The following is a 72,089-nucleotide window of genomic DNA, read 5'->3' on the forward strand; positions in this document are numbered from 1 at the left end:
TTTGCAAAGCGAACTCCACCAAAGTCCCACATACGTCTCTATGCCTAAGCATACGTCACTCCGATAAATCAGTCGTGCATCTCAGTCAAGATCACCCGACCTTCCACTCAACGAACCAGTATCCGTAATTGCTCACTCTCATGGAGAAGAGTGACCAATCCGATACAATAATTTCGTTGACCACAATATCAACACTTCATCATAACCTTAGGCCTATCCGACCATTAAGTCCGTCACCGGCTCACCGGTCATCTTACTCGTCTATCACTTAAGAGCAACCAGATTCGCTCATCCGCCACTTCATAAGAAGTATTTACCATAATGCTCTTAAACTTCAACTTTCACAACCGTCGAATTACTATCACCCATCGATCACTTTCGTAATCTCTGCTGCTTTCAAGGGTATCTCACGAGAACCCTAAGCACAAAGTGATCATACCACTACCGGAGTTGACCATTACACCAGCATGTATAAAAAGGCACCCGTCGCAGTGTCATGCAACTCCCACCGCAACCTATCGAGATTTAGAAACTCGATCTTTAGGTTCCATACACCCGATGTCACCAACTTCTCCACAATAATGACCCGAAGTCATACCTACCCGACAAACCTTACGGTTTATTGTCTTCTCAAAAGTTCCTAGCGATTACACGTCACCCACAATTCCACAAGGCCAAACGATATAGCCTAATGAGGCCCTTCATCTAATACTAAGGAGACACTCGGGAACACCAAGTCTTACACCTTTCTACATCTCGATAACACCACTACTACAAGGGATATTCCGTTAGGAATGTTGCCCTATAATCCATAACACACTAATGCACTAACGCAATCACCGTCATACGGGTCCCACTCCCATGAGTTTAATGACCCGAAGACTCCTCAATTCGCCAATTCCAAGGTGACTCACAACAAGAATCCCAACACGATTCTCTAACCACACACTCTACAGAGTGTAACTCAAAACTACAATCATTAGACTTGTCGCATTCCATTACGGAATTTAAGTCCTCGACGCACACACACGCATACAATAAATCGGTCATCATAGTTACGATGGGTAACTAAAACCAATAACAATCTCAATAGTGCACCCACTACTTACGGTGACTAAGCACGCATCAAACTCGTGAGTTGGCTCACTCACTTAACTAACCGAATCCACCGTAATACTTCCCGACTCACAGAAAACCCGATGTGACAACAAGTACATCACTCGAGACTACTATATCCTAGGAACCAATAAAAGATTCCTAACTCGTCCGGTTCTACCCCAACCATGCCACGTTTCCTCCGTTCGGTACTTGTCATGTCATGCTTGGTGTCAAGATACACTTTTGTAATAATGGTGATCGGTCACTATTACAAATGCGTACCTTACCATTTTCACATGGTCATGCAAAGTACTTTACCCGGACTGACGCAACATTCACACAAAATAACACGCGATATTTCCTAGTACCCGAGTGACTAAAGTCCTTACCGCGAACTTGATCACTCAAACCGCCAAATATTCGAATCTTTCCAATAGATTCGTCTCTAGGACATCGCCCCAATAGATACCTATATATATATACACCTATATACAATATAATAATAAATATACACAAGTACACCGCAACAACAAGTCAACCTACAACCTAGGTGACTATCACTAAAACAACGTCCAAGTTCGCCTACTTACATTAGGCACTAGCAATCTAAGGCACTAATTTACACACGAAATAAGGCCCACATAATCACACTTTGGACAAACACAAGTCCTAGTTAGTCACCTACTCTAAGGCACTAACAAATCTCAATCCGACCCGTATTCCTACAAGTCCCGCAAATAACGCACAACCGCCAATAAGTCTAAGACTAGGCACCTATTCCAAGGTTACCTAATTCCCTTAGACTATGCTCTGATACCACTTGAAACAACCCCAATCCGATAAACTAAAAACGGAGTACATTTTTTATATATATATATATATAAGTTAGGTCCCATTCATACGTTCATATTACATAACATTTCGATACGTTTAACAATTTATCATAATAACACGTTAACGTTTTATCTCGACTCTTGGTTTACAATTGACATCATACATCCTTACGAGAATGTATTTCACATACAAGGTTTGACTTGACACAACCAAACAATACGACCTCGAAACATTTATTCAACACGACGGTTAAGACACAATAGCCCAACCCGATACCAAGAGCATAATCCCGAGGATCTACCAAATCTCCAATCCACATCCATATCCGAAAGCTACCCCATCGAGCCCAAGCGCTCATACGCATCTAGTCTAACGACTAACTAGCTTCACAGTTACAATACCTGTAAAAAGGTAAACAACGAGAGGGGTAAGCATAAAGCTTAGTGAATGCAATAATTATACATATACATATATATTGTACCTACTTGCATACACTTACTCACATACCGTATACATGCTAGCAACATAATTAGAAAACCATCTCAAGTATCAAGCTAAAAACCTCCAATATCGCAAGTTAGCATAACCAATAACATATACTCAAACAATATAATATGCTACACTACAACACATACACAATACCATATGGTTAATCATAAACGCTATGGTGCTACCGGCTCGTGGTTCATACCATACGTAATGCTATGACGCTACCGGCTCCTTGGTTCACGCCACTACGCATTTGAGTCATACTCTTTTATAGTGCTACCGGCTCGTGGTTCACACTTTGATGCTACCGGCTCGTGGTTCACATCTTAGTTTGTAGTGCTACCGGCTCGTGGTTCACACTCGATGCTACCGGCTCGTGGTTCACATCTCATTTTATAGTGCTACCGGCTCGTGGTTCACACTCTGATGCTATCGGCTCGTGGTTCACATCATGACACTCGTCACACACATGTTATGGTACTACCGGCTCGTTGGTTCATACCATAACATTCACAAATAAATACACTATATACATACATGCATAATTATTCCACTCACCTTGTGAACTCGAGCATTACAAACCATGCGCGAAATCTCCACCACACGCAATCGAGCAAGATTTTACCTATAATACGCATATAGGTATACACATAATCAATATACAACCTCATTTGGACTCCTGACCCACCCAAATGAACCATAAGTGCAAAATACACCCTTTTGCACTTTTAACGCTACCCGAAGGTCTAAAACTAACGAGACTAGTTCCCGCATTCCCAAAATACCCAAATACATTAACTTTAACCTTTAAACGCATAATAGTTCGCATTTTACACAAAAACCCATTCCATGGTTGACCAAGTTTGACTTTATTGCCAAAACACCAAATTTCAACCCAAAATCATTTTCAATGATTAACTTACATCCAAACACGTCCTTTAACACTTAACACTAGTGTTTAAATAATCGTTTGACCAAAACTAGTGTCATCATCAAGTTTGACCCAATTCAATTTACCCATTTTGACCAAAGTCATTAAAAATGCCCAAACTAATCAATAATCACTAACACAAGTAAAAATGGCCCTAATACACCAATTAAACCAAATCACAAGTGTTAAACCCTTAACTTACCCAATTTGACACATAAACCCTAATTTTGACCCAATTCAAAATTAGTCAACCCAAATACATCCAAAAGGGTTCCAACACTTCCAAAATTACTAAACTGAGTGATTACACCCATAACCAAAGCCTAATCATGGCCAAAATGTTAAACAACCCAAAACCCGCCATGTATCAAAAATACCTAGTTTCCATAAACCCACTTCATCATCTAAATTGGTTTTACAACTAAAAAGCTCAAAACCCTAACTTGAATATCAAATCATAAAGATGAATTTTGGAGTTAGAACTTACCAACACTACCACAACGTAGCCGTGAATGAGATGAACAACTTTAACACTTGAGGTTTGACCCGAAACACCCTTCTTCTCCAAATGGAGCTCTCTCTCTAAACTCTCTTCTCTCTCTCTAGGGTTGAAGATGAGAGTGTTTGGTGTGTAAATGAGGATAAGATTGAGATTGGATCAGTTTTAGAGGCTCAAAACTGACCCCCAAGTGAAAAGACTCAAATACCCTTCATTAAAACTCAAAATATCAAGAAAATCACCAAAAATGTGTTTCCAGCCGCAATTTACGCCTACTGGCCGCAAATTACGGCCAGCCGCAAAAGTGGCCGCAAGAATACGCCCATTTGGGCGCTGAAGAACTCCAGCCAGCCGCAAATTGTGCCCACCAGCCGCAAATTGCGCCCACCAGCCGCAATTTGCGCCTGGGCCCTTTTTCGCATTTTTCTGACACTTGTTTTGCTCGTAACTTTCAAACCGTAACTCGTTTTCGATAAATCAAATATCGTTGGAAACGTAATAAGATTTCCTTTCTAATAGTAAGGTTTTGAAATATCAACTCAAACTTTATTTTGCGTCGAAAAGGTACGTACACATCTTGTAACTCAAACAACGTCCAGTTTTCTTTGACATTCGAACAAGAAACACGTACACGCTTGGTACACTTCATGCACTCATCGTACAATCATATTTATACTATTATACAACCAAGTATGAACATTCTAAAGTTCATCACGTACCTTGGACATGTTATGATGAAAAACGGGATGTTACACCGAAGTTCTGTCAGCACCGAGGGTGAACGGGGTACCAGCAGGGTTGAATCGATCTTCATACCTGTCTTATCACAACATCTCACACACAAAAGCTTAGTAGATAATCTGTTAGTTTCTGCCAACTAATTCATCAATACCTACTTCATTCACTTAACTCATCCCCAAGATATGTTTGACTCGACACACGGTTTGGGAACATGTCACTTCCATGTACATGCTGCCAAACCTACACTCTGATACCAACTTATAACACCCCTGATTTTTTTTAAAATACAGCGAAAGACCTGGTTATAATATATATATCATATAAAATCCACTTGATTATAATATACACGTTAATATTTAAAAGTCTGGGTGTTATATTAAATATTACAACAACTTTTAATAAAAAGGACACGACATCAGAGTTTCCGACTTTGTCAAACATATCTTCCAACATCCCATCTTCACCCTGATAACTAGCATACAGCAAATCCATAACCTGTAGGGAAGATGTGGGGGATTAACACGAAACTAAGTGAGTGTAACTAACTACATGCAATAGTATACAGGAACCGTCATACTAATCATGTCACATAGTCTAACACATAAACATCACCCAACTGCCGTCTACAGAGCCTCTGGCGGCTCGGCCAAACCATTAACCACCAGTTGATCGGACTGGGGCTTACCAGAAGTTCCTACACCACCGTTTGTATATATATAATCAACACGCGACGGACGCGTTATTCACATATATATACACCACGATTGTCTAGGCTACCACAGAGGAACCCAACTCACAGGTTGATCTCTCCTACCGAGGCTACCACACAATAGGGAAGCACTGGGCTCCAGCATACAAGCATCAACTAATATGCAGTCATCACAACAAACTAACTAACCACAGCAGTAAGTATATCTAATAAGCATGACAATCACTATATAACATGCTACTATATACTATATTCTCCAGTTAGTCCCACTCACCAATACTGTGACGACCCGGAAATTTCTGACCAAATTTAAACTTAACCTTTATATGTTTTCGACACGATAAGCAGAATTTGTAATGTTGAATCTCAAAAAGTTTGGAACTACATTCATGTAATCAATTACCCTTTGACCGTGTTCGACGATTCACGAACAATTATGTGTATATAGATATATATATATATATATATATATATATAATATATAATATTAACTGAAAACATTAACAAAGTATTAGATATATGATACTTTAAATGAACGTATTTGTTTCGACATATTTATCAAAAGAATTAAGAGATAATATCAAATGATTAAATTATCAGATACATTATGATATGATTACGGGCCTATGTTATGAGGTCCACTGTGATTTAAGAAATCTATTCTTTTTGACAACATTCAGAAAATGGTAAAGTGATTTATAAGTAAGAACAAATGTGTCAATTAACGGGAACTAGACAAGGGTTAGTGGAAATTCCTGTTTAATTTCCAAGGCATGTTTTATAATATTTTCTTCGTGACCTTGATAAGATAACTATGTTAACTTTCATTTTATTTAATATGAAAATAAGAACGTGGAGTGTAAATAACTTAGATGTTGGATATCAACAAGTTAAGTAACTCGACATTTTTCATTAAGATGATTTCATACGTTTATTTAACCTTTGGACTTTATCCCGCGCTTCACCAACAGACTGTAATTTAAAAACTTGAAACCTATTATGAATATATATAATTCTACTTTTCTAAAATGTTTTATGATATAACGATTTCCATTATTTTAACCTTTTAACAAAATGATTCTTAAATATATTTAGTTTTGGAAAACAAAATTATCATATTTATTTGATTTAGTTTCAAAAGTACAAAAAACGTTTTCAGTTTAAAAAGAACTTTATTATTAAAACGTATATATCTTTTATAAATATCTAGAACCAATTTTGACAACTCATTACTTAACCAATATAATAAAGATAACGATATTTATATTTTATTTTATTAAATATATATAACGATTTAAATTAATATTATATATATTTATACGCGTATTATACGTACATAGTTTTATACTATTACTATACTTTAACTTTACCTTTACTTTACTTTTACTTTACTTTAACTTTAATAATTCATACTTTAATAATTCACTTTAATAATTCATACTTTAATAATTCATATTTTAATAATTCACTTTAATAATTCATACTTTAATAATTCAATTTAATAATTCATACTTTAATAATTCATACTTTAATAATTCACTTTAATAATTCATACTTTAATAATTCACTTTAATAATTCAAAAATCTATTATAAATAGAATTCAATATGTTTCATTATTTCATAGAAACTTGAAAATATATTTCTCTAAACTCTCTCAATCGAATTACATATATATATATATATATTTACTTAGTATTATTTCAAGATATTATTAGTATACATAAAATACTACGACGGAGTTATATTCAGACGATTTCAAAATAAGTTTTCAAACGGGATAGAGCTAAGGAAATTATGGGTTATAGCTATGGAGGTTATGGGTATTGATCGAGGGTATTGCTCGTGAGGTCAACCTAACGTTTATCATTTTCGTTGCGTCTACGTACTTTCCTGCAATATTGAATCACAATATTGATACGTTCGTGAATCCGAGACAAACCCTGCACTTGTTCAGTGCCGTCATATACATAATTGCTGCGAAATACAGTATTGTGAGTTTCATTACTCCCTTTTTATATATATTTTTGGGCTGAGAATACATGCACTGTTTTATAACTATTTTACGAAATGGACACAAGCACTAAAAACATATTCTACGTTGAGTTGTACCATTTTGCATATTTTTCCCTAATAGCTTGGTAACTAATATTTACATGTTGTAAGAGCATGTAAGCGCGAATCCTATTGATAGATCTATCGGGTTTGACAACCCCAACCGGGCTAGTCGCTCTAGTATCGTAAACGGTTGCATAGTCCTTCGTTTTTACTACACTTGGTACAGTGTAGGGAGATTTCATAATAAAGGGAATATGCCACATTAATTGTTAAGTATGGTTACCGAAGCGCTCAACAACTTATAGAATACTTTTATACACTTGCGAGTGTACGGATATTTATAGAAACTGAAATCTTGTGGTCTATTACTATTACAGAAATGATTGATTATGATATACTAATGAACTCACCAACCTTTTGGTTGACACTTTAAAGCATGTTTATTCTCAGGTATTAAAGAAATCTTCCGCTGTGCATTAGCTCATTTTAAGGATATTACTTGGAGTCATTCATGACATACTTTGAAAGACGTTGCATTCGAGTCGTTGAGTTCATCAAGATTAATATTAAGTCAATTATAGTTGGATGTAATATGAAATGGTATGCATGCCGTCAATTTTTGATGTAAAGAAAGTTTGTCTTTTAAAAACGAATGCAATGTTTGTAAAACGTATCATATAGAGGTCAAATACCTCGCGATGTAATCAACTATTGTGAATCGTTTATAATGTATATGAACGGGTCCTTTCAGTTGGTATCAGAGCGGTGGTCTTAGCGAACCAGGTCTTGCATTAGTGTGTCTAACTGATAGTTGTTAAGATACATTAGTGAGTCTGGATTGCGACCGTGTCTGCATGTCAAAAGTTTTGCTTATCATTTTTAGTCGGAAATCATCAACTTACCATCCTTAGAAAATTACCTGCTTATCATTCTGAAGTCTAGACGCGTTTTTCTACATTTATTGCATAATAGTGTAGAGACGAATTCTTATCTTAGCATATCTGTTACTGTGAACTTTGACTGACATCTTTCAAAGATTTCTCCGTAATTTATGGGATTTTGGTATTATATATACATATGTAAATTATGTATTGAAGAATACCAAATCTAAATTCTACAATCTATTTCATACCAAAAATTCTTTCCCTGATCATACAAGATGGATCCCTCAACCAGTTCGAGTTCCTCGAATTCCAACAGCTATGCCGATATGGATTTCCACATGAGCTCCGAAAGCAGCGTGACCGGAATGGATCAACCAATTAGCCATCATCTATTCTGGATGAATTGGGGATGGGTTCGTAATCTACTTAACCATTGGAGACAAGAAGAAGGTGATCCCTTTCATCCACCACATTGCCCTCTTGGCAATGAACCTGAAGCACTTACCGGCGAAACTGTCCGAAACACCATTTTCTCTCTCATTTCCAGAGTATCTCGTCATGATTATATACTACACCAAATTCTAGATCTTATTATCTGCTCGTCCGAACCGACAATCATCCCGGTGTAATAGAAGAATTCAACGAGCTTCGCGCTCGGGTAGTGGCTTTGGAGAATATGGTGCAAAGGTTACAAACACCAGCAGCAGCACCATCAGCATAACCAGTACCACCATCAACAACATCAACAGTACCATTACCACCACCAACAACAACCGCATCGCAAACCTCAACTTCACAATCTGTCCCAGGAGCATCGACGTCATACGCCATGTAGATACCAAGGAATACCACAACAATGAAGTATTGATTCATAACTTCGTTGGGGAAACATTCTACGGCGATTATGTAATTTCTAAAGTTTAGAAATTATCTTTCCTAGCCTTAACCATAAATCAAATGAGTTTAATTTAATATTAACTCATTAAATCTATATTACATCTGAAGAAATATACACATATATATTTCCATAAAGACTGTAATAAAATTCTTTTGTACAAAATATTAATTATGAAATTTTTTTTAACGGGTAGGTAATACCCGAGAGATATATAAATTCACAATTAATATGTTACATTCTTCGAATCTGATTCAGCAAATCATCCATTATACTCCCTACTTTCACAACAATATACATTCTTTTATAGAAATCAAAACAACCATACTCATTCAAAATCTAATTACATATTCTGATTTTGAAATCTCAGAATTCGATTCAAGATATAACCGAAATCATCACTCTTAGATTCCTACATCTTTCAAAACTATACTTTGACTTCAAAACTGTCCTAGAACCTCATTTCTATTCATGGAACTCACAAAAATATTTGTATCATTCAAAATCTTAGAACATCATATGTATATTAACAATTACAATATGTGTTCAAACACTTCGAAATTCCTAAAGACATGCGAGATGATGATCCAACCACATATTACCCACTGTCATGCACCTGAAAAGCTCTCGAAACCAAAGTTATAGTTTAACACGTATCCGTGTCAGATCCTTTGATATTTATTACCAAATATAATTTTTCAATCTCTTTCCAAAATAGACAGTTTTGTCACAGCTCCAGCAAATCACCTTCATTTATTTATACGAATAAACCTTATTATAACAATTACCCCTTCATCATTGTTACCGGGGAACCTTTCATATCTCGCCACATTAGCAGTAAACTTATCAACAACTTCATTAACCTTCAACTTAAGCCTCTCCGAAAAGCCACTATACTTATTCATTAAAACCCCATCATGTACTCACCTACATCCTGTAACAATAATTGTCACACCAACTACTGGGAATTAGCAATCAGTATTTTGAATTTCGTGACAATTTTACGTCAAAAGTTATATGTATACATATAACGTCTATCTCCTAGACTTACATACTTCGAATGTGAATTTTCTGAAAAACATCCCAAACTATGAACTAGTTCTCCGAAATTGGAAAAATGCTGATGAAGAAGCAAAAACTGTAAACGACTTTAACAATCAAAAGTTTGATGATAAAGAATAGTATGGTGGTAAAGCTGAGAAAAAAAAAGGTTTGAAACTGGAAAACGGATTGAGCAGACCATAAAGGAGGCTGTGGATAACTCACAAAGACTAAACCTGCCTTCAAAGGATCCAAATGATTCAGTGTCTACTGAAATCGTTAGCAAACACCTTACTTCTTATTCTAAACCTTCACAGACAAATCTTCTTCATCATCCATATTATCGTATTTTTATTATAAATATCTTCGATATTCTTGAAGATATTTTCACAACTATTCTTATCCGAAATCTTTTATCTCTTCGCAATATCTGCGTTATAACATAAAAAGAAACTGTGTTAGTTTCTAAATTCTGAAGAAAAAAAATTGAATTTAAAATAGGAATGTTTTTGAAGTAGTGTTGGGAACTGAAGCATGAGTTAGTATAATATAATGACACTTGATCAACGTGATTATATTACAGTAAGTCATGCTGAGTTTCTAATGGAACGTGATGATTCACAGAACATACCGTCATCATGTACTATTTACACGACTCTTACATTCTACCCAATTTCCAAACATATTAAGAACATATCATCTTGATAGCTCTATATTTTCGGATATTCTGGTAATTTGCCAAATCAAGATCGTGCCATTATGATTTTCTTCTTGGAACATTAACTATGTTCATTCAAAAATTCATATCTACGAATTCTGGACCATTATCCGCTTGACTTAAGGTCGAGAAGAGAAAACGAAAGCATGAAGCTCCGAAATATAATGGAGAATATAAAGCCCGATAACAACCCCGAAATTACAAACCGTGTATATCAATGCGTATAGCAATATAAAGACACGGGAGAATGAAAAACACAATTACCCCAAGGTAATGGTAGAAGAAAATAACTTCCTCCGGTGGTAGATGAAAAAGAAGAATGACAGATATGAAAGTTAAGAGTATATCAAGAATCAATACTGGATGAAGCATATTAACGAATGCTTAAAAGTATGAATTGGGGAGAAAGACTAGAAGGTGTGAGCTGTGGAAATAAAGAAACGAAGGGGTGGATTTATAGTAAAATATCAGACAGAGAAATCGAGACAGATTATCGCATTTAATCAAAGAAGATCCTGATTTCCTTAATCGCCGAAGAACCAAATCTTATTGCAAAGATTTTCTTTAAATCCCATAAATTCCGGAAATCAATCATAACTACGTCATCGGTTAAAACGAATATACGTTTACTCATTTCACTCTCTTGCGATAGCTTCACTTATACTCTTCGCGTAATCAAATTGTTTTATCTATATTACTCAATGATGATAAAACTCTATTTATCAACTCATATTCGTCATGAAAACATTTTTATAGTTAGCCATGACGACCTCGATCAAATTTCGGGATGAAATTTCTTTAACGGGTAGGTACTGTGAAGACCCGGAAATTTTTGACCAAATTTAAACTTAACCTTTATATGTTTCCGACACGATAAGCAGAATTTGTAATGTTGAATCTCAAAAAGTTTAGAACTACATTTATGTAATCAATTACCCTTTGACCGTGTTCGATGATTCATGAACAATTATGTGTATATAGATATATATATATATAATATATAATATTAACTGAAAACATTAACAAAGTATTAGATATATGATACTTTACATGAACGTATTTGTTTCGATATATTTATCGACAGAATTAAGAGATAATATCAAATGATTAAATTATCAGATACATTATGATATGATTACGGGCCTATGTTATGAGGTCCACTGTGATTTAAGAAATCTATTCTTTTTGACAACTGATGTGGTAGCGGAGTGGTATAAAATAGTTATTAATTTTAGCAGGAAAATACTATTAAATACGATACAATTTTACACAAGATATTTATTTATTTAGAGAACGGATATACTTAAACCTTGCTACAACACTTATAGGCAGTGTACCTAATCGTACAGTAGTGTAGTTTTTAGTAAGTCCGGTTCGTTCCACAGGGAATCTTTTTAAACAAAGCTTAACGCTATATTAGTTTACTTTTATAAAAATACAAATATATATATATAAGTAATATTATTATTATAAAGGGGGTTTTTACCGTTTAATGACTGGTTTGTCGATTTTAAAACTTTAGTCGCAGTTAAAACCAAATGTAAAATATTAAAAATGAATACAAGACTTAAATTAAAGCATAAAGTAAATAACGATAATGAAATTTCGAATAATAAAAGTGCGATAAAATAAACTTGCGATAATTAAAAAGTACGATAATTAAAAGTGCAATTAAATACAATAACAATAAAAATGCGATAATTAGAAGTGCAATTAAATATAAAATAAAGGAAATTAAATATGAAATAAAAGAATTATGCTTATTTAAACTTCCGTAATCATGATGTTTGACGTGTTGATTTTAATTTTATGCCCATGGGTTAATTGTCCTTTGTCCTGGATTATTTAATATGTCCGTCTGGTTTTTGTCCATAACAGTCCATCAGTCATAAATATAAAGTGCGAGTGTCCTCGTCAAATTATTCTTATACCCGAAGTTAAATATTCCAACTAATTGGGGACTTAAACTGTAACAAGATTTTAATACTTTGTTTAATAATTACACCAGGATGTCGACTGAGTGTAACCCAAGGTTTTAATATTTTGTTATCAATTACACCAAGTGTCCTTGTACATAATCTCACCCCTGTTTTAATTATTCTAGTGGCTATTAATCCATTCCCGTATCCGGTTAAATGAACGATTATTCGTACATATAAATACCCCGCCCATCGTGTCCGATTGAGTGTATATGGTAATTTATAGGGACGCCCAATTATAAATCTTTATATTAACATTAACAAACTATCATTTAGTTAAACAAATATAAAGCCCATTAATAGCTCATAGTCTAATTTCCACAAGTGTCGTTCTTTTGTCCAAACCCCAATTATGGTACAAAGCCCAATTACCCAATTTTAGTAATTAGCCCAACATCATGATTACTTCGTTTTAAATAAGCATAATAATAACTTAGCTACGAGACATTAATGTAAAAAGGTTGAACATAACTTACAATGATTAAAAATATCGTAGCGTTACACGGACAGAATTTCGACTTACACCCTTACAACATTCGCTAACATACCCTTATTATTAGAATTATAATTAAAACTAAAATATAAATTATAAATATATATATATATATTTTACGTATGAGGAGAAGAAGAAAAAGATGATGATTTGCGATCAGAATTCGGTTGCTTTTATAGGGATTTTCGACTTTAGGGGCTCCGCGACTCGCGGTATTTTTGCCTTCAAACTCCGCGAGTCGCGGAGTTTGAAATTACAGCTCAGATACTTTGGAGTCTTTCTTGCCGACGGATTTATAAATATATATAATATATTAAATAATTATAAGAATTATTTAAATATTATATTATATTTATGTGCATAGTTGATTTGTAATTTTTAGTCCGTTGCGTCGAGCGTTGAGAGTTGACTCATGTCCCGGTTTCGGATTTTCGAACGTCCTTGCGTACAATTTAATATCTTGTACTTTGCGTTTTGAATCTTGTACTCTTGTAATTTCGAGACGTTTCTTATCAATAATTGGAACCTTTTTGATTGTCTTTTGTACTTTTGAGCTTTTTGGTCGTTTGCGTCTTCAATTCGTCGAATCTGTCTTTTGTCTTCACCTTTTATTATTTAAACGAATATCACTTGTAAATAGAACAATTGCAACTAAAAGCTTGTCTTTCTTGAGGAATAATGCTATGAAGTATATGTTCGTTTTTAGCATTATCAAATATTCCCACACTTGAGCGTTGCTTGTCCTCAAGCAATATCGTCTTGAAATACTAGAATCACTTCTTTATTCTTCACACTTTGTACATCAGTGATTTCTATACGGCGGTATAAACAATGGTAGTAATGATATGGTTTACAGTTCCACATGACTATAAAAATTTAGATCCATTAAGGAAATTGGATCTTTATGAAAACATTTGATCTTTTGAAAATTAAATCTAGTTTTTACCCTAGATAAGTTTTCCGGAATAACCCTTTACCGGTGTTTGCAAAATATTTTTGTGGGTTTGGTGGGTTTCAGTTTTGAAAATTTTAGCTCAAAACTTATGGTTTTGTGTCACCCACTTGCTAACCTTGTATTTGGAAAGCAACACGTCCAGTTCACTTGTCCCGTATATTACCTTTCGGTAAACTACCGTCCGGTTGTAAAGGAAAGCGTTGAACAAGCAACTGTTAAGGCAATGTCCCCTGACATGCTTTTAATTATGGTCTATAACGTGTCGGACGCAATTACTATCCTTGGTAGGAGCAATAGTAAAGCTCACCCTTATAATTTTTCGGTATGGCACAAGGTCCTGTCTTTGACCACTATGCAACCACCGTTCTTACGGTTGACACCCGTTTTAGTTCAGGTGACCTAATGAATTCCAGGTGAATTCCTAGGATTTTACGTTCAATGGTAATGAACGCATTAAAAATAGGGTTTTCAGAAAACAAATCGGTTTGTAATTTTGATCAAAATATTTTCTCGTTCAAGCTCGAGTTTAGATATCATTGAATTCCATGAGTTTGTAATTCTCAATCTTTAAGGTCAATCTCTAGGATTGAGTAATATCAGTCTTAAAAGCTGATTTTTAATCTTTAAGGAGATTATCCTTTCTGGGGATCTGATTCATTAGTCTTGTCCAGCTAATTTGCATAGTGCCCCCCCATTGTACGAGATAAATCCTTCTCATGGTTAGGATAAATCTGACCACTTGACGACCCTGTTTAATGCTGAGGTCCGTGGATTTCCTGCTGATTTTAGTGATGACTTTTCTAGATTTTTCGTCAACCTACAGCTGGTCTGGACGACAACTTCATGACCTAAATCAAGAAGCGCGTGTCTTTTTCGGAAGACTTTACTTCCTTTTAATGATGGAATTGATTCATCATGTAGATCCATCTCTTCTTTTCTTTCATCGGGTAAAACAGTTTAGTTTAGTCCAAAGCAAAAGTATTTTCAGTTATTTGTTACAGATATATGTGACATATGTTTAAGATAACTTGGTAAATTTTTCCACACTTGGCTTTTATTTTCCTTTTTATCGTCCTCTATTCCATTTTAAATGAATTTTAACATTTTGGTTTGTTTCTCAATTTATGTTCTTTCCGAGGTAACAATAATTTAAATATTATATTATATTTATGTGCATAGTTGATTTGTAATTTTTAGTCCGTTGCGTCGAGCGTTGAGAGTTGACTCTGGTCCCAGTTCCGGATTTTCGAACGTCCTTGCGTACAATTTAATATCTTGTACTTTGTGTTTTGAATCTTGTACTCTTGTAATTTCGAGATGTTTCTTATCAATAATTGGAACCTCTTTGATTGTATTTTGTACTTTTGAGCTTTATGGTCGTTTGCGTCTTCAATTCGTCGAATCTGTCTTTTGTCTTCACCTTTTATTATTTAAACGAATATCACTTGTAAATAGAACAATTGCAACTAAAAGCTTGTCTTTCTTGAGGAATAATGCTATGAAATATATGTTCGTTTTTAGCATTATCAAATATTCCCACACTTGAGCGTTGCTTGTCCTCAAGCAATATCGTCTTGAAATACTAGAATCACTTCTTTATTCTTCACACTTTGTACATCAGTGATTTCTATACGGTGGTATAAACAATGGTAGTAACGATATGGTTTACAGTCCCACATGACTATAAAAATTTAGATCCATTAAGGAAATTGGATCTTTATGAAAACATTTGATCTTTTGAAAATTAAATCTAGTTTTTACCCTAGATAAGTTTTCCGGAATAACCCTTTACCGGTGTTTGCAAAATATTTTTGTGGGTTTGGAGGGTTTCAGATTTGAAAATTTTAGCTCAAAACTTATGGTTTTGTGTCACCCACTTGCTAACCTTGTATTTGGAAAGCAACACGTCCAGTTTACTTGTCCCATATATTACCTTTCGGTAAACTACCGTCCGGTTGTAAAGGAAAGCGTTGAACAAGCAACTGTTAAGGCAATGTCTAATGACATGCATTTGATTATGGTCTATAACGTGTCGGACGCAATTACTATCCTTGGTAGGAGCAATAGTAAAGCTCACCCTTATGATTTTTCGGTCTGGCACAAGGTCCTGTCTTTGACCATGCTATGCAACCACCGTTCTTACGGTTGACACCCGATTTAGTTCAGGTGACCTAATGAATTCCAGGTGAATTCCTAGGATTTTACGTTCAATGGTAATGAACGCATTGAAAATAGGGTTTTCAGAAAACAAATCGGTTTGTAATTTTGATCAAAATATTTTCTCGTTCAAGCTCGAGTTTAGATATCATTGAATTCCATGAGTTTGAATTCTCAATCTTTAAGGTCAATCTCTAGGATTGAGTAATATCAGGCTTAAAAGCTGATTTTTGATCTTTTAAGGAGATTATCCTTTCTGGGATCTGATTTATTAGTCTTATCCAGCTAATTTGCATGGTGCCCCCCCATTTTACGAGATAAATCCTTCTCATGGTTAGGATAAATCTGACCACTTGGCGACCCTGTTTAATGCTGAGGTCCGTGGATTTCCTGCTGATTTTAGTGATGAATTTTCTAGATTTTTCGTCAACCTACAGCTGGTCTGGACGACAACTTCTTGACCTAAATCAAGAAGCGCGTTTCTTTTTCAGAAGACTTTACTTCCTTTTAATGATGGAATTGATTCATCGTGTAGATCCATCTTTCTTACAGTAAATAAGGTAAAACTTTTTAGTTTAGTTCAAAGAAAAAGTATTTTCAGTTATTTGTACAAAAATATGTGATATATGTTTTGAATAACTTGGAGAATTTTCCCACACTTGGCTTTTATTTTCCTTTTTATTGTCCTCTATTCCATTTTAAATGAATTTTAACATTTTGGTTTGTTTCTCAATTTATGTCCTTTCCGAGGTTACAATAATTTTGGTGTTAAAACCTAGTTTTATCGTTCATAAATATGTATAAACATGATTTTGAGTTCATTTAATTGAAAATTTTGAAAAATTTTACTAGAATTGGGTAGTCAGTATATAAGACCAGGGCTGTTCTTTATTATCAGAGAGCACTAGATTCTAATACAACTACTGCTTTACTAGTATTTTTAATGGTAACCAAGTGTATAAAGTAAAAAATTTTAAAATCCGAAAGAATTTAACCCCTTCCCACACTTAAGATCTTGCAATGCCCTCATTTGCCAGAAATCAGTAATAATTTAAATTATTGAGGGTGATTTGTGTGAAAATGATTAAATTTTTACCAAAGTTTCCAAATATATTGGCGTTTGTTTGCTGAATGATAAATGGTGCACATCATTTGTTCATTCCGTCTTGTTGTTATTTCACATATATTTTGCATCTTGTCGTCAAAATTAGTTGCTTTTGCTGAACTTAATGCCAGTCTTTGAAAATGCGTTGTTTTACCCTGTTGTGTACATAAGATAAACTGCAAACATATATACATATTTTTGAAGTTTGGTATATTACCCCACATTCAAAAATTATTAAAATCTAAGAATAAAAGTTAGACAATTATAAAAATGATTACAATATTAACAAAAGTATTAAACGTATCAATCATTACAAATTACAAAATAAAAAAAATTAAGTATACTAGGGATGATACTGGTACCAATAGGGGTTCCAGGCATAACCATAGGTGCTATAGAATGCTTCGACAGGGTCATACGTAGGATACGGTGGCTGCATCTCTATAGACCAGGGAGGGAAGATGGGTTTCGGTGTAGGAATATAGTTTCTACCTATATGTTGGCAATGAGCTATGATTTTGTTCTGATGAACTTACCAATCTTCAAATGCTCTCTGTCTAGCATTTTCGTACTCCTGAGAAGCTATAAACCTTTGCATTTCTTGCATCTCATTCCCCCCTCCTACATTACCTTGCTGTTGGTTTCTCTCCACCTGTGGATGTCTACCATGGTATGGTACTGCGGCGTTATTTCGCCTTTTCAAAACTTTCGCACCATGGTATACATTTAAACCTATAGTATCGCGGGGTTCTGGTTCTTCTACTAATAATCCCCCCCGACTTATATCCACACCGAGATATTCACCAATCAAAGTAATAAAAATACCACCTCCTATTATGCTATGCGGTCTCATCCCCCGAACCATAGCTGATAAATAATAACCCACACAATACGGTATACTTACAGCGCTTTGTGGGTCTCGAATACACATATGGTAAAACAAATCCTGTTCATTTACCTTTTCCTTGTTCTTACCCCTTTGTGTAATCGAATTAGCTAAAAACCTATGAATCACTCTTAATTCGGCTCTATCTATATCCAAATAAGAGTAATTTCCCCCTTTGAAACGGTGATGGCTTGTCATTTGACTCCACACACCGTGTGTATCAAAATTTTCATCTATATTTCTACCGTTTAGTATCAACCCTCTACAATCGGCAGATGCTAACTCCTCAGGCGTATATATACGTAAATCCTGAGCCATGTCCAGTAAAGACATGTGGCGCATCGAACCGCCTAACAAAAATCTAATAAAAGAACGATCGGTTAAACTAGCTACCTGATCATTCAACTCTATACTACATAACAATTCTTCACACCATACTTTATATACAGGTCTACGCATGGTGAATAAACGTACCCAGTCATTAAAAGTAGAATTACCATACCTCTGTACAAGTAATTCCCTAATTGGCCCGGCCAATTCTACAGCTTCTAAGGGTCCCCATTCTATGACCCTCGGTACCTCAACAACCTTAGAATGAAGAGTATGCAAACCCCTTTGATATTTTGGATAATCTATCCAAAGTCTGTCAAATCTCAGGTTCGGGTGCAACTCTTCCAAGTGCATATCAGAAAAGGTCATGACTGGATGAGGTATATCCTGCTTGTAGTAGTTATCCACCTCCTGTTGTTCCGCATTCTCAGTAGGAGCATTGCGGGCTTGGGATGAAGATTCACCCCTTTCAGTCTGCAAAACACATCAAACACAAATTTTTTGTGCATCCAAATATGCATTAGTGTCAGCAAAATCATCAATCAAAATAATTACAATGACATTATCAATTTATATTAAACTTAAGCTTATTTTCACATTTTTATCAAATCTACACTTTTTCAAATAAGCATATACGAAAATGTTTGCCAAGTTCATAAGCATTCAACTCAAATAACATGTCAAAATAATCATTACTAGCAATTAAACAAGTTTCAAATGGCATTATCTTTCAAAAATCAAGTTCATGAATTTTAGACTTGAAAAAGTCCACTTTAATTCTCAAAATCATGTTTAGGCTCAAAGTTTGGATCATTTAACTACCTAGACATGTTACACTACTTAATTTAGCAACAATTCATGACAAAAATCGGCCATAACCTGTTTATATCAAAAAGCCCCAAATTTGCTCAAGAACACGAACCCTAGATTACTCAAAATTTGAAGTTTAAGGCTTCTAATCATGTTAAATAGCATCAATCTAGGTTATACAAGCATAATACATAAACAATTTAAGCCTAATTACACTAAAAAGCATCAAAATCAAATTGGGGAAAAAATGGCTATAGAACACTAATTTCGGATTAAATGGTGTTTAGGTGTAGAAATTTAACGTTTTTCTTGAGTAATTCCTAGATAGCATCCTTCTCAACATGATTTTAGTAAAAAATTTGGTGATTAACGGTTAAAAATTGTGATTTTGGGGTGTATTTTTCGGGTATTTTCGAGCAGTTTTCGTAGTGTTTGTGTGTTTTGTGGGTTGGGACTGATCTGTTTCAGCTATATTTTTTTTTTTTTTCTGTAATCCGACCCCTCCGCGAGTCGCGGCATTTAAGCCTTCAAACTCCGCGACTCGCGGAGTTTGCTTTTTTTTTTTTTTTTTTTTTATAATCATTAACTTATAAAACAATTAAGTACTTAATTTTAAAATTTTGTTTCCCTTGTTATTTAGGACGAGGCCGTTTCGGATCGATGTCCTAGTCCGTCCCTCGACAAAATTTTAAAATTTGTCTTTTTGTAGCGATTGTTTTAAAAGCTAAGATTTTTGGGGTTTTTTTTTAATGTTTTTGGCATACTTTAATTCAATGAGATTAAAAATAATGATAATAAAAGTTCTCGTCCCTCTCTCGGGTAAAGCAATTTCGGTTCAAAGACCTAGTCTTCAACTTACGACGAATTTTAAAAATCATATTTTTAACTTAATGAGATAAATTAAATTTTTGTTTTTAAATTCACACAACTTAAATATAAAATTCAAAATTAATATTAAAAATTCACACCAAACTTAAAATTTGAAATGCATAAAATTAAAATTCATATTTTTTTTTAAAAATTCACACCAAACTTAATTTAAAAATTCATATTATAAATTCACACCAAATTTATTTTAATTTTTCCAATATTTACAATTTTAAAAATATAGTTTTTACAAAGTTTATAATATTAATTTAAGATTTATATATTAATTTTAAAAACATGGTAAAATAAAATTAAAAATCTTTTTGGCTTTTTATCCCACTTTAATCAATCAAATATTATCAAAAATATGCGCCCCTCTTTTCGGTAAAGTAATTTCGGTTCCAAGACCTAATTTAACTCATGACGAATTTTTGAAATATTTTGGGTTGATTGTTTAAAGATATTTATACCTTAAGAATAAACGTTAAATTTCGCAGTGATGTAATAAATTTTTGAATGATATCAATAATTTCGGTCGCCAAACCTAATTTTATTCAATACCAATTTAATACTTTTTAGCGAACAAATTAGCGTTTATTATCAAAAGGTTAAAAATAAAAATAAAAATAAAAACTGTACAAACATACCTGTGAAATAGATTTCTTAGTTATATGATCTATCCCATTCATAAGATAGTCGGTTTAATTGGTTTTCCATGGCTACATAGGCGTAACCTTGAGCATTCAGTGTCTTTTCTTCTAAACATATGAACGGTCCGTCTCTGCATAAAGTAACAAATTCGGTATTTGAATAGGTTTGATTATTTGAACATTTACCTCCATGTGACCATTTTCCGCATTTGTGACATCGTTCTAGGTGTCGTGCTCTTATTTTCGCTGCGGATTTTGATTTTCCTTTACCAAATTGTAACTTATTATCTTCGCATCTGGATTCTTTTCTAACTCCGTCCATTCTTTCTCTGATTACTGATACTAATTCACTCGGTAGTATGTCATTATTACGTTTAGTGATCAAAGCGTGTAGCATTAGACCATGGTTTAGTTCACAGGCAGTCTTCATTTTGTAAAAACCTAAAAAAATAAAAATTCAGAATGGGGGGAGAAGACTAGTTCTTTAGGGTCTGCTAGGGAAAGACCATTCGGGTTCCATTTTCGAGAACTACACGAAAACAGACAATCTAACTCTAACAGAAATACATATTATCCTTTAAAGACTTGATTCTCCCCACACTTAGTTAGCTGTGGTGTCGAAATTGTGATTAACTTCGTTGTCGACTTCCATCGGACCATGTATGTAATGTTTAACTCTGTGACCATTAACTTTAAATTCAATCCCATTTGAATTTATCAATTCTATCGTTCCGTATGGGAAAACTCTTTTGACTATGAATGGTCCAGACCATCTTGATTTCAATTTTCCAGGAAATAGCTTGAATCGTGAATTGAAAAGAAGAACTCTGTCTCCTTCTTTAAATTCTTTTGAACTTCTGATTCTTTTATCATGCCATTTCTTCGTTCTTTCTTTATAGATTAACGAATTTTCGTATGCTTTATGTCTTAGTTCTTCTAATTCGTTTAGTTGACTTAATCGTAGACGTCCAGCTTCATGTAAATCAAGATTACATGTCTTCAAAGCCCAAAATGCTTTGTGTTCAATTTCTACTGGAAGATGACATGCTTTTCCATAAACAAGTCTAAAAGGTGTGGTTCCAATTGGAGTTTTGTAGGCTGTTCTAAAAGCCCAGAGTGCATCCTCCAATTTAATGGACCATTCCTTCGGATTTGATCCTACGGTTTTCTCTAGAATACGTTTTAAAGCTCGGTTGGTATTTTCAACTTGTCCACTTGTTTGTGGATGATATGCGGTGGAGATTTTATGAGTTACTCCATATCTTTTAAGAACTTTCTCAAGTTGATTATTACAGAAATGAGTACCCCGATCACTTATTAAAGCTTTCGGTGTTCCAAACCTTGCAAAAAGACGTTTTAAAAAGTTGACTACAACTCATGCATCGTTAGTTGGGAGAGCTTGTGCTTCTGCCCATTTAGATACATAATTAATGGCTACGAGTATATATAGATTATTATGAGATTTTGGAAATGGACCCATAAAGTCAATACCCCAAATGTCAAATACTTCACATACTTGGATGACATTTTGTGGCATTTCATCACGTTGACTTATTTTTCCGGCCCTTTGACATGCATCACAGGATTTGCAAAGAAGGTGTGCGTCTTTGTAAATTGTAGGCCAATAGAATCCAGCATCATAAACTTTTCTTGCTGTTAGTTGAGGCCCATAATGCCCTCCAGTTGGTCCTGTGTGACAATGGTTTAATATTTTACTAGCTTCATCTCCAAATACACATCGGCGTATTATTCCATCGGGACAACTTTTAAACAGATGTGGATCTTCCCAAAAATAGTGTTTTATATCACTGAAGAATTTCTTTCGTCTTTGGTACGATAATCCTTTTTCAAAGAATCCACAAACTAAGTAGTTTGCATAGTCTGCAAACCATGGGATTTCATTATAATCTATCTTCAATAGATATTCATCAGGAAAGTTGTCTTGTATGGCCGATTCATTTAGAACTTCTAACTCAGGATTTTCAAGACGAGAAAGATGATCAGCGGCGAGATTTTCTGCTCCTCTTTTATCTCGGATTTCAATATCAAACTCTTGTAAGAGTAAGATCCAACGGATTAATCTTGGTTTAGCATCTTGTTTCGAAAATAGGTATCTAAGAGCAGAATGGTCGGTATAGACCACCGTTTTTGCTAGAACGAGATATGATTAAAATTTGTCAAAAGAAAAGACAATAGCAAGGAGTTCTTTTTCAGTAGTTGTATAGTTCGTTTGTGCTCCTTGTAACGTCTTACTAGCATAATAAATAGGTTGAAATCGTTTTTTAATCCTTTGTCCTAAAACGGCTCTCATTGCAAAATCACTTGCATCGCACATAAGTTCAAACGGTAGATTCCAATTTGGAGTTATCATAATTGGCTCATTAGTGAGTTTTTCTTTAAGAATATTAAAAGATTTGATGCATTCATCTGAAAAGATGAATGGAGCATCCTTTTCTAGGAGTTTATTCATAGGAGTGGCAATTTTAGAAAAATCTTTTATGAAACGTCGGTAAAAACCGGCATGCCCTAGAAAACTCCTAACTCCTCTAACATTGGTGGGATGTGGAAGTTTAGCAATTACATCTACTTTAGCTCTATCCACTTCAATTCCTTCCTTTGAAATTTTATGACCAAGAACGATGCCTTCTTTAACCATGAAATGACATTTCTCCCAATTAAGAACTAGATTTGATTTTTCGCATCTAATAAGCATTCGTTCAAGATTAACTTGACATGATTCAAATGTATCACCGAAGACTGAAAAGTCATCCATGAATACTTCCATGCATTCTTCTATCATGTCATGAAAAATCGCCATCATACACCTTTGAAAGGTTGCAGGGGCGTTGCAAAGTCCAAATGGCATGCGTTTGTAAGCAAAAGTACCATAAGGGCACGTGAATGTGGTTTTCTCTTGATCTTCGGGTGCTATTGGAATTTGAAAATATCCGAAAAATCCATCTAGAAAACAATAGTAACTATTTCTGGCTAATCTTTCCAGCATTTGATCTATGAAAGGTAAGGGAAAGTGATCTTTTCTGGTGGCGTCATTTAATTTTCTATAATCAATACACACACGCCATCCTGTTATAGTCCTAGTAGGAATAAGCTCATTTTTCTCATTTGTAATGACAGTCATGCCACCCTTCTTAGGCACGCATTGAACTGGGCTTACCCATGGACTATCAGAAATTGGATATATCAAACCTGCATCTAGCAGTTTAATAATCTCTTTCTTAACTACATCTTGCATATTAGGATTTAGTCTTCGTTGGCGTTGCACATACGTTTTATGACCTTCTTCCATAAGGATTTTATGTGTGCAATACGAAGGACTTATTCCTTTAATATCATGAATCTTCCATGCAATGGCTGGTTTATGAGCTTTCAACACAGAAATGAGTTGTGATTTCTCATTTTCAGTAAGAGAAGACGATATTATTACAGGTAATTCAGATTCACCATGTAAATAAGCATATTCCAAATGGTTTGGAAGTGGTTTTAACTCTAATTTCGGAGGTTCTTCTATCGATGATTTATATCGATATCTGTCTTCTTCTTTTAGCATTTGAATTTCTTCTGTTGTTGGTTCATATCCATTAGCTATAAGTGTAGCTAACATTTCAGCTTCATCAATTGGTTCATTACCTTCTCCTAAAGAACATTCTCCTGTTCCTTGTAATTCTGGAAATTCTTCTAATAATTCTGCATGTGCATCTATAGTTTGAATATAATAACATGTATCATCTGCAGATTGTGGTTGTTGCATTGCTCTATCAACTGAAAAGGTAACACTCTCATCCTCTATACTTAGGGTCAGTTTCTTACCGAACACGTCTATCATTGCTTTAGCCGTGTTTAAGAATGGTCTTCCTAATATGAGAGGAACTTGAGAATCTTCTTCCATGTCCGGAACAACAAAATCTACTGGAAATACTAAAGTACCAATTTTAACTAGCATGTTCTCCATTATCCCTCTAGGATATTTTATTGATCTATCGGCTAGTTGTATGCTTATTCTTGTTGGTTTCAATTCTCCAAGGTCTAGTTTAGCGTATAGTGAATACGGCATTAGATTTATACTAGCACCTAAGTCTGCCAATGCTTCTATTGAACTAAGACTTTCCAGAAAACATGGAATTGTGAAACTTCCTGGATCAGATAGTTTTTCTAGTATCTTATTCAACAGCACTGCTGAACAATTAGCATTCATAGTAACAGCCGAGAGTTCTTCCATTTTCTTTCTATTTGAGATTAGATCTTTCAAGAATTTAGCATATCTAGGCATTTCTGAAATCACATCAATGAAAGGAAGATTTACATTTATCTGTTTAAACATATCCAAGAATTTGGATTGCTCGGCTTCAAGTTTTTCTTTCTTCATTTTACTCGGGTAAGGAAGTGGTGGTTGGTATGGTTTAACATAAGGTTTATCCTTAACTGTGTTATCTTCATTAACCTTTTCAACTACCGGTTCTTTTTCCTTATCTTGATCAGGTTGTGGTTCTTGTGGAGTAGGAATAGTTTCATCAGAAGTTACAGGTATTTCCGGTGGTTTAAGTGTTGTACCACTTCTTGTGGTAATGGCTTTAGCTGTTTCATTCCGGGGGTTAGCATTTGTATCACTAGGTAGACTTCCCAGTTTTCTTTCACCTATTAACCTTGCTAGGTTACTCACTTCTTGTTCTAGATTTTGAATAGAAGCTTGTTGATTTCTAAATGCTTGAGCATTTTGTTCATTAGTTTGTTTCTGAGATGTGAAAAACTGCGTTTGAGTTTCAACTAGCTTCGTCATCATATCTTCTAAATTCGGCTTTTTATCATCGGTTTGTTGTGGTGGTTTGTTTTTAAAATTAGGTCTTTGCTGATTGTAAGTATTATTGGATATTTGTTGATTGCTAGGACCTTGTTGGTTGTTGTATGGAATATTTCGGTTATAATTCTGGTTTTGATTGTAAATCGGTCTTGGCGGTTGATAATTATTCTGATAATTATTTCCAGGCCTTTGGTTTATGTATGAAATATTCTCTCTTTGTTCCATTGTTAATTCAATACTGAGACAATCTTTTGTCAAATGTGGTCCTCCACACTGCTCACAACTAATTCGTATTGAGTGAATATCTTTAGTCATCTTTTCCATTCGTCTCTCCACAGCATCTATCTTTGCGGAAATGGAATCTAAGTCATGGCTAGAATCGGCTCTAGCTGCTTTAGATGATCTAACGATATCTTTTTCTTGGTGCCACTCATGTGAGTGGGAAGCAGTATTATCAATGATTTTGTAAGCATCAGTTTCGGTTTTCTTCATAATAGAACCACCAGCTGCTATATCTATGTCTTTCCTTGTAGTGATGTCGCATCCTTGGTAGAATATTTGTACTATTTGACAGGTGTCTAAACCATGTTGCGGACATCCTCTTAACAACTTTCCATATCTTGTCCATGCCTCATATAGAGTTTCATTTGGTTTCTGTGTGAACGTAACAATTTCTGCTTGAAGTCTTACGGCTTTAGATGCATGAAAGAATTGTTTAAGAGATTTGTCAACTAAAACATCCCATGTATCAATCGCCCCTTCAGGTAACGATTCCAACCAATCTTTGGCTTCTCCCTTTAAAGTCCAGGGAAATAACATGAGATATATCTGTTCATCCTCCACTTCTCGGATTTTAAATAGTGTGCAGATCCTATTAAAGGTACGTAGATGTTCATTTGGATCTTCCTTCGGTGCACCACTAAATTGGCATTGATTAGTCACCATGTGTAGAATTTGTCCTTTGATTTCATAATCTGGCGCATTAATGTCTGGATGAGTAATTGCGTGACCTTGGCCAGTACGTTTAGCTCTCATTCGGTCTTCCATACTTAAAGGTTCCAGATTCTCCATAATTGAATTTGTTGAATCGGAATCACTAGAGGATTCTGATTTAATGGTTCGTTCCTCAACAATCTCTGTTTGAATGATTGGTGGTTCCGGAGGAAAGTTTAATGGTTCAGGATCTACGAATCGTTCCTGAATATTTTCCGGATTCTCAATTGTGAGGTCGGGTTCAAAAAATGGATTATCGGAAATTTGAACTGAAGTAGTTGGTCGACTGGATGACGATTCTAAAGAAAAATCAACGGCGGTAATATTTGCTAAATGTCTTGATCTAGTTACAGGTGGTGAACGTACAAAAGGTGGTGTTCGTCTTGCTCGGTGCATTCACTGAATATCCTATTAGTTTTTAAAAGGAAAGAAAAATTATAATAAGTTATCCAATCAATAGACTTTTCTGATTTTGCCCACGTTTTGAATAGCCAAAAGATGCAGCAGAGGGGCAGGATTCGTTTGGTCTCAATATAATTGAGGACTGTTTGGCTCCAATAACCCGGTCCACGTACAAATCCAACTATTACTACGAACCAGAAAATTTTGATGTCTATTAATGTAACCACTTAAAATAAATTTTCGTAATTTTAAGAAATTTAGATAAGAAGTAGAATAAAAATCTATGTCCTAAAACTAGAATAGCGAGAAATAAGAAAGAAAAAGAGTTCGTCGGAAAAAGGTTGAAAAAGAAAAATGGTTGAAAAATAAAAGGTGCGGAAAAATAAAAGAAACTTATAAAACTTAAAAATACTTGACTAACCTAACCTTATTACTACAACTAACTTAAAATTATAATCGCAAATTGAAATTACTAATTGGAATGATAATTGGTACATAGTAAAAGGTGTCTAAAAATATTAAAGCTTATAGGAAAAACTATATCCCAAATGAAAATAACTTAAAAAGAAACTAAAACTTAAAAAGGCGTCGCAAAATTCTAAAGTACCTAAATCTTAGTCTAAAGAAAAAGCACTTAAGGAATTCTACGGCAAAGCCTAAAAATCTAGAAGTAAAAATAACTATGGCAAAAACTAAGTTTAAAATTAAATATGAGCAAAAAATACAAATATTACGCTACAACGATTAAAAAGGGACAAAATATAAAAATATACAAAAAGTTGTAAAAAGTACAATTTTTATAAAAATATTATTTTTATATTATTTATTTAATAAAACTACTAATTTTACAATTTAATTAAACTAATTAAACTAAATAAAACAAATTAAATAAAAAGAAATTTTAAAATAAAACTTAATTTTAATAATAATTGATAATTAGGGTTTTATATTAATAATTATTATAATTACCCGTAATTAATGCTTGATTAGGGTTCTGGTCAGCTGTGTCAGATGGTCTCCGCGACTTGCGGTATTCAAAGCTTCAAACCCCGCGACTCGCGGGGTTCTAAAATTCAGCTGACAGGTTATTTAAATTCGACTCATTTTTCTTTATTTATTTATTTGTTTTTTTTTAAAAAGGTTTTAATTTTTCTGTTAAAAAAAAATATGTGTATAAAAACTTATATTTTAAAAACTTAAATAAAATAGAACTACTTTATAATTTTAATAAATAAAATGCTTAAAACTAGATTTATATATATATATTTTTTATGTTTTTAAATAAAAACAAAATACTTAAATAAAACTTATGTTTTTATAAAATAAAAATAAAGAAACTTTATAAAACTTAAATATTTAACAAAATCTTAAAAATACTTATATTTTTGTTTTTCTTTTTATATTTTCGAATATTTAAAACGTATTTTTATAAAAGCGACTTTTAATAGAAGTAAACTAAAAATCTCTTTTTTTTTTTTTTTTTTAGCGTTGCGCTTCCGGCTTTTAAGAGATTCCCTGGCAGCGGCGCCAAAAATACTTGATGTGGTAGCGGAGTGGTATAAAATAGTTATTAATTTTAGCAGGAAAATACTATTAAATACGATACAATTTTACACAAGATATTTATTTATTTAGAGAACGGATATACTTAAACCTTGCTACAACACTTATAGGCAGTGTACCTAATCGTACAGTAGTGTAGTTTTTAGTAAGTCCGGTTCGTTCCACAGGGAATCTTTTTAAACAAAGCTTAACGCTATATTAGTTTACTTTTATAAAAATACAAATATATATATATAAGTAATATTATTATTATAAAGGGGGGTTTTTACCGTTTAATGACTGGTTTGTCGATTTTAAAACTTTAGTCGCAGTTAAAACCAAATGTAAAATATTAAAAATGAATACAAGACTTAAATTAAAGCATAAAGTAAATAACGATAATGAAATTTCGAATAATAAAAGTGCGATAAAATAAACTTGCGATAATTAAAAAGTACGATAATTAAAAGTGCAATTAAATACAATAACAATAAAAATGCGATAATTAGAAGTGCAATTAAATATAAAATAAAGGAAATTAAATATGAAATAAAAGAATTATGCTTATTTAAACTTCCGTAATCATGATGTTTGACGTGTTGATTTTAATTTTATGCCCATGGGTTAATTGTCCTTTGTCCTGGATTATTTAATATGTCCGTCTGGTTTTTGTCCATAACAGTCCATCAGTCATAAATATAAAGTGCGAGTGTCCTCGTCAAATTATTCTTATACCCGAAGTTAAATATTCCAACTAATTGGGGACTTAAACTGTAACAAGATTTTAATACTTTGTTTAATAATTACACCAGGATGTCGACTGAGTGTAACCCAAGGTTTTAATATTTTGTTATCAATTATACCAAGTGTCCTTGTACATAATCTCACCCCTGTTTTAATTATTCTAGTGGCTATTAATCCATTCCCGTATCCGGTTAAATGAACGATTATTCGTACATATAAATACCCCGCCCATCGTGTCCGATTGAGTGTATATGGTAATTTATAGGGATGCCCAATTGTAAATCTTTATATTAACATTAAAAAACTATCATTTAGTTAAACAAATATAAAGCCCATTAATAGCTCATAGTCTAATTTCCACAAGTGTCGTTCTTTTGTCCAAACCCCAATTATGGTACAAAGCCCAATTACCCAATTTTAGTAATTAGCCCAACATCATGATTACTTAGTTTTAAATAAGCATAATAATAACTTAGCTACGAGACATTAATGTAAAAAGGTTGAACATAACTTACAATGATTAAAAATAGCGTAGCGTTACACGGACAAAATTTCGACTTACACCCTTACAACATTCGCTAACATACCCTTATTATTAGAATTATAATTAAAATTAAAATATAAATTATAAATATATATATATATTTTACGTATGAGGAGGAGAAGAAAAAGATGATGATTTGCGATCAGAATTCGGTTGCTTTTATAGGGATTTTCGACTTTAGGGGCTCCGCGACTCGCGGTATTTTTGCCTTCAAACTTCGCGAGTCGCGGAGTTTGAAATTACAGCTCAGATACTTTGGAGTCTTTCTTGCCGACGGATTTATAAATATATATAATATATTAAATAATTATAAGAATTATTTAAATATTATATTATATTTATGTGCATAGTGATTTGTAATTTTTAGTCCGTTGCGTCGAGCGTTGAGAGTTGACTCATGTCCCGGTTCCGGATTTTCGAACGTCCTTGCGTACAATTTAATATCTTGTACTTTGCGTTTTGAATCTTGTACTCTTGTAATTTCGAGACGTTTCTTATCAATAATTGGAACCTTTTTGATTGTCTTTTGTACTTTTGAGCTTTTTGGTCGTCTGCGTCTTCAATTCGTCGAATCTGTCTTTTGTCTTCACCTTTTATTATTTAAACGAATATCACTTGTAAATAGAACAATTGCAACTAAAAGCTTGTCTTTCTTGAGGAATAATGCTATGAAGTATATGTTCGTTTTTAGCATTATCAACAACATTCAGAAAATGGTAAAGTGATTTATAAGTAAGAACAAATGTGTCAATTAACGGAAACTAGACAAGGGTTAGTGGAAATTTCTGTTTAATTTCCAAGGCATGTTTTATAATATTTTCTTCGTGACCTTAATAATATAACTATGTTAACTTTCATTTTATTTAATATGAAAATAAGAACGTGGAGTGTAAATAACTTAGATGTTGGATATCAACAAGTTAAGTAACTCGACATTTTTCATTAAGATGATTTCATACGTTTATTTAACCTTTGGACTTTATCTCATGCTTCACCAACAGACTGTTATTTAAAAACTTGAAACCTATTATGAATATATATAATTCTACTTTTCTAAAATGTTTTATGATATAACGATTTCCATTATTTTAACCTTTTAACAAAATTATTCTTAAATATATTTAGTTTTGGAAAACAAAATTATCATATTTATTTGATTTAGTTTCAAAAGTACAAAAAACGTTTTCAGTTTAAAAAGAACTTTATTATTAAAACATATATATCTTTTATAAATATCTAGAACCAATTTTGACAACTCATTACTTAACCAGTATAATAAAGATAACGATATTTATATTTTATTTTATTAAATATATATAACGATTTAAATTAATATTATATATATTTATACGCGTATTATACCTACATAGTTTTATACTATTACTATACTTTAACTTTACCTTTACTTTACTTTTACTTTACTTTAACTTTAATAATTCATACTTTAATAATTCATACTTTAATAATTCATACTTTAATAATTTATACTTTAATAATTCACTTTAATAATTCATTTTAATAATTCATACTTTAATAATTCACTTTAATAATTCATACTTTAATAATTTACTTTAATAATTCATACTTTAATAATTCATACTTTAATAATTCATGCTTTAATAATTCACTTTAATAATTCATACTTTAATAATTCACTTTAATAATTAAAAATCCATTATAAATAGAATTCAATAGGTTTCATTATTTCATAGAAACTTGAAAATATATTTCTCTAAACTCTCTCAATCGAATTACATATATATATTTACTTAGTATTATTTCAAGATATTATTAGTATACATAAAATACTACGACGGAGTTATATTCAGACGATTTCAAAATAAGTTTTCAAACGGGATAGAGCTAAGGAAATTATGGGTTATAGCTATGGAGGTTATGGGTATTGATCGAGGGTATTGCTCGTGAGGTCAACCTAACGTTTATCATTTTCGTTGCGTCTACGTACTTTCCTGCAATATTGAATCACAATATTGATACGTTCGTGAATCCGAGACAAACCCTGCACTTGTTCAGTGCCGTCATATACATAATTGCTGTGAAATACAGTATTGTAAGTTTCATTACTCCCTTTTTATATATATTTTTGGGCTGAGAATACTGTTTTATAACTGTTTTACGAAATGGACACAAGTACTAAAAACATATTCTACGTTGAGTTGTACCACTTTGCATATTTTCCCCTAATAGCTTGGTAACTAATATTTACATGTTATAAGAGCATGTAAGCGCGAATCCTATTGATAGATCTATCGGGTTTGACAACCCCAACCGGGCTAGTCGCTCTAGTATCGTAAACGGTTGCATAGTACTTCATTTTTACTACACTTGGTACAGTGTAGGGAGATTTCATAATAAAGGGAATATGCCACATTAATTGTTAAGTATGGTTACTGAAGCGCTCAATAACTTATAGAATACTTTTATACACTTGCGAGTGTACGGATATTTATAGAAACTGAAATCTTGTGGTCTATTACGGAAATGATTGATTATGATATACTAATGAACTCACCAACCTTTTGGTTGACACTTTAAAGCATGTTTATTCTCAAGTATTAAAAAAATCTTCCGCTGTGCATTAGCTCATTTTAAGGATATTACTTGGAGTCATTCATGACATACTTTGAAAGACGTTGCGTTCGAGTCATTGAGTTCATCAAGATTAATATTAAGTCAATTATAGTTGGATGTAATATGAAATGGTATGTATGCCGTCAATTTTTGATGTAAAGAAAGTTTGTCTTTTAAAAACGAATGCAATGTTTGTAAAAGGTATCATATAGAGGTCAAATACCTCGCGATGTAATCAACTATTGTGAATCGTTTATAATGTATATGAACGGGTCCTTTCAGATACCGACATCACTCGGTAGTCTAATGCCATAGAGTCTTCTCCTCGTCTGTATCACCTGAAAACAATACTCACAAGTTATTTATAATATCATGATCATCAATATACAAACGGGCAGCATAACGGCTAAAAATCAACACTGAGTAAAATATTTCACTGCCAAAGACACTCGGTCGACTGTCAGAGACAGTCGGCCGACTGTCTACACTCACTCGGTCGAGTGTCAAGTCACTCGGTCGATGGTCTCTCGTAGATACACTCGGCCGTGGGTCTCACACACTCGGTCGATGGTCGATTCGGTCGAACGAGTGTCTAAAGACACTCGGTCGACTGTGTTTATCTGCAGGTGCCGAAGAACAAGGCTACATGTTGAAATGTCCCGTTCTTATTGATTAAAAACGTTCCATATTAATTGATTTCGTTGCGAGGTTTTGACCTCTATATGAGACGTTTTTCAAAGACTGCATTCATTTTAAAACAAACCATAACCTTTATTTCATAAATAAAGGTTTAAAAAGCTTTATGTAGATTATCAAATAATGATAATCTAAAATATCCTATTTACACACGACCATTACATAATGGTTTACAATACAAATATGTTACATCGAAATCAGTTTCTTGAATGCAGTTTTTACACAATATCATACAAACATGGACTCCAAATCTTGTCCTTATTTTAATATGCAACAGCGGAAGCTCTTAGTATTCACCTGAGAATAAACATGCTTTAAACGTCAACAAAAATGTTGGTGAGTTATAGGTTTAACCTATATATATCAAATCGTAACAATAGACCACAAGATTTCATATTTCAATACACATCCCATACATAGAGATAAAAATCATTCATATGTTGAACACCTGGTAACCGATATTAACAAGATGCATATATAAGAATATCCCCATCATTCCGGAACACCCTTCGGATATGATATAAATTTCGAAGTACTAAAGCATCCGGTACTTTGGATGGGGTTTGTTAGGCCCAATAGATCTATCTTTAGGATTCACGTCAATTAGGGTGTCTGTTCCCTAATTCTTAGATTACCAGACTTAATAAAAAGGGGCATATTCGATTTCGATAATTCAACCATAGAATGTAGTTTCACGTACTTGTGTCTATTTTGTAAATCATTTATAAAACCTGCATGTATTCTCATCCCAAAAATATTAGATTTTAAAAGTGGGACTATAACTCACTTTCACAGATTTTTACTTCGTCGGGAAGTAAGACTTGGCCACTGGTTGATTCACGAACCTATAACAATATATACATATATATCAAAGTATGTTCAAAATATATTTACAACACTTTTAATATATTTTGATGTTTTAAGTTTATTAAGTCAGCTGTCATCGTTAGTAACCTACAACTAGTTGTTCACAGTTAGATGTACAGAAATAAATCGATAAATATTATCTTGAATCAATCCACGACCCAGTATATACGTATCTCAGTATTGATCACAACTCAAACTATATATATTTTGGAATCAACCTCAACCCTGTATAGTTAACTCCAACATTCACATATAGAGTGTCTATGGTTGTTCCGAAATATATATAGATGTGTCGACATGATAGGTCGAAACATTGTATACGTGTCTATGGTATCTCAAGATTACATAATATACAATATAAGTTGATTAAGTTATGGTTGGAATAGATTTGTTACCAATTTTCACGTAGCTAAAATGAGAAAAATTATCCAATCTTGTTTTACCCATAACTTCTTCATTTTAAATCCGTTTTGAGTGAATCAAATTGCTATGGTTTCATATTGAACTCTATTTTATGAATCTAAACAGAAAAAGTATAGGTTTATAGTCGGAAAAATAAGTTGCAAGTCGTTTTTGTAAAGGTAGTCATTTCAGTCGAAAGAACGACGTCTAGATGACCATTTTAGAAAACATACTTCCACTTTGAGTTTAACCATAATTTTTGGATATAGTTTCATGTTCATAATAAAAATCATTTTCTCAGAATAACAAATTTTAAATCAAAGTTTATCATAGTTTTTAATTAACTAACCCAAAACAGCCCGCGGTGTTACTACGACGGCGTAAATCCGGTTTTACGGTGTTTTTCGTGTTTCCAGGTTTTAAATCATTAAGTTAGCATATCATATAGATATAGAACATGTGTTTAGTTGATTTTAAAAGTCAAGTTAGAAGGATTAACTTTTGTTTACGAACAAGTTTAGAATTAACTAAACTATGTTCTAGTGATTACAAGTTTAAACCTTCGAATAAGATAGCTTTATATGTATGAATCTAATGATGTTATGAACATCATTACTACCTTAAGTTCCTTGGATAAACCTACTGGAAAAGAAAAAAATGGATCTAGCTTCAACGGATCCTTGGATGGCTCGAAGTTCTTGAAGCTGAATCATGACACGAAAACAAGTTCAAGTAAGATCATCACTTGAAATAAGATTGTTATAGTTATAGAAATTGAACCAAAGTTTGAATATGATTATTACCTTGTATTAGAATGATAACCTACTGTAAGAAACAAAGATTTTTTGAGGTTGGATGATCACCTTACAAGATTGGAAGTGAGCTAGCAAACTTGAAAGTATTCTTGATTTTATGTAACTAGAACTTGTAGAATTTATGAAGAACACTTAGAACTTGAAGATAGAACTTGAGAGAGATCAATTAGATGAAGAAAATTGAAGAATTAAAGTGTTTGTAGGTGTTTTTGGTCGTTGGTGTATGGATTAGATATAAAGGATATGTAATTTTGTTTTCATGTAAATAAGTCATGAATGATTACTCATATTTTTGTAATTTTATGAGATATTTCATGCTAGTTGCCAAATGATGGTTCCCACATGTGTTAGGTGACACACATGGGCTGCTAAGAGCTGATCATTGGAGTGTATATACCAATAGTACATACATCTAAAAGCTGTGTATTGTACGAGTACGAATACGGGTGCATACGAGTAGAATTGTTGATGAAACTGAACGAGGATGTAATTGTAAGCATTTTTGTTAAGTAGAAGTATTTTTATAAGTGTCTTGAAGTCTTTCAAAAGTGTATGAATACATATTAAAACACTACATGTATATACATTTTAACTGAGTCGTTAAGTCATCGTTAGTCGTTACATGTAAATGTTGTTTTGAAACCTTTAGGTTAACGATCTTGTTGAATGTTGTTAACCCATTATTTATTATAACAAATAAGATGTTAAATTGTTATATTATCATGATATTATGATATATAATATATCTTAGTATGATGTATATACAGTTAAATGTCGTTACAACGATAATCGTTACATATATGTCTCGTTTCGAAATCATTAAGTTAGTAGTCTTATTTTTACATATGTATTTCATTGTTAATACACTTAATAATATATTTACTTATCATTTAACATAATTAACCAAGTGTATCAATATCTTAATATGATTCATATGTACCTAGTAAGACGTTGTTATAACGATAATCGTTATATATATCGTTTTCGAGTTTCTTAAATTAATAGTCTCATTTTTATGTATATAACTCATTGTTAAAATACTTAATGAGATACATACTTATAATAAAATCATGTTAACTATATATATAACCATATATATGTCATCGTATAGTTTTTAGAAGTTTTAACGTTCGTGAATCACCAGTCAACTTGGGTGGTCAATTGTCTATATGAAACCTATTTCAATTAATCAAGTCTTAACAAGTTTGATTGCTTAACATGTTGGAAACACTTAATCATGTAAATAACAATTTCATTTAATATATATATAAACATGGAAAAGTTCGGGTCACTACACATGTTTCACCCAAAATCAACCAATTCTTGCTCTAGAGCTTGATTACAACCTCAAAACTGACCAAATCGAAGAAACTAAGCATGAAGAAACATAAACCCACTAGATTTTGACTTAAACAACAACAAATCTAACCATTTTGACCCAACTTACACACTTTGTAAAAACTAGCACAAAAACCCATTTTTCTCAAAGATTAGAGCATGAAAGCTTGTGATTATTACCTTGATAGAATCACTAAATCACAAAGAACAAGATAATGTAAAAGATTTGAGCTCAAGAACAAAGATTTAAGATTAGGGTTTGATGTGGGTGAGGATGAAGATACGAGTGTGTTTGTGTGTGAATATTCTGGAAACAAAGTGAAGAAAATGGAAGCACTAGTCATCTAAAGTGGGTTAAAATCCCACACTGTGCAACACACGGGTATTTATCAGTTATCTGATATCTTTCGTACTTAATTTGACTGCCCTAACGGAGTCCAAATTAAATAAACAAACCTGTTCTGTGACCCTTGTCACAAACTGGTCCTATCCACATCATTAAATAATAATAAATATAAAATTAAAATAAAAGCATATAATAACACCACACAACCTGAGGGCAAAATAATAATCTAACAGCTAGGCCCACTTCGAGGGTGTTACAAAGAAACTTATCATTGTTTTTACAAACATATTGATATACTTAACTTAGTCAGAATAATGAACTACATTTATTCTCCCACCACTTTCTTCCAATTTTTATCACAATTATTATTTTTCTTATGATAAAAGTTATATTACAACATTTTATTGAGACATGTATTTCGCATACATATGTAACGTAATTAATCTCATAAAGAAAACCTATATTATAATAATAATAATAATAATAATAATAATAATAATAATAATAAATAATAATAATAATAATAATAATAATAATAATAATAATAATAATAATAATAATAATAATAATAATACTCCCTCCGTCCTACTACAAGTGTCCAGTTACTTTTTGCACAAAGTTTTAAAAAATTCCACTAACTTCATTCTCCACCAATCAGAAATATTCTCTCTCCTGAATAACCTCTTCTGATTGGTTGAAACATCAAGTAGATACTTGAAATGGGACAACCCAAAATAGAAAGGTGGATCATTATCATTTTCATTATTGTAGTAATATCGTTGTGTATGTATGTAAATCAGTATTATTATCTCATCGTATTGTTGGTCAAAACAAAAACTGAAGTGCTACTTGTGATGTGAGCAAAAGAAGTAAACAATTGTAATTAGTTAGATATACATATCAATGTTTTGACGAAACGTGATTTATAGTATCCGTAGCCTATCAATTAAGAGAAATTAACAACAATAATTTTTTTTTACAGTCAGCTAAAGATAACTAATAGTGATCACATTATGGATTCTCACCTTATAATCGCTTTATACCGTTGAGGAGAATTAGATGATTAGCATGTATCGATTATGGTAGTTAATATCATAGTACATAGCTCGGAGAAGAAAAAAAAGCAAGCATGAATAATTGTCGCTAAAAAAATCAGGGCATAAAGACGTATCACATTAAGATTGAATAAATGGGTAAATATGAGGAGTTTATATGTTTAAAATGGGCTCATATGATATAATCATATTTAAGTGGATAAATATGTTATTATTAAAGTTAAGAAGGATATATATGATAGAAACCCTAAATAATTAAATAAAATATTTAATTAATGTTAATGACATCGTCAAGATGACTTAGATTTTTTTTAACAAAAGAATTAGCCTAATAATGACATCATCATTATAGGATTTTAATAGAAACTATATATATATATATATATATATATATACATGCGTTGCACGACATTTGTATAAATTAGTAATCGATAACGTTAATATTAATACTTATTAAATGTATAATACAATTACGATAAGAAAATATTTTATTATTATTAACATTTGATTAGAAACATTAGTACTGAATACTAACGCATAGATTATGAGCCCATCCGTTGGAATCATTTCAACTTCAATTGAAAAATAATCGATAAAACACTAAATATGAGCCCCTAAAAAGTTGTTTTAAAACCGATTGTTAAGAATAATATTTTATATACATCTCTAATTTTAAATGTTTTTACTACAAATTAATTTCATTATGTCAAAATCTAAAATGAATCAGGACAGAAACATCTAAATATCTATAGAGATTATCAAATAATTATTTTAAATTCAATTGACAGATATAAGCTCGTGCGTTTATATAATATTTTATAAATATTATATTAACGTATTTTTTTAAATCTATGCGTAAACTGTAAATTAATTGTATATATATAAAATATCATTCATAAATAATATTATAATGTTAATAAAAATTATTTATTTTATAATTTTTATTGCAATAAAAAATATTATTAATGGTGTTCAATATATGATCATTTATATATATAAATATTATTAATATTTTATATTAAGTTAATTTAATGTATCGTTAAAAGAATACTACTTAGGATTATTTAAAATAATTTTATAATATATAATATTATTGATATAATTATAACATATATTAATGTTAATATAATATTATATGGTAATATAATATAATATTTTAAGTAATGAAATTTGTATACTAAAATAAATTGAGAAATCTAATAATTCAATTAATATATATGGAAATAAACGATAGACTGACATGCGACAGGATTTAAGGAGGTGTTGACACGTGGTAAGAATAAACTCGGAGTTGGCACGTAAGATTATGAACACGCGCTTTATATATATATATATATATATATATATATATATATATATATATATATATATATATATATATATATATATACACTAGTGAAATGACCCGTGAAAACACGGGTTTGTTTAAACGAAACAGTTTAATGATATGTTTTAGGTATTGAGTGATTGTAAATGTTAAACTCATTTAGTTTATTGCCCCGTAGAACCAGGGATTCCCACTATGAAACTTGTCATTGATTTTAAAAACATATAGTTCGCTCAAAGTTGAATATTTATATTTATATTTTTAATAATAACAATAATTATTAATAATAATAAATGTCTTTTAAATTTTTTTAGAAAAATAAAATTACAATTTATGAGAGATTAATATTTCCTTTTATAAAAGATTTTATATTATTTTTTTAATTAAATTAATATATAATTATGACATCATCATTATAAAAAGTAAAGGGTAATTTAGCTTAATGATGATGTCATTATTTTAGAAATTTATTAGAATATATATATATATATATATATATATATATATATATATATATATATATATATATATATATATATATATATATATATATATAAAATAGAGTATTAATAATTTAATAATCTATATTATAACATAATAATAATAATATAATTACTACACATATTATTATTATTATTATTATTATTATTATTATTATTATTATTATTATTATAATAGAATAAACTAGAAAAAGGAGCCCGCGCGATGCCGCGGGGGCCTTTGGGTTGCGTATTCAAAGTTAACGGAGCGTATTATATGTGTGTATATGTATTGAATATAATCCGAGGTATTGAGCGTTTTTTTTAAGTGCCCGTTTCGCGTATAGTTAGTCCCGTTGTGTTCGTAAGATTTTTTTGAGTTGAATGGTGGGCTCGGAAAAATTTAACTCGCACCGAGCGAGAAGATAGGGCCCGTTAAAAATTCGGGTGGGATTAGTTTTTCTTATTTTAATAGAATTGTATATTTACACTTTTTACCCCTAAAGAAATGTGAATTTGAGGGGTAATTGTGTAAATTGAGGCAAAGATGAGGGACTAAACAAAGTGTGAACATAAATTCAAAACTACATTTCAAAATAACTGAAACACAAATTTTGGTGGCTATTAGTATGTAGGGTGAATTTGAGGGGTAATTGTGTAAATTGAGGCAAAGATGAGGGACTAAACAAAGTGTGAATATAAAGTCAAAACTACATTCCAAAATAACTGAAACGACACAAATTTTGGTGGCTATTAGTATATAGGGGTAATAATAATTAGTTGATGCACCCTCCCGTTGGGTCGGGAATGTTTACCAGTTAATTCAGTAATACGGAGTATATATCATTTACACATTAATGTTGCATTTGTTTCAACATCTTTATTAAACGCACTAAAAATGTATTCTATTTAAAAAATTGCACTGATTAAAAGCAACAAAGAAAACGTTGTGCCAAACACAAAAGGTATTCTACCTGTTAGGCCAAGATTACACCCACACGACTTTATACTTTGATAATGCAGCTTTGAATTTCTTGATATGCAGGCAAAGAAATCAAGATTCAACCCACTAAACCAATAACTTGTACAAACTCAGCGTGAGTATATTCATATATAATAAGCAAATAATTAAGGTAACGAAATAAAAGGGTTAAAATAAGGGTAGCTTAAGTCGAATCAAAACAATCAAATAAGTTCTCATCTATTTTGCTCATAGGATGTGTACGTAAATACCTTTTTGTTATATGGACTAAAGCAAGAGAGCAAGATGCACATTGCGTCCTTGCTTCCACCTGGGAGCAAGGGAGCAAGAGGCACCTTGCTCTCAAGTGTGACTAAGGTCGCAAGGACGCAAGGCGCAAGGGAGCAAGAGGCATCTTGCTCTTTGCGAGGGCAAATTGTCAAACTTTTTTTTTTATGGGCTCTCACGCAAACAAGTTCAAAAAAATGGGCTTTTTGGTGATAATCCCTTAATTATTCTTTGATATTTGTTGATGTGAAGTCAAACGGTTATGATTTTTATTTTTTTTAAATAACTTAATTCGGATCGTGGAAACTTGAAAACGAATGACTAGCTTACATTGTCAATAAATTGAACTGAAAACTTATGATCTATATGTGTAATGGCTTGTGTGAGCGTTTAGTAGCAAACAAATTATATTTTAATTCTCTTTGATAGTAGTAACCAATATATCTCAATCCCAATTTTATTTTACCATTTCTTGATTTGAGTGTCATCTTTCTAATGTAACATGCTAATATTCTTTGTATCGTTACAATTTTGTTTGATAATCCCCGAAGGGACAAATACCCCAAAATGTTAGAAACTTAAAATCCTACTTAAAAGTACAACTTCTTATGTACGAGAGTATATCAACTGATCTTGATTGCACCATCGATAGACAAACATCTCGGACATCCTATTTCAGATTCACAAGGGACAATCGTTGGTGCACGAATTACATCCCTTGACGTATGACATACAATACTGTTACAGAATAGAAACCACTTCACCTGTTATATTCCATTGATCAATTATTTATAATATTACATGAAACCCTAATAGTACCCTAAACCCATAAATGGGCCAGAATAGAAACCACTTGACCTGTTATATTCCATTGATCAACTATTTATAATATTACATGAAACCCTGGGCCGGGCTATGCTAATCCATACTCTAACAAATACAACCCATATGCAAGAGATACAAGTCATTATAAAAATTGTTGCACATATTTGCACTGAGATCGAATAATGTCTACGGACAACATAAATGTGCAAAGCAGGTTTCAAATATGAGGAAACTCATGATACACTCGACTATTTATCGACCTGTTATAGCCCGTTAAGGTTATTTAACAATCTTGACCAAGGCCTAAAATTTGGTTTCAACGTGTCCTTTGAACACTAGTCTTGAACAAGAGAACAAATAGCTTATGGTCCATAGAGAAATACAAGAATCCGCCCACTGAATGTGTCACAAATGATCCAAAACTCAACCCTACGATACAATGCCATGCTGGTCCATAAACCCCATCAAATTCCTGCCAAAACAAAAAGATTTGTTATACTAAGGTGTTGTTTCTTTTTAGGTTTGTAGTTTTTATTACTCTGTATGTGTTATGTTCGCGCGTCTGCAGACGTTTTTACTGCATACTGTTGTTTTCTTAGAAATAAGATAAAATTATATTTTATTTTGTCTACAAACTCACAGGTTTAAAAATATGTTTCTAAGTGCCGCAGATATGATTACATCACTTTGCAGACATAAAAACAAACAGTTTCACTATTCAGAGCGTACAGACTTTTAGGCCATATTTCTCAACATACATTGTCCGCAGATGTTCAGACAAAACCATCTTAGAAAACAAACAGCACCTAAATCACTTCACACATTAATCAGGATTTTAGTAATAGAAGTAGATATCATAACTAACTCAAAACTCATTTCACGGACTCTCTATCCGATGATAGGTAGTGGTCTTATATTGCTAACTTTTACAGTTTGTCCATCAAAATAACACTAGAAGCAAATTCAATAATACTATAAGCGCATATTTCAAACAACGAAACAAGTTAATAGAAAATTGGTGACACCCATAACAAAATAACAATATCAAACAACTTAATTAACATAAGCTATGATAAATTCACCTCAAAATCTTACACTAACCAAAATCTTATATTTATCCCCCTAACTTCTCTATTCATGTCACTACTATATCAGTAATACAGTAACAAACCAATTATGGTCTAGTCATTTTCCAACTGATCGAGGTTGGTACAATAGTTATTGCATGGTGCATTCATTATCATAATGATTGCAATGTAAGCAATACTATTAATCTACTATATAAACCTCTAACTGAATTGAGGTGTACTTCACTGTTGTAATGTTAGTATAAATGAAGGGTCTATTTTATGGGGGGGAAATTTATGATTAAAAGTGTACCATATTTTTATTTTCTAAGTTTAGCTAGAAGGTCGTAAATGACATAATGTACTACACATGTTATTCGCGTACATAAATTAAAATTAACTCTTGTTCCGTATTAATATATCATTACATTTCCCAGTGCTAGTACTTTTTGATAAACTAATTTTAGGCTAGTAAATAGTAATTCCCCAACATGCCAACAATTATATTTAATTTTAAAGGGTACAAATAACTAATTATAAATTGTTAAAATAAGATGTTTGATTCTGATATATGATCTGAATCATTATTTAATAATGAATCATTCAGAGTTAAAACACTCTCTTAACCATTAAGCGCTTTAATTTTCTGTTATATTCTTCTCAAAACATATTCATAACACTTAACAAACAAGTATATATGTTTATTTATATAACATGTTAATAAGGTGATTTTAATCAATTTATTTTGCTCAGTCAAAATAATTATTGAACAGCTTATTTTCATTATAAATTAAATTAATTCAAAAAATTTTAATTATTCAAATTATAAATAATTTCAACACTAAATTATTCAGTTTTATCAAAAACACATACATTATATTAAATAGGTCAAGAACATATCAAAGGTTAAAAAAAAGCTTACATCTTTACCTTTTTGAGAGTCAAAGCAAGGGTTTTGGCAGTGAACTTTTCCAAACTATCATAAGTTTTTCTTGTTACATTAACAGCATGAATTTGCATGAATGGAGGCATGTCAGAAGACACCACTTTCACACCATTAAAGCCCAAAAAATAAGCCATTTCTACCTTTGAGTTAGACCCAAATGACCTCCTTCTACCCTTATTCAACCCATCTAATGCTAAAGATTGCATTTTTAACTCAAACCCATGTTGTAATTTCCTCAATTCTTCGTTTTCTGACATTAAATTAACATACCCATCAATATTTTTGATGGGTTTTTTACTGCTGGTTACAATAGCTTTCTTGATACTTTCTTCTTGTTCTTGAGGTTGTTCATTGATATTAAAAGGGTATCCTCTGTTTTCAGTTCCACTGGGTCTTTGACTTTGTGATTTGGTCAACTTAACGGCGGTGGATTCAGGTGGGTGAGTTGAGGGTGAAAAGGTGCAAGCTTTGTGATTTAGATACAATCTTGAGAAATGGGTTGATATTTCTTGAATTGTGGCAGAAGGGTGTGGATGTTGGTGGTGGTTTAAGGAGGTGGGTGTTGATAGGTTCCGGCGATGGGTGGTTTTGTGTGGCATAGTGATGGTGGTTTGTGGTTGGAGTAGTGGGGCAGGGTATGGGAGATTGGAGGATGAATAAAATGAAAGTGAATTTGAATACGGAGTAACAGATTATGGACCCAAGAGCCAACGTGGCTAGGACGTACCGTTGAACAGTCAATTCTTGGAAGTTTGTGTTTAACGTATTACCAAAATAAAAATAAATACTCCGTATACCAATGTATTTTATTATATTAAAAAAAGACAAAAAAAAAAAAAAAAACAAAAACACAAGATATGCCAAAAGACCTACAGTATTTGATTATGAAAAGTATATGTAGCTAACCAAATTTGTGTACTAGTGGATTGGAAGATTTGGGTCCAAAAAAGTGTGTTATTAGAAATATATATGAGTTTAAGAAGTGTATTAGCGTATTGGAAGAGGCGGAAAGAAGTCGGGAAAGATTAAATTTTTTGCAGGTGATGAGTCGGGTGTTGACCGGTCAAGAAATTTTATAAAGAAGGGCAAGGCGATGGAGGTTGATGTAGATTGTAGAGGTTGCAGCTTCCTATTTCGTCGCCGGAGTTCGATATGTAAGAAAAATAGTGTTAACGTTAAAGTGGAGAAGTTTAGAAATAGTATAAACAACATATTTGGAAGGTTTGATTCGTCGGGATTTTAGGCGGACGGATCTCTTTTTTTCGACTTTTTGTAGTGGCATTTTAGTCTGTTTGGTTCCTTACTCTGTGTTTTTGGGTGTTGCTCGTTTTTTTTTTTTTTTTGGTAAGGTTAGTGACGCCTTTGGTTTTTAGGTTCTCGTTTGCGTCTTGTACGTTTGCGGGTTTCTTTCATCTTTTGACAGAAGTTTCCTTTCTTTTACATAGTTCGTTTTTTGTGGAAAAAAACCGAATTTGTGTGATCTCGTTTTTCTTGATGATAGGTTGGAATGACTCGATTCAACCGTGATCTGTTGTTAGTTGAATTACTCTTGTTATACGCACACACATACATATATATAATCACAATGGCGGTGACTCAATGGTAAAACTTGATTTCTAAGGTGAAATTGCAAAGAAGTTTAAAGTTCGAATTATAAAAGATAAATCATGTGAAAAACACGATTGCCTAAAAATAATCCTTCGTGGGCATCTATCACCAATTGAAACATCCCACATCGGAAATTAAAATAAACTAATATATGCATATAAGCACTTGAAATGTCTATTTATCACCTATTGGTTTTAGAGTACTTAAAAAATTCATGAACTTATATGTAGGACATTATGATAGAAATGATCAAACAAATGGTATCCGAGCTACAATAGCAGTTTCATCTTGATCAAATTTGTTTGTAAAAAAGATACTGATAGTGCTCCAAATGAACATATATTTAGTCGCAATATCATCCCAATATGTAAAGTTTTTAGTTGTAATTATTCTATTTTTTAGTTGTAATCGTTTAAATAAATGAATGTGAAGACGAAGCACGAAGATTAAAGAATTGAAGAAAAAGTGCCACTAAAATTGGAAAAGGGTCCTTAAAGCCATAGTGCAATCAAAAACATCCTAAAAAGTGAGTTAAAAGACTTGCGCGAATTTTGGGAGTTAAGGAAAATTATTTTTTGTGCAAATTACAAGTTGCGAAACGTAAAGTACAAGATATTAAATCATACGAAAAGGCGTTCGAAAATCCAGAACCGAGACATGAACCGAGCATCAACGCGCGAGTCAACGGACTTAAAATTACAAGACAACTATGCACATAAATATAATATAATATATATATAATTATATAAAAATTATATATGTTATATATATATTTAAAAGTGTCGGCAAGCTAGTGTACAAAGGAGTGTGAGCTGGAGCAGCCCTCCATGCGATCGCATGGAAATTAGGCATCACAGCCATGCGATCGCATGGCCATGGAATCTTGGTCAGGTCCTATAAAAGGCAACGTTTTCTGCGAATGATACACACCTCAATTTTCTTTCTTCCTCTGTAAAGAATTATATATATTTATATTTATAATTTAAAGTTTAAATTAAGTTTAATAATAATTGGGTTAATGTAAGAAATGTTTTAAGGTTTTGTAAGACGGAACTCTGTCCGTATAACGCTACGCGATAAATAATCACTGTAAGCTATGTTCTTCCTTTTTCAATTAATGTATCGTAACTAAGTTATTATTATGCTTATTTGAGCCGAAGTAATCGTGATGTTAGACTAAATACTAAAATAGGGTTATTGGATTTTGTACCATAATTTGGGTTTGGACAAAAGAGCGACACTTGTGAACATTGGACTATGGACTATTAATAGATGGGGGGTATTGTCTAGTCGAATGACAATTCGTTAGAATCTGTCAAACCTATCTTCAAATTAGTTAATCTAATAATTATTAAATGATTATGCATGTCATATTTAGTGACGTTTATACGACATCTTTTACAAATCATTTAATTTAATCAATTGAATTGGGTAATTTATTATTCATTATGGCCAAGTGAATAAATTAATGTATCATGGAATAATTATAACAGGGATGGATTACATATAAGGGTAATTGGTGTAATTGTTAACAAAGTATTAAAACCTTGGATTATACGCAGTCGATAACCTGGTGTAATCATTAAACAAAGTATTAAAACCTTGTTACAGTTCGAATCCCTAATTAGTTGGAATATGTGATGACCCGAAAATTTTCGACCAAATTTAAACTTAATCTTTATATAATTCCGACTTGATAAGCAATGAATTTTAATAAATCTTGAACCTCCGAAAAGAGTTTTACACAAGCTTTTGGTCACCCTTTTATTCCGAAGATTCACGAACGTCATAACTTGATTTAATTGTTTAATTGTTTAATTATTGTGTATATATATGGATTTATATATATTTAACTTGAAAATATGATAATTAAATATCTCATTAAGTATATTAACAAAGTATTATATATATATTTTCATACTACTAATTTAAAGAGTTTTCAAACAATATATATATTACTATTTAAACGACGTAATTAACTTATGTTAAAATGTATTTACATATAATGTATTACGAGTGTAAATACATCCTTACAAGTATTGAATACACTTTATAATATACCAATACATATAAAGGATAGCTACTCGTATTTTCGTTCAATTTTCTCAAAGAATTCTACTCGCATTCATACGGTATTTTTACCCGTATTATACAAAGCTTCTAGAAGTATTTACTATTGGTATATACCAATAGAAATCTGCAATTATTTGTGTAATATGTCATCCATGACCTAATCAATTTAATATGTTATGCATGACTTAATACAATTTAACTTATCTTATATATTTTCACTAAAAGCCAAAATTATAAGCTTATAAATAAGGACCATTTTAACTCATTTTTACTCCACATTTTCTTAAACTAAAAACACACACTTGAATGCTCTCATATCATACTTTAATCTCAGCAACTTTCCTCTTCATAATCAAGGTAAAATACTTCTCAAAATCCTTGTTCAATTCCTTGTATAGGTGCTATCTTATTATACTTATAAAACTTGTAAAAACTAGAACTTGTTTTGGTGAACACCAAGCTTGTTTGAAAAAGTAATCTAATCTTTCTAACTTAACTCTAATAACACTTATTTATACGTATTATGATGTTATATTAAGTTAATATAAGAACTTATAACTTGTACATATGAAGAACACCTTGAAACTTAACATATATCCTTTAATCTCCATTTGGTAAAAAGCGGGCTGTTTTGGGTTGGGAATTAAAAACCTATCTTAGACTTTGAGTTCGAGGCTAAGACTTTGGAAATATTTTAATATATGTAAATAAGACTTCCAGTATTTTTTTCATGATTTTAGACAAAGTGGAAGTATTTTATCAAAAATCATATATTGGGTGGATGCCGGGATTTTTCCAAATCTGTCCACCGACACAAAAAGAGGGTAAAGCTCTAAAAATTACTACTTGGGATGAACTTTTCGAATTGGTTTTGTAAAATTTACTTCTTAATGAATCCATAGCAATTTGATTCACTTTAAACAGAGTTGTAATGAATATTTGGCGAGCAAAACAAAATCTGCTAAAATTAACGTTGTATGGACGAAATTTATATTATAAAAACTATATTAACCATATATCCTTGTTAACTTTTCCTATATCCTATATATATTTGGACATGTTATCAGTAGTATAACAAAATATTATAATCTTGGTTAATTCTGTGATTGTATATATGTATAATAATATTCTTGGTACGTCCGAACACAATAATTATACAATACGTTTTGATAAATCCTAAGACAATACGTACACAATACGTCTTAGTTAATTATAAGACAATACGTATACAATACGTCTCTGGGTTGATTCAAAGACAATACGTATACAATACGTCGTGGGGTAATTCTAAGATTATATATATATATATATATATATATATATATATATATATATATATATATATATATATATATATATATATATATATATATATATATATATATATATATATATATATATACCGATTATTGGACTGTTAGAATTTTCGGACTATTTTGGACTACTAACAAAGGACTACTAACAATGGACTACTAACATAAAATGTTAAAAATTATTAAATAAGTATTCCATGAACTTGCTTTATTTTATTCATATGTCGTATTATTATCTGAATCGTTATTATTGTTATAGGTTCGTGAATCCAAGGACGACGGTCATATTTTTAATAAGTTGAAAACTTATTATTAATATAGTTTTACTACTGTGAGTATATAGTCCCATTTTTAAACTCTAAAAATATTTTGGGATGAGAATACATGTATTTTATGTTTTACGCCATGGACACAAGTACTTCAAATATATTCTACGTTGAGTTGTACCACCTTGCATATCTTCCCTAATAGCTTGGTAACTAATATTTACGTGTTGTAAGAACATGTAAGTGCGAATCCTATTGATAGATCTATCGGGTTTGACAACCCCAACCGGGCTAGTCGCTCTAGTATCGTAAACTGTTGCATAGTACTTCGTTTTTACTACACTTGGTACAGTGTAGGGAGATTTCATAATAAAGGGAATATGCCACATTAATAGTTAAGTATGGTTACCGAAGCGCTCAACAACTTATAGAATACTTTTATACACTTGCGAGTGTACATATATTTATAACTATGAAACCTTGTGGTCTATATTTATATCAATGCTAAACCTATATATCTCACCAACCTTTGTGTTGACTGTTTAAGCATGTTTATTCTCAGGTCCTTAAGAAAGTCTTCCGCTGTTGCATTATCTGAGCAAGCTATGCATGGAGTCTCATGTTTTTGTTTAAATGAAGTGTTGCATTCAATAAAACCTTCGTCATGTATTATATTCAACTTTTATGTCACGTGTGTAGTATTTGGAAACCGATGTATTATGGGGATTATTTATTAAATAATCGCCCACTTATTTAAAACATGCATTATGTATAATAATGGTGTGCTTTTTATGAAACGAATGCAGTAATTTCTAAAACGTATCATATAGAGGTCAAATACCTCGTTATGGGACCAATGAATAACGTACTGCGCTTATAGTGATATGAACGGGTCGTTTCAGTTGGTATCAGAGCGGTGGTCTTAGCGAACCATGTCTTGCATTAGTGTGTCTAACGGATAGTTATTAAGATACATTAGTGAGTCTGGACTTCGACCTTAACTGCATGTCAAAAGTTTTGCTTATCATTTCTAGCCGGAAATCATCTGCTTATCACCCTTAGAAAATTACATGCTTATCATTCTTAGTCTAGGCACATCTTACTGCATTGATTGCATGAATGGTGTATAGACAAAATTCATATCTTAGTATATCTGCTAAATCATATCTTAGCGTATCTGTTACTGTAAAAACTTTGCCTGACATATTTCGTAAAATCCTCCGTAACTTATGGGATTCTGGTATTTTAAATACATATGTAAATTATGTATTGAGGAATACCAAACTAGTCCTACAATTTATTTCATTTCAAAAATCTTTTCCCTACTCTGTACGAGATGGATCCTTCACAAAGCTCGAGTTCATCGGATTCTAAAATTTATTCCGATATGGAATTTCATTTAAGCTCCGAGAGCAGTCTAACCGTAATGAACCAACCAATTAGTCATCACCTTTTCTGGATGAATTGGGGGTGGGTTCGTGGATGAATCAATCAATTTAGACAATAAGAAGGCGATCTGTTTCATGAATCTAATTCGCCTCTCGGTGGAGAACATGAGGCACTTATCGGCGAACCCGTTCGTAACACCATTTTCTCTCTTCTTTCCAGGATATGTCGCAACGAGTATAATATTACTAATATTATTGAGGCTATCAACCTTTACTCCGTATCTTGCATGGTGAATTATTTAGTAAAAAAAAGTTTTTACTGTCATGGAAAGCAAAACTTCATTAGTAAGTGCATCCTACATCATTTCATTCCCTTTATAAAGATCATGACCTCTCTTTTTATTCAAAAAAACTTTAAACCTCTTCTTTCACAATACAAAACAAAACAAATTCTCATCATCTCACATCAAACCACCAGCACCTGCAGTACCAACAACATCACAAGCCTCAACATCGCAAGCCGCATTATGAGCATCAACATCATAAGCACCGCAGGCACCAAGAGATACCAACAATAATGAGTGATGAAGTATTAATTCATTATTTCATTTACGTTGTAGAAATATTCTGCGGCGATTATGTAATCTCTAAAGTTTTAGAGATTATTCATTTCTAGATTCAGCCGAAAATCAAATGAGTTTAATATTATATTAACTCATTAAATCTGTATTACATCTGAAGAAAATATACATACATATATTTTCATAAAGATTGTAATAAAATTCTCTTGTACAAAATATTACTTGTGAAATTTTAACGGGTAGGTAATACCCGAGAAATATATAAGTTCACAATTAATATATAACACTCTTCAATTTGATTCAAAGATCATTAACTATACTCACTATCTTCACAGCAATACACAATCATTTCATACAAATTCAATTACATATTCTGATTTTGACAGAACAGAATCCAAGTCAAAGATTTAACAAGTGATATCACTCTTAGATCCCTACATCTTTCAAAGCTATACTTTGACTTCAAAACTGTGTTAGAACATCACTTCTATTCATAAAACCCTGGAAAAATATTCATGTCGTTCAAAATTCTAGAACATCATATGTATATTGATGATTACAATCCGCGTTCAAACCCTTCATGATTCTTGAAAACCCCTCAATTAAGAAACAATCGAGAGGATGATCCAACCACACGTTATCTACAGAAAGAAAGATTTATGCATATAGTTATGCACATAGAAAACTTTTGGAAGTTAAAACGTATCCGTGCTAAATCCTTTGGCATTGTTATTACCGAAAATAACTTTGCAATCCCTTTCCAAAGTAGCCAATTTTGTCACACCTCCAACAAATCAACTTTGAATTCTCATTCGAATAAGTCTTATTATAACTTTGATATATACGTTTGCCCTTTCGTCATCGTTACCGGGGAACCTTTTATATTCCGCCACAGTAGCAGCAAACTTACCTGCAACTTCATTAATCTTTGACTTAAATCTCTTCGAAAAATCACTATATTTATCGAAACCCTATCATGTGCTTTTCCACATTTTGTAACAATAATTGCCCTACCAACTACCGAAAATCATCAAACATTATTTCGAATCTCGCAGCATATCTACATCAACAGTTATATGCATACATACAACATTTACCTCCTAGAATTTTGATCTTAAATTCTGAAATCCTGAAAAGCACTCAGTCTACAAATCAATCCACTGAACTTTGAAAAAGCTGAATGAAGCAGCAGAAACTGTAGCCAACCATAACGGTCAAAAGTTCGATGACAAAAAAAATTGTATGTTGGAAAAGCTCAAAAGAAAAGTTTGAAACTGGAAAACGGATTGAGCAAACCATGAAGAAGGCTGTGGACAAATCACAAAGACTAAACCTGCCTTCAAAGAATCCAAATGATTCAGTATCTGCTGAAGTCATTAAAGAATACCTTGCTCTTGACTCTACACTTTTACGGACAAATCTTCATCATCATCCATCGATATTAGAAATTCTAAGATATCATCGTATCTTTCATTATAAATATCCTCGATATTTCTGAAGATATTTTCATAACTATTCTTATATGAAATCATTTATCTCTTCGCAATATCAGTGTTACATCAGAAAGGAAACTATTTTAGTTTCTAAATTATGAAAAATTCAAATTTAAAATTTGAATGTTTTTGAAGTAATGTTGGGAACTGAAGCATGAGTTAGTATAATATAATGACACTTCATCAACGTGATTATATTACAGTAAGTCATGCTGAGTTTCTAATGAAACATGATGATTCACAGACCATAACGTCATCATGTGCCATGTTACACGACTCTTACATTCAATCTAATCTCTAAACATATCAAGAACTTATTCTCTTGATAGTTCTATCTTTTCCTTTGGATTTTGGTAATTTCACAAGTCAAATTGTGCTATTACAATTTTCCTCTTAGAGCATTAGCTACGTTCATTTCGAATTTCATATCTATGAATTCTAGACCATTATTCGCTTGACTTGAAGTCGGGAAAAGAAGACTGAAGCATGAAACTCCAAAATATAAGAAAAAATATAAGCACGACGATAACGCAGAAATTACAAACCGTGTATATCGATGCGTATAGCAATATAAAGACACGGGAAAACTAAGAACACTATAAACCCAAGAGCATAGTAGAAATTTGAAATGTCCCGTTCTTATTGATTAAAAACGTTCCATATTAATTGATTTCGTTGCCAGGTTTTGACCTCTATATGAGACGTTTTTCAAAGACTGCATTCATTTTAAAACAAACCATAACCTTTATTTCATCAATAAAGGTTTAAAAAGCTTTACGTAGATTATCAACTAATGATAATCTAAAATATCCTGTTTACACACGACCATTACATAATGGTTTACAATACAAATATGTTACAACAAAATAAGTTTCTTGAATGCAGTTTTTACACAGTATCATACAAGCATGGACTCCAAATCTCGTCCTTATTTAAGTATGCGACAGCGGAAGCTCTTAATAATCACCTGAGAATAAACATGCTTAAAACGTCAACAAAAATGTTGGTGAGTTATAGGTTTAACCTATATATATCAAATCATAATAATAGACCACAAGATTTCATATTTCAATACACATCCCATACATAGAGATAAAAGTCATTCATATGGTGAACACCTGGTAACCGACATTAACAAGATGCATATATAAGAATATCTCCATCATTCCGGGACACCCTTCAGATATAATATAAATTTCGAAGTACTAAAGCATCCGGTACTTTGGATGGGGTTTGTTAGGCCCAATAGATCTATCTTTAGGATTCGCGTCAATTAGGGTGTCTGTTCCCTAATTCTTAGATTACCAGACTTAATAAAAAGGGGCATATTCGATTTCGATAATTCAACCATAGAATGTAGTTTCACGTACTTGTGTCTATTTTGTAAATCATTTATAAAACCTGCATGTATTCTCATCCCAAAAATATTAGATTTTAAAAGTGGGACTATAACTCAATTTCACAGATTTTTACTTCGTCGGGAAGTAAGACTTGGCCACTGGTTGATTCACAAACCTATAACAATATATACATATATATCAAAGTATGTTCAAAATATATTTACAACACTTTTAATATATTTTGATGTTTTAAGTTTATTAAGTCAGCTGTCCTCGTTAGTAACCTACAACTAGTTGTCCACAGTAAGATGTACAGAAATAAATCGATAAATATTATCTTGAATCAATCCACGACCCAGTGTATACGTATCTCAGTATTGATCACAACTCAAACTATATATATTTTGGAATCAACCTCAACCCTGTATAGCTAACTCCAACATTCACATATAGAGTGTCTATGGTTGTTCCGAAATATATATAGATGTGTCGACATGATAGGTCGAAACATTGTATACGTGTCTATGGTATCTCAAGATTACATAATATACAATACAAGTTGATTAAGTTATGGTTGGAATAGATTTGTTACCAATTTTCACGTAGCTAAAATGAGAAAAATTATCCAATCTTGTTTTACCCATAACTTCTTCATTTTAAATCCGTTTTGAGTGAATCAAATTGCTATGGTATCATATTGAACTCTATTTTATGAATCTAAACAGAAAAAGTATAGGTTTATAGTCGGAAAAATAAGTTACAAGTCGTTTTTGTAAAGCTAGTCATTTCAGTCGAAAGAACGACGTCTAGATGACCATTTTAGAAAACATACTTCCACTTTGAGTTTAACCATAATTTTTGGATATAGTTTCATGTTCATAATAAAAATCATTGTCTCAGAATAACAACTTTTAAATCAAAGTTTATCATAGTTTTTAATTAACTAACCCAAAACAGCCCACGGTGTTACTACGACGGCGTAAATCCGGTTTTACGGTATTTTTTGTGTTTCCAGGTTTTAAATCATTAAGTTAGCATATAATATAGATATAGAATATGTGTTTAGTTGATTTTAAAAGTCAAGTTAAAAGGATTAACTTTTGTTTGCGAACAAGTTTAGAATTTACTAAACTATGTTCTAGTGATTACAAGTTTAAACCTTCGAATAAGATAGCTTTATATGTATGAATCGAATGATGTTATGAACATCATTACTACCTTAAGTTCCTTGGATAAACCTACTGGAAAAGAGAAAAATGGATCTAGCTTCAACGGATCCTTGGATGGCTCGAAGTTCTTGAAGCAGAATCATGACACGAAAACAAGTTCAAGTAAGATCATCACTTGAAATAAGATTGTTATAGTTATAGAAATTGAACCAAAGTTTGAATATGATTATTACCTTGTATTAGAATGATAACCTACTATAAGAAACAAAGATTTCTTGAGGTTGGATGATCACCTTACAAGATTGGAAGTGAGCTAGCAAACTTGAAAGTATTCTTGATTTTATGTAACTAGAACTTGTAGAATTTATGAAGAACACTTAGAACTTGAAGATAGAACTTGAGAGAGATCAATTTGATGAAGAAAATTGAAGAATGAAAGTGTTTGTAGGTGTTTTTGGTCGTTGGTGTATGGATTAGATATAAAGGATATGTAATTTTATTTTCATGTAAATAAGTCATGAATGATTACTCATATTTTTGTAATTTTATGAGATATTTCATGCTAGTTGCCAAATGATGGTTCCCACATGTGTTAGGTGACTCACATGGGCTACTAAGAGTTGATCATTGGAGTGTATATACCAATAGTACATACATCTAAAAGCTGTGTATTGTACGAGTACGAATACGGGTGCATACGAGTAGAATTGTTGATGAAACTGAACGAGGATGTAATTGTAAGCATTTTTGTTAAGTAGAAGTATTTTGATAAGTGTATTAAAGTCTTTCAAAAGTGTATAAATACATATTAAAACACTACATGTATATACATTTTAACTGAGTCGTTAAGTCATCGTTAGTCGTTACATGTAAGTGTTGTTTTGAAACCTTTAGGTTAACGATCTTGTTAAATGTTGTTAACCCAATGTTTATAATATCAAATGAGATTTTAATTTATTATATTATCATGATATTATCATGTATGAATATCTCTTAATATGATATATATTCATTAAATGTCTTTACAACGATAATCGTTACATATATGTCTCGTTTAAAAATCATTAAGTTAGTAGTCTTGTTTTTACATATGTAATTCATTGTTAATATACTTAATGATATGTTTACTTATCATAGTATCATGTTAACTATATATATATATATCCATATATATGTCATCATATAGTTTTTACAAGTTTTAACGTTCGTGAATCACCGGTCAACTTGGGTGGTCAATTGTCTATATGAAACATATTTAAATTAATCAAGTCTTAACAAGTTTTATTGCTTAACATGTTGGAAACATTTAATCATGTAAATATCAATCTCAATTAATATATATAAACTTGGAAAAGTTCGGGTCACTACAGTACCTACCCGTTAAATAAATTTCGTCCCGAAATTTTAAGCTGTTGAAGGTGTTGACGAATCTTCTGGAAATATATGCGGGTATTTCTTCTTCATCTGATCTTCACGCTCCCAGGTGAACTCGGGTCCTCTACGAGCATTCCATCGAACCTTAACAATTGGTATCTTGTTTTGCTTAAGTCTTTTAACCTCACGATCCATTATTTCGACGGGTCCTTCGATGAATTGAAGTTTTTCGTTGATTTGGATTTCATCTAATGGAATAGTTAGATCTTCTTTAGCAAAACATTTCTTCAAATTCGAGACGTGGAAAGTGTTATGTACAGCCGCGAGTTGTTGAGGTAACTCAAGTCGGTAAGCTACTGGTCCGACACGATCAATAATCTTGAATGGTCCAATATACCTTGGATTTAATTTCCCTCGTTTACCAAATCGAACAACGCCTTTCAAAGGTGCAACTTTAAGCATGTCCATCTCTCCAATTTCAAATTCTATATCTTTTCTTTTAATGTCAGCATAGCTCTTTTGTCCACTTTGGGCGGTTTTCAACCGTTGTTGAATTTGGATGATCTTCTCGGTAGTTTCTTGTATAATCTCCGGACCCGTAATCTGTCTATCCCCCACTTCACTCAAACAAATTGGAGACCTGCACTTTCTACCATAAAGTGCTTCAAACGGCGCCATCTCAATGCTTGAATGGTAGCTGTTGTTGTAGGAAAATTCTGCTAACGGTAGATGTCGATCCCAACTATTTCCGAAATCAATAACACATGCTCGTAGCATGTCTTCAAGCGTTTGTATCGTCCTTTCGCTCTGCCCATCAGTTTGTGGATGATAGGTAGTACTCATGCTTAGACGAGTTCCTAATGCTTGCTGTAATATCTGCCAGAATCTTGAAATAAATCTGCCATCCCTATCAGAGATAATAGAGATTGGTATTCCATGTCTGGAGACGACTTCCTTCAAATACAGTCATGCTAACTTCTCCATCTTGTCATCTTCTCTTATTGGCAGGAAGTGTGCTGATTTGGTGAGACGATCAACTATTATCCAAATAGTATCAAAATCACTTGCAGTCCTTGGCAATTTAGTGATGAAATCCATGGTAATGTTTTCCCATTTCCATTTCGGGATTTCGGGTTGTTGAAATAGACCTGATGGTTTCTGATGCTCAGCTTTGACCTTAGAACACGTCAAACATTCTCCTACGTATTTAGCAACATCGGCTTTCATACCCGGCCACCAAAAATGTTTCTTGAGATCCTTGTACATCTTCCCCGTTCCAGGATGTATTGAGTATCTGGTTTTATGAGCTTCTCTAAGTACCATTTCTCTCATATCTCCAAATTTTGGTACCCAAATCCTTTCAGCCCTATACCGGGTTCCGTCTTCCCGAATATTAAGATGCTTCTCCGATCCTTTGGGTATTTCATCCTTTAAATTTCCCTCTTTTAAAACTCCTTGTTGCGCCTCCTTTATTTGAGTAGTAAGGTTATTATGAATCATTATATTCATAGATTTTACTTGAATGGTTTCTCTGTCCTTCCTGCTCAAGGCATCGGCTACCACATTTGCCTTCCCCGGGTGGTAACGAATCTCAAAGTCGTAATCATTCAATAATTCAATCCACCTACGCTGCCTCATATTCAGTTGTTTCTGATTAAATATGTGTTGAAGACTTTTGTGGTCGGTATATATAATACTTTTGACCCCATATAAGTAGTGCCTCCAAGTCTTTAATGCAAAAACAACCGCTCCTAATTCCAAATCATGCGTCGTATAATTTTGTTCGTGAATCTTCAATTGTCTAGACGCATAAGCAATCACCTTCGTTCGTTGCATTAATACACAACCGAGACCTTTCTTTGATGCGTCACAATAAATCACAAAATCATCATTCCCTTCAGGCAATGACAATATAGGTGCCGTAGTTAGCTTTTTCTTCAATAACTGAAACGCTTTCTCTTGTTCATTATTCCATTCAAATTTCTTCCCTTTATGCGTTAATGCAGTCAAGGGTTTTGCTATTTTGGAAAAGTCTTGGATGAACCTTCTGTAGTAACCAGCTAGTCCTAAAAACTGGCGTATGTGTTTCGGAGTTTTCGGGGTTTCCCACTTTTCAACAGTTTCTATCTTTGCCGGATCCACCTTAATACCTTCTTTGTTCACTATGTGACCGAGGAATTGAACTTCTTCCAACCAAAATGCACACTTTGAAAACTTAGCGTACAATTCTTCCTTCCTCAATACTTCTAACACCTTTCTCAAATGTTCACCGTGTTCTTGGTCATTCTTTGAGTAAATAAGTATGTCATCAATGAAAACAATGACAAACTTGTCAAGGTATGGTCCACACACTCGGTTCATAAGGTCCATGAACACAGCTGGTGCATTAGTTAAACCAAACGGCATGACCATAAACTCGTAATGACCGTAACGTGTTCTGAAAGTAGTCTTTGGAATATCATCTTCTTTCACCCGCATTTGATGATACCCGGAACGTAAGTCAATCTTTGAATAAACAGACGAGCCTTGTAGTTGATCAAATAAGTCGTCGATTCTCGGTAGTGGGTAGCGGTTCTTGATGGTAAGTTTGTTCAACTCTCGGTAGTCGATATACAACCTGAATGTACCATCTTTCTTCTTGACAAACAAAACAGGAGCTCCCCACGGTGATGTGCTTGGTCGAATGAAACCACGCTCTAAAAGTTCTTGTAATTGGCTTTGCAGTTCTTTCATCTCGCTGGGTGCGAGTCTGTAAGGAGTACGAGCTATTGGTGCAGCTCCTGGTACAAGATCTATTTGAAATTCAACGGATTGATGTGGGGGTAATCCCGGTAATTCTTTCGAAAATACATCGGGAAATTCTTTTGCAATGGGAACATCATTGATGCTCTTTTCTTCAGTTTGTACTTTCTCGACGTGTGCTAGAACAGCATAGCAACCTTTTCTTATTAGTTTTTGTGCCTTCAAATTACTAATAAGATGTAGCTTCGTGTTGCCCTTTTCTCCGTACACCATTAAGGGTTTTCCTTTTTCTCGTATAATGCGAATTGCATTTTTGTAACAAACGATCTCTGCTTTCACTTCTTTCAACCAGTCCATACCGATTATCACATCAAAACTCCCTAACTCTACTGGTATCAAATCAATCTTAAATGTTTCGCTAACCAGTTTAATTTCTCGATTCCGACATATATTATCTGCTGAAATTAATTTACCATTTGCTAATTCGAGTAAAAATTTACTATCCAAAGGCGTCAATGGACAACTTAATTTAGCACAAAAATCTCTACTCATATAGCTTCTATCCGCACCCGAATCAAATAAAACGTAAGCAGATTTATTGTCAATAAGAAACATACCCGTAACAAGCTCCGGGTCTTCCTGTTCCTCTGCCGCATTAATATTGAAAACTCTTCCGCGGCCTTGTCCATTCGTGTTCTCCTGGTTCGGGCAATTTCTAATAATGTGGCCCGGTTTTCCACATTTATAACAAACTATTGGCATAACTTGCTCCGACACTACTTGCTCCGCCATTACTCGTTCCAACACCATTTGTTCCTTTCGTTCTATTAATCCCTGGTCCGTAGACCTCACACTTCGCCGCGCTATGACCATTTCTTTTACACTTGTTGCAAAATTTGGTGCAGAACCCCGAGTGATATTTTTCACACCTTTGGCATAGCTGCTTCTGATTGTTGTTATTGTTGTTGTTGTTGTTGTTGTTGTTGTTGTTGTTGTTGTTGTTTTTGTTGCGGTTATTATTGTTGTTGGGATGATTGTTGTAGTTGCTGTTGTTGTTGTTGTTGTTGTTGTTGTTGTTGTTGGGCCGTTTGTTGTAGTTGCGATTGATGTTGCGATTGTTGGGATAATTGTTGCGATTATTGTTGTAATTGCTGTTGTTGTTGTATTGGTGATTCTTATCACCGTTTTCCTCCCACTTTCTTTTGACTTGCTTCACATTGGCCTCTTCAGCAGTCTGTTCTTTAATTCTTTCTTCAATCTGGTTCACTAGTTTGTGAGCCATTCTACATGCCTGTTGTATGGAGGCGGGCTCGTGTGAACTTATATCTTCTTGGATTCTTTCCGGTAATCCTTTCACAAACGCGTCGATCTTCTCTTCCTCATCTTCGAATGCTCCCGGACACAATAGGCACAATTCTGTGAATCGTCTTTCGTACGTGGTAATATCAAATCCTTGGGTTCGTAACCCTCTAAGTTCTGTCTTGAGCTTATTGACCTCGGTTCTGGGACGGTACTTCTCGTTCATCAAGTGCTTGAATGCTGACCACGGTAGTGCGTACGCATCGTCTTGTCCCACTTGCTCTAGATAGGTATTCCACCATGTTAACGCAGAACCTGTGAAGGTATGCGTAGCGTACTTCACTTTGTCCTCTTCAGTACACTTACTTATGGCAAACACCGATTCGACCTTCTCGGTCCACCGTTTCAATCCGATTGGTCCTTCGGTTCCATTAAATTCCAAAGGTTTGCAGGCAGTGAATTCTTTGTAGGTGCATCCTACACGATTTCCTGTACTGCTAGATCCAAGGTTATTGTTGGTATGTAGCGCAGCCTGTACTGCGGCTATGTTTGAAGCTAGAAAAGTACGGAATTCCTCTTCATTCATATTCACGGTGTGTCGAGTAGTCGGTGCCATTTCCTTCAAAATAATCAAATGGAACAAGTTAATCATACAGAATATTAAGAGTAGTTCATAGTATTTCGTAGCATAATATGAACTCATTTATAAAAGCTTTTTCTTCATATTAGCGTTTTATAAGTTTAAATTCGGGTAGTACCTACCCGTTAAGTTCATACTTAGTAGCTAATATACAATTCAACTACTACAATTCAATATGAAAAACTGATTATAATAATATTTCGCGTTCAAACTTTTACACAATATTTTACAAACTTACAATACCGCTTATTTTACATATAGCATGAAATATAGCACACAATAAATTTGATACAAGGTGGTTGTGAAGATAATTCTAGCTAGTACACAAGTCGTTCAGCAAAGGCAATAAAGACACGTAATTCATACGTCCAGAAATAAGTCATGCATTCTGGTTTTACTAGGATTACTTCCCATCCTTGGTCTTGTGGAACATAACCGTTATGGCCGTTGATAAGACAGCGTGTTGTAACATCGTCAAAGGGACGAGGGTTACGTAATGTCCAACAGTCCCGTAACAATCTAAAAACCTCATTTCTTACCCCAATTACCGACTCCGTCACTTGTGGGAACGTTTTGTTTAATAGTTGTAGCCCGATGTTCTTGTTCTCACTTTGGTGAGAAGCGAACATTACTAATCCGTAAGCATAACATGCTTCTTTATGTTGCATGTTAGCCGCTTTTTCTAAATCACGAAGTCCAATATTCGGATATATTGAGTCAAAATAATTTCTTAACCCATTGCGTAAAATAGCATTTGGGTTCCCCGCAATATATGCGTCAAAGTAAACACATCGTATCTTATGGATTTCCCAATGTGATATCCCCCATCTTTCGAACGAAAGCCTTTTATAAACCAAGGCATTCTTAGAACGTTCTTTGAGTGTCTTACAAACTGATCTCGCCTTAAATAGTTGTGTCGAAGAATTCTGACCGACTCTAGACAAGATTTCATCAATCATGTCTTCGGGTAGGTCTCTTAAAATATTGGGTTGTCTATCCATTTTGTGTTTTTATACTGTAAAATAGACAAGAGTTAGATTCATAAAAAAAAATACTTATTAATACAAGCAATTTTTACATATATCATAAAGCATAAGCACACTATATTACATATATTACACCACACGAATACAACTATCTTATTCCAACTCGCTTGTTTCTTCTTCTTCGGTTTTGGTTCGTTTTGCCAAGTTTCTAGGGATATATGATGTTCCCCTAATACGAGCCGTCGTTTTCCACATTGGTTTAGAAAAACCTGGTGGTTTAGAGGTTCCCGGGTCATTGTTACAACTTAAGGACTTCGGGGGTTGACGATACATATAAAGTTCATCGGGGTTGAAATTAGATTTCTCTATTTTTATGCCCTTTCCCTTATTATTTTCTTTTGCCTTTTTAAATTCAGTTGGGGTAATTTCTATAACATCATCGGAATTCTCGTCGGAATCCGATTCATCGGAGAATTGGTAATCCTCCCAATATTTTGCTTCCTTGGCGGAAACACCATTGACCATAATTAACCTTGGTCGGTTAGTTGAGGATTTTCTTTTACTTAACCATTTTATTATTTCCCCCACCGGTTCTATTTCTTCATCCGGTTCCGATTCTTCTTCCGGTTCCGATTCTTCTTCCGGTTCCGACTCTTCTTCCGGTTCCTCTTCGGGAACTTGTGAATCAGTCCACAAATCATTCCAATTTACATTTGACTCTTCATTATTATTAGGTGAGTCAATGGGACTTGTTCTAGAGGTAGACATCTATCACATAATATCAAACGCGTTAAGAGATTAATATATCACATAATATTCACATGTTAAAAATATATAGTTTCCAACAAAATTTGTTAAGCAATCATTTTTCAAGTAAACACGGTCGAAGTCCAGACTCACTAATGCATCCTAACAAACTCGATAAGACACACTAATGCAAAATTCTGGTTCTCTAAGACCAACGCTCGGATACCAACTGAAATGTCCCGTTCTTATTGATTAAAAACGTTCCATCTATGAATTCTAGACCATTATTCGCTTGACTTGAAGTCGGGAAAAGAAGACTGAAGCATGAAACTCCAAAATATAAGAAAAAATATAAGCACGACGACAACGCAGAAATTACAAACCGTGTATATCGATGCGTATAGCAATATAAAGACACGGGAAAACTAAGAACACTATAAACCCAAGAGCATAGTAGAAATTTGAAATGTCCCGTTCTTATTGATTAAAAACGTTCCATATTAATTGATTTCGTTGCCAGGTTTTGACCTCTATATGAGACGTTTTTCAAAGACTGCATTCATTTTAAAACAAACCATAACCTTTATTTCATTAATAAAGATTTAAAAAGCTTTACGTAGATTATCAACTAATGATAATCTAAAATATCCTGTTTACACACGACCATTACATAATGGTTTACAATACAAATATGTTACAACAAAATAAGTTTCTTGAATGCAGTTTTTACACAATATCATACAAGCATGGACTCCAAATCTCGTCCTTATTTAAGTGTGTGACAGCGGAAGCTCTTAATAATCACCTGAGAATAAACATGCTTAAAACGTCAACAAAAATGTTGGTGAGTTATAGGTTTAACCTATATATATCAAATCATAATAATAGACCACAAGATTTTATATTTCAATACACATCCCATACATAGAGATAAAAGTCATTCATATGGTGAACACCTGGTAACCGACATTAACAAGATGCATATATAAGAATATCTCCATCATTCCGGGACACCCTTCGGATATGATATAAATTTTGAAGTACTAAAGCATCCAGTACTTTGGATGGGGTTTGTTAGGATCAATAGATCTATCTTTAGGATTCGCGTCAATTAGGGTGTCTGTTCCCTAATTCTTAGATTACCAGACTTAATAAAAAGGGGCATATTCGATTTCGATAATTCAACCATAGAATGTAGTTTCACGTACTTGTGTCTATTTTGTAAATCATTTATAAAACCTGCATGTATTCTCATCCCAAAAATATTAGATTTTAAAAGTGGGACTATAACTCACTTTCACAGATTTTTACTTCGTCGGGAAGTAAGACTTGGCCACTGGTTGATTCATGAACCTATAACAATATATACATATATATCAAAGTATGTTCAAAATATATTTACAACACTTTTAATATATTTTGATGTTTTAAGTTTATTAAGTCAGCTGTCCTCGTTAGTAACCTACAACTAGTTGTCCACAGTAAGATGTACAGAAATAAATCGATAAATATTATCTTGAATCAATCCACGACCCAGTGTATACGTATCTCAGTATTGATCACAACTCAAACTATATATATTTTGGAATCAACCTCAACCCTGTATAGCTAACTCCAACATTCACATATAGAGTGTCTATGGTTGTTCCGAAATATATATAGATGTGTCGACATGATAGGTCGAAACATTGTATACGTGTCTATGGTATCTCAAGATTACATAATATACAATACAAGTTGATTAAGTTATGGTTGGAATAGATTTGTTACCAATTTTCACGTAGCTAAAATGAGAAAAATTATCCAATCTTGTTTTACCCATAACTTCTTCATTTTAAATCCGTTTTGAGTGAATAAAATTGCTATGGTATCATATTGAACTCTATTTTATGAATCTAAACAGAAAAAGTATAGGTTTATAGTCGGAAAAATAAGTTACAAGTCGTTTTTGTAAAGCTAGTCATTTCAGTCGAAAGAACGACGTCTAGATGACCATTTTAGAAAACATACTTCCACTTTGAGTTTAACCATAATTTTTGGATATAGTTTCATGTTCATAATAAAAATCATTTTCTCAGAATAACAACTTTTAAATCAAAGTTTATCATAGTTTTTAATTAACTAACCCAAAACAGCCCGCTGTGTTACTACGACGGCGTAAATCCGGTTTTACGGTGTTTTTCGTGTTTCCAGGTTTTAAATCATTAAGTTAGCATATCATATAGATATAGAACATGTGTTTAGTTGATTTTAAAAGTCAAGTTAAAAGGATTAACTTTTGTTTGCGAACAAGTTTAGAATTAACTAAACTATGTTCTAGTGATTACAAGTTTAAACCTTCGAATAAGATAGCTTTATATGTATGAATCGAATGATGTTATGAACATCATTACTACCTTAAGTTCCTTGGATAAACCTACTGGAAAAGAGAAAAATGGACCTAGCTTCAACGGATCCTTGGATGGCTCGAAGTTCTTGAAGCAGAATCATGACACAAAAATAAGTTCAAGTAAGATCATCACTTGAAATAAGATTGTTATAGTTATAGAAATTGAACCAAAGTTTGAATATGATTATTAACTTGTATTAGAATGATAACCTACTATAAGAAACAAAGATTTCTTGAGGTTGGATGATCACCTTACAAGATTGGAAGTGAGCTAGCAAACTTGAAAGTATTCTTGATTTTATGTAACTAGAACTTGTAGAATTTATGAAGAACACTTAGAACTTGAAGATAGAACTTGAGAGAGATCAATTAGATAAAGAAAATTGAAGAATGAAAGTGTTTGTAGGTGTTTTTGGTCGTTGGTGTATGGATTAGATATAAAGGATATGTAATTTTGTTTTCATGTAAATAAGTCATGAATGATTACTCATATTTTTGTAATTTTATGAGATATTTCATGCTAGTTGCCAAATGATGGTTCCCAAATGTGTTAGGTGACTCACATGGGCTGCTAAGAGCTGATCATTGGAGTGTATATACCAATAGTACATACATCTAAAAGCTGTGTATTGTACGAGTACGAATACGGGTGCATACGAGTAGAATTGTTGATGAAACTGAACGAGGATGTAATTGTAAGCATTTTTGTTAAGTAGAAGTATTTTGATAAGTGTATTGAAGTCTTTCAAAAGTGTATAAATACATATTAAAACACTACATGTATATACATTTTAACTGAGTCGTTAAGTCATCGTTAGTCGTTACATGTAAGTGTTGTTTTGAAACCTTTAGGTTAACGATCTTGTTAAATGTTGTTAACCCAATGTTTATAATATCAAATGGGATTTTAATTTATTATATTATCATGATATTATCATGTATGAATATCTCTTAATATGATATATATTCATTAAATGTCTTTACAGCGATAATCGTTACATATATGTCTCGTTTAAAAATCATTAAGTTAGTAGTCTTGTTTTTACATATGTAGTTCATTGTTAATATACTTAATGATATGTTTACTTATCATAGTATCATGTTAACTATATATATATATCCATATATATGTCATCATATAGTTTTTACAAGTTTTAACGTTCGTGAATCACCGGTCAACTTGGGTGGTCAATTGTCTATATGAAACATATTTCAATTAATCAAGTCTTAACAAGTTTGATTGCTTAACATGTTGGAAACATTTAATCATGTAAATATCAATCTCAATTAATATATATAAACATGGAAAAGTTCGGGTCACTACAAAATTAACGGATTCCTCCGGTGGAAGATGAAAAAGAAGAATGACAGATGTGATAGTCAAGAATATATCAAGAATTAAAACTGGATGGAGCATATTGACGAATGTTTTGGAATTACGAAGAAAGGAAGAAAGTATAAAATATCGGAGATGTGGAAATAAGGAAACGTAGGAGGTTGATTTATAGTAAAATATCCGACAGAGAAATCGAGACAGATTATTGCATTAAATCGAAGAGGATCATAATTTCCTTAATCGCCGAAGAATCAAATCTTATATAGATTACAAAGATTTTCTTTAATCCAGAGATCAACCGTGATGATGTTAAAAGATAAGACGAATCCCTATTTTCTCATTTCACTCTTTTACGATAGCTTCACTCATACGTTTCGAGTAATCGAATTATTTTATACATATTTCTTAGTCATGATAAAACCCTATGAATCAACTTATATTCGTCATAATAACGTTCTTATTGTTAGCCATTACAACCTCGATCAAATTTCGGGACGAAATTTCTTTAACGGGTAGGTACTGTGACGACCCGGAAATTTCCGACCAAATTTAAACTTAATCTTTATATAATTCCGACTTGATAAGCAATGAATTTTAATAAATCTTGAACCTCCGAAAAGAGTTTTACATAAGCTTTTGGTCACCCTTTTATTCCGACGATTCACGAACGTCATAACTTGATTTAATTGTTTAATTGTTTAATTATTGTGTATATATATATATATATATGGATTTATATATATTTAACTTGAAAATATGATAATTAAATATCTCATTAAGTATATTAACAAAGTATTATATATAAATTTTCATAATACTAATTTAAAGAGTTTTCAAACAATATATATATTACTATTTAAACGACGTAATTAACTTATGTTAAAATGTATTTACATATAATGTATTACGAGTGTAAATACATCCTAACAAGTATTGAATACACTTTATAATATAACAATACATATAAAGGATAGCTATACTCATATTTCCGTTCAATTTCCTCAAAGAATTCTACTCGCATTCATACGGTATTTTTACCCGTATTATACACAGCTTCTAGAAGTATTTACTATTGGTATATACCAATAGAAATCTGCAATTATTTGTGTAATATGTCATCCATGACCTAATCAATTTAATATGTCATGCATGACTTAATACAATTTAACTTATCTTAGATATTTTCACTAAAAGCCAAAATTATAAGCTTATAAATAAGGACCATTTTAACTCATTTTTACTCCACATTTTCTTAAACTAAAAACACACACTTGAATGCTCTCATATCATGCTTTAATCTTAGCAACTTTCCTCTTCATAATCAAGGTAAAATACTTCTCAAAATCCTTGTTCAATTCCTTGTATAGTTGCAATCTTATTATACTTATAAAACTTGTAAAAACTAGAACTTATTTTGGTGAACACCAAGCTTGTTTGAAAAACTAATCTAATCTTTCTAACTTAACTCTAATAACACTTATTTATACATATTATGATGTTATATTAAGTTAATATAAGAACTTATAACTTGTACATATGAAGAACACCTTGAAATTTAACATATATCCTTTAATCTCCATTCGGTAAAAAGCGGGCTGTTTTGAGTTGGGAATTAAATACCAATCTTAGACTTTGAGTTCGAGGCTAATACTTTGAAAATATGTTAATATATGTAAATAAGACTTCCAGTATTTTTTTCATGATTTTAGACAAAGTGGAAGTAATTTATCAAAAATCATATATTGGGTGGATGTCGGGATTTTTCCAAATCTGTCCACCGACACAAAAAGAGGGTAAAGCTCTAAAAATTACTACTTGGGATGAACTTTTAGAATTGGTTTTGTAAAATTTACTTCTTAATGAATCCATAGCAATTTGATTCACTTTAAACGGAGTTGTAATGAATATTTGGCGAGCAAAACAAAATCTGCTAAAATTAACGTTGTATGGACGAAATTTATATTATAAAAACTATATTAACCATATCCTTGTTAACTTTTCCTATATCCTATATATATTTGGACATGTTATCATTAGTATAACAAAATATTATAATGTTGGTTAATTCTGTGATGGTATATATGTATAATAATATTCTTGGTACGTCCTAACACAATAAGTATACAATGCGTTTTGATAAATCCTAAGACAATACGTACACAATACGTCTTAGTTAATTCTAAGACAATACGTATACAATACGTCTCTAGGTTGATGCAAAGACAATACGTATACAATACATCGTGGGGTAATTCTAAGATTGTATATATATATATATATACCGATTATTGGACTGTTGGACTTTTCAGACTATTTTGGACTACTAACAACGGACTACTAACAATGGACTACTAACATAAAATGTTAAAAATTATTATATAAGTATTCTATGAACTTGCTTTATTTTATTCATATGTCGTATTATTATCTGAATCGTTATTATTGTTATAGGTTCGTGAATCCAAGGACGACGGTCATATTTTTAATAAGTTGAAAACTTATTATTAATATACTTTTACTACTGTGAGTATATAGTCCCATTTTTAAAATCTAAAAATATTTTGGGATGAGAATACATGCATTTTATGTTTTACGCCATGGACACAAGTACTTCAAATATATTCTACGTTGAGTTGCACCACCTTGCATATCTTCCCTAATAGCTTGGTGTAACAACCCAACCCGTTATCCAACCTAAATACGCATCAATAAATTTTTTTTAAACAGACAGGTGCGCCGAGCGCACCACACCCAGTGCGCGGCGCGCACAGGGGCCTGGGCCAGTTCTGATCAAATTATTCATTTTACGCGAAAAGATCATCCACTTCCAGACACTTTTAGACCAAACGCTTTTAACAACATATTACAATAAGTAAAACTAACACGTTTTGATAATAAAAAAGTTTTACGACACCGGACCCACATCGGCCCGTTTTACGAATTAAGTCCGAGATACAATTTTCGACCACAAGTTTTAAACACAAAACAAAGACCGAGCATGGCGATTGGGGATACGCTACCCAATCCTAATCAAATCTAAAAGTGCCATCTTCTAAAACAACCTACGCGAGTCCACTAATTCCCACGCTTACCCGAGCCACCGCCTCCAATGCAAATCTATAAAAATGTAAACAACTACAGGGTATGCTAACGCTTAGTGAATACAATAATTATACATATACATATATAATATACCTACTTGCATACACTTACACAAATACCTCATACACGCTAGCAATTTACATAGCATACCATCGCAAGTATAACTCTAAACCCTTCAAGATCACAAGATAGCACAACGATAACATATGTATAACTCGAATAATATAATATGTTACACTACAACACGTCACCATGGTTAACCAATAACACAAGGGAATGGTACTTCGAATTTCCCACCGGTGTTCATAACAACCGTTAGTATACAACGAAATATATCACTAACCCCTAGGCTATTCGGACAACGAAATATCCGTTCAAAGCAATCATTAGTGTACAACGAAATATATCACTAACTCTTGGTCGGTTTGGACAACGAAATGTCCATCGTTAGTGTACAACAAAATATATCACTAACTCTTGGTCGGTTTGGACAACGAAATGTCCATCGTTAGTGTACAACGAAATATATCACTAACTCTTGGTGGTATAGACAACATATACCCGGCCCCTCCCCCGCCCTACAAATAGATACATTATATACACACATGTATAATCATTCCACTCACCTTGCCATCTTGATGAATGTTACTGAATAATCCACAACTCGCCGATGGAATGTACCTATTCCATTATCACAATACAAACAACACACTTAGAGTGGATTTACAAACCAACTCAATTCGACACTTAGTGCAAATTTGACCAATTGCACTTACAAACCCAAAACGCTCCCAAACTAACCAATAATCACTAACACAAGTGAAAATGGTCTTAATATGCCAATTTAACTCAATCTTAAGTGTTAAACACTTATCATTCTCAAAATCACCCAAAACCCTAATTTTGACTCATTTCAAAATTAGTCTTTCAAATACACTATAATGGGTTCCAATACTTCCATAATCACTAAACCTAGTGATTAAACCCAATTACAAGTCCTAATCAAGGCCAATTTGTTAACCAACTCAAAACCCACCAACAACAACCAATAACCAGATTACTAGCATCAATAAACTCACTTCAAGAGTTTAAATGGGTTTCTCAACAATTTAAGTTCAAACCCTAACTTGAATATCAAAATCAAACAATGAAATTCGGAGTTAGAACTTACCACAACAACCAAAATGTAGCTAGGAACGAGGTGAACAACTTTAACACTCAAGCTTTTGATCAAACCAAGCTTCTTCTTCTCCAAAACCCAAACTCTCTCTCTAGAACTCTCCCTCTCTCTCTAGATAGTTAAGAGTGTTTGTGGATGTGAAATATGATCCAAAACTGAATCCAAACCAGCTGATATGGTCTCAAATCCGGCCTCAAGTGAAAAGACCAAAATGCCCCTCATTTAAATCAAATTGGAAAAAGACAGAATTCTGTCGCTGGCATAGTGCGCGGCGCGCTCACCTAATGGTGCGCGGCGCACACAACAGTCTGAGCAGATTATGATCTTTTAATTTTACACTACGCTTCGCCCACAATACGTACATCATTTATACTCTAAGTACAATAAATATTTGGGTGTTACAACTCTCCCCCACTTAGAATTGATCACGTCCTCGTGATCCCCGTCACTTAACCACCCGGAACCGCACTCTATGGTCCTCAACAAACGTTACAATCCGATTTCCACCCCATTACACATTAACCCGAAGATTAATCCAATAACTAAATACACACTTGCACGCATTCCGAAACGTGCAATACACACAACATCCGAAGTCTATACGATCACTTAGAATACGCGAAATCGTCACGTATTCTTCCAACTCCTCTAGGCAATCCTTCTCTAAGAGTCACCATTAACAACCAAATTGTCACTCGCAATTTATTAAAGTCCACAATTCCGAGCACAAAAACTTGCTCAATCCCTTATATCGGGAAAAACTCAACCGATCTCGTACCGAGATATCAATCCCTTAGCGTACCCTTACCAAGTACAATGCTAAAAACAACCAAGTCTCAACCTAATGTCAACAACCCAAACGATGAAGACCAAGTAAAAACGAATCCTTAC

The 72,089-nt window shown here is 32.7% G+C and overlaps 1 protein-coding gene and 1 non-coding gene across 3 annotated transcripts; both read right to left on the bottom strand.

The window, feature by feature from the left end:
- Nucleotides 1-41,787: 41,787 nt before the first annotated feature.
- On the bottom strand, nt 41,788-41,890 carry LOC139869665 (U6 spliceosomal RNA). The gene has a single exon (XR_011766249.1). It is a non-coding gene; the product is annotated as a U6 spliceosomal RNA (small nuclear RNA).
- A 354-nt stretch (nt 41,891-42,244) lies between these two features.
- LOC139867679 (uncharacterized) lies at nt 42,245-44,802 on the bottom strand. 2 transcript variants are annotated; one of them, XM_071856042.1, is made up of 3 exons: nt 44,149-44,802; nt 42,889-42,973; nt 42,568-42,631 (listed from the first exon to the last, which is right to left on the bottom strand). In XM_071856042.1, the coding sequence occupies exons 1-2, from the start codon at nt 44,769-44,771 to the stop codon at nt 42,895-42,897; spliced, it is 702 nt and encodes a 233-aa protein (XP_071712143.1). In that variant the 5' UTR covers nt 44,772-44,802; the 3' UTR covers nt 42,568-42,631; nt 42,889-42,894. The 2 variants fall into 2 exon arrangements, with proteins under 2 accessions (XP_071712142.1, XP_071712143.1); XM_071856041.1 differs by lacking the exon at nt 42,889-42,973 and having other exon boundaries at nt 42,245-42,631; nt 44,157-44,802.
- Between the last annotated feature and the right edge of the window lie 27,287 nt (nt 44,803-72,089).

Source organism: Rutidosis leptorrhynchoides, chromosome 9 (genome assembly GCF_046630445.1).
Source record: "Rutidosis leptorrhynchoides isolate AG116_Rl617_1_P2 chromosome 9, CSIRO_AGI_Rlap_v1, whole genome shotgun sequence".
NCBI classification, from domain to species: Eukaryota; Viridiplantae; Streptophyta; class Magnoliopsida; order Asterales; family Asteraceae; genus Rutidosis; species Rutidosis leptorrhynchoides.

What these genes read in the sequence shown, in the direction of transcription:
- LOC139867679 (XM_071856041.1), bottom strand. Translation starts at nt 44,771, where the DNA reads ATGCCACACAAAACCACCCATCGCCGGAACCTATCAACACCCACCTCC. An exon ending in TTGCTTTGACTCTCAAAAAG is followed by an intron (nt 42,632 to 44,156) that starts GTAAAGATGTAA and finishes TTGTTTTGGCAG; the next exon opens with GAATTTGATGGGGTTTATGG.